Consider the following 60,948-nt stretch of genomic DNA (forward strand, 5'->3'; position numbering starts at 1 on the left):
CGTACGATCGCTTTTTCGAATAAATGTTCTGAGTAGATGTACTTTCATTTCTAAACAAAGAGTTTCATCGGTCAGGTTTTGGAAAGTTTATTTGATTTTGAAGTTTTAAAAACAAATCAATAAAATTGATAACAGGGGCACATTACTTAAATAAAAATAGTTGCCTTACGATATGTTTTGGTACGCTAATTAATAAGATGACTTCAATGTGTCTTCTTTTAAAACTATGAAGTCCTTTATAATCATTTAACTGTGTAATTGTAATATCTTGGCCGCTAAAAGAATCATGAATGTGCTTGTCCCTGCTGTTTAAATTTCATTTGAAAATTAAGATACCTAGATGCAATATAAGTGACTAGTTCAATTGCACAAGTTGTAAATGCATTTGTTACTCAAATCTTGTGACTTACCTGAAGAGATTGTTCTTATGATCATGATGCTCTGTGTCAAAGGCGTCTGTAAAACAAATAAAATATATCATTTTAGCAACGGCAAGGTTGCGAGCGGTACAAAATAACAACGCTTAAACAGTATATGTTCATGGTCAAGCGCGTTTTCAACATGAATCACATATACTATATTTCAATCCGTCTTTCATAGAACGTCTGACATTAGATGAATGCTAGATATTTTTGTCAATTTGTTATTTCTTACATGCGTTTTAATCGAACGGGCATTTTATATATAGGCATCTTCTCAATCCATTAGTTTCTACATTTTAAAAGAACGTCTGGCATTAGATATATGCCAAATACTCCAATCGACTTTGTCCATTGTCTTTCTCGTGACATAAACGCTATTTCAGAGACTTGAATGGACAAATACAAAGACACTATCTCGTTTGTCATTCCATTGAGCCTCACCATGGTTTCCACGAAGATCTAGCCACGTCTTCACCGTCCTCTTACAGTGGTATACCGTCTCGTTGTACGCCTTCCACTCGTCCTCATACTGGCGGGAACCCTTTAAGTCCCGAAATTTTGCGTCAGTCAGATCCCCTGAATCCATACGTAAAAAATATGCGCATTTTAATATTTCGCACAACCAGAGTGTAGTTGATCTAATCAAGCTATCAAGACTGCGAAAAAGAAGTAAAAGTAAATCTATTCACATTAAATACAAAACCAAGTTAGACCTGGGCTTGATACTGCAAGTATATTCTTAATGCCTTATTAAAAGCGCAATGGAGTTCGTATTTTCAAAACGAGTACATATTTGTATATGGTAGTTATTAAACAAATGTATATCGGTGCAGGTCATCGTATACCAAGCATATCCGGGAAGACCATCACAACACAAACGGTGTCGTCCATTCCCTAACAATAATCTGGACAATTCATTAACGAGTTGCATGTGACGCCAAGAGAGGATCAAATTACATGTACACAGAGTGTCTTTGCATTGCTGTATTAATTAGCCAGGAAACAGAGAACACGCGCACCTGTGGCCATAACCAGGTCTGGGCGTATCACGCCGAGGTGGGTGTCACAGAACGTCCGCAGTTCCGGCCCACGAGAATGTCCATAGAACCGACTGATGTGAATATCCGACACCTGGAAAATACAAATTCACGTGTGACGATGCTTAAATAAGTGTGCGAGTGCGTGTGCGATTGTGTTTATGGGAGTGTACATGTGTTGTTGATCATTGTATCAATAATTTAAAACAAAAACCGTAGGGGGATTAGGGTTATTTCTGGTGTTCCTTTTGAGTAAGTTATGTATTTTATCCGTTTAAATTTATTACCTAAATACATCACAGAGTAATATGTGTGTAAAATACACATCACAGTGTCGGGTGCGTGATAGGCACATTCAGGGTGTAAAATACACATCACAGTGTCGGGTGCGTGATAGGCACATTCAGGGTGTAAAATACACATCACAGTGTCGGGTACGTGATAGGCACATTCAGGGTGTAAGATACACATCACAGTGTCGGGTGCGTGATAGGCACATTCAGAGTGTAAAATACACATCACAGTGTCGGGTGCGTGATAGGCACATTCAGGGTGTAAGATACACATCACAGTGTCGGGGGGGGGGGGTGATAGGCACATTCAGGATGTAAGATACACATCACAGTGTCGGGTACGTGATAGGCACATTCAGGGTGTAAAATACGCATCACAGTGTCGGGTACGTGATAGGCACGTTCATGGTGTAAAATACACATCACACAGTCGGGTGCGTGATACACATCCCACAATCAAGCGCGTGATGATACACATTCATAGTGTAAAATACCAATCAATCACGTACGTCATAGTTGATTGTAAACACATGTACGACGTAAAAAATCTATGAGAAATATTCTGGAGCATATATGGAAAAAGTCAGGTGCTTTGTTTGCATTGCCAAATGGGCCACGCCAATTCACAGTAGTAGAATATGAAGCAACCGCGCGTGTAAGTATTTATGCCTTGAAACGGAACAATCAACACATGATTTATTTTATTTATGTTGGAGGAGGGGGCGTAGGCATAGGGGTTTGGCATAATAACTGCCCCTACCACTGTGAGTTCGTCAGCCTCCTTCCTCGTGTTCCTCCAATTCAGCCTCAATTTATGATCGTGGTAAATTGTCGAATTGTGTCTGCAGAAAGTCTCAACGAGATGTTTTCAGTAGCAACGATTTTAGTATTTAACATTGGTAATTGGATCACACATTTCTTTTAATAAATGCCCAAGTGACAATTTTTGTAGTTGCAATTTCTGATGGCTTTGCTTCTCAGTGAGATGTCCAATCATTGCTTGACATTTTGATCACATGATGCAATATCATTTTCTCATTGGACTATTTACTCGGCAGCATGTTGCAGTCAGATGCGGCTCGCCATGATGATTTTAGTGATGTAAAAATTCGACAAACAGAAAAATGCAGATTCCGCATTTTGAAGTGAGGTCATCGATATGCAAACCAATGGTACTAATTCGAATATGGTTAAGTAAACAGCGTTCATCATTGATGCATGTATTTGTGCATGCTACTTTACCAAAACGCTAACATAGACTTCTTTATCATATACAACCCCCTTATCATTCTATTGTAAAGGAAAACTGGATTTAAATGAAAAAAAATAAGCAAAACTTAGGTAGAGCGGGGATGTGAAAAATCCTCTGAAAGCACAATGCAACATTACCGGCATTATAGGACGGGGATGTGGAAATGCCGGTTAATAAACCGTTTCGTAAAATCGACAAGGGAAAGCACTCTTAAATCCAATAGATACCAAACCGAAACTAAAAGTACATGTACCTCATAAATGAATTATGCATGATCAAATTATAATAAAACTACTATACCTGAACAACCCAAAACAAGTTATTTGTATCTCCGGTAAAATATGAATTTAAGTTATTACTATTTACGTTTCCGGAAAAAAATAGCATGAGAAGAGTTTCAAGTAGAAATATGACAGATCCCATGATTATACGCTAACAATAAGCAAACAAGCCTGTGCGTTTCGTTGTTGTGATCATTTAAAACCGGGAACCAACGGACGGACACCGTTTGAAACTCGGGTTCATGTTCTGACGACATTTTATGCGATATTTCGTCAGTTGTATGTAATCCGAACCACACATCAGCATGATAGCATGAACTTTTACATTAAATTTGGATGCATGGTGAACCCATACAAATTTGGTATAATTGGAAAGGCATTTGCTTTCTGATTACATATAATAAATTGTGCAAATGCCCAATGGCCAATGGTACATTAACTCGAGTTTAAAAAATAATAATGTAATAATTTATGGTTTGGTTTTTAATGTTAAAATAAAGTAAGAGGGTCGAGATGGTTCTAGATCGCGGGCGGGGGGGGGAGGGGAGGCGATCACCTCCCGTAAATTTTGGCTAATTTTGACCAATGGAGGGGGGAAAGTGTTGCGAATTTGTGAAGGGTGCTATCGTCTGTGTCATTGGAAACGTTGTAATGGATACCAAAATCTAACTGTTGGGTTTGATCAAATATGCCATTTTACCAATTTACAAGCATTTCAACAGCATTTAAATTATGTTGTATTAATTTTCAAATTTCGCGGACCCCCGGTCGGCATACATACATGTATATATGAGATCTCATGATTGCGTTCTTCAATCATGGTTTAAGTCACACTTGGGGATGTGAAGGGGGCCGGCCATAATGCAGCCATTATAGGGCGCGGGCAGACCTATATCTAGACTCAACAACAACAGATTCTTCAATCATGCGTTCCTCACATTGGTCACCAGGTAGATTGTTGTCTTGAGTCTTTCATTAAAAAGGCGCAGTGACTATATATATATATATATATATATATATATATATATATATATATATATATATATATATATATATATATATATATATATATATATATATATATATATATATATATATGGTGGCGGCGGAGGATTCTCCTTGTGGCGGTTTTTCCACCCAGATATGTATTTCGGGAAATGTTATTATACACATGCTATTGACACTTATGTTTTATTTTACGATATTTCGTAAAAACACTTTTATGGCATTAATAAATGCCCTATTTTCATTCAAAGCTTGTGTTACGTTTTCCCTTCATCCATACGAGTTCGACCCGGCCTGTCACTTATTACCTTGACGTTGAGCAATACATAAACATATATATATATATATATATATATATATATATATATATATATATATATATATATATATATATATATATATATATATATATATATATATATATATATATATATATATATACACGATCTACACGTTTTCACATTTTGACCTTGAAAACACCCTGACCTTGGTGTCTTTCATGGGCAATTTTTAGGAAGCGTGACAATTGTACTTACTACAAACATTACTTTAGAGTCAATACATGTTTTAAAAACAGTTAAATAGTAACTGTTAAATAGTAGTCATCGGCTAAGAAAATAAATAAATATACAAATAACACGTTTTGGGAAAAAGTGCACATAAATATCCCTATGAGCGATACTAGGAGTTGTGTCAATCGATTTAGGGAGACTATAATGGATACTATTTCAAGTTAGAGTTGATGCCAACAAATTTTAAAATTGTAAAATGACTGTAATCTCGGAAAACCGGTCACCGATTTTTACATTCTAAATGTGCAAGCTCCTACTTGTTACGTTCTAACAAGCGTCCATCAACGCAGACTTTATTAATTTTCGTAGAATTTGTAAGATGTTAAAACTTATCTTTTTATTGTATTTCTTTGGTGTTTCAACTGCAGAAATAGGTATTTTTTTTATGTAATTGCCATTTCTACATTTAGAACAGTGCTTGGTTTTGTATCTATAACTCAACTGCTGAGTCTATACTATAGTTTAAACTTATTTAATTTTACAACGATTGTGAAACAAGCTACTGCAACTTACAGTACACTCCACGCGAAACTACCACTTTCCTCGGTCACTCCGAGGGTTTTTTAATTTATCCCGGACATCCGCCGAGTACGTAACCTCTTTCCTCGCTAAAATCTGTAGTGTGCGTGGGTTAGAACCGAGTTTCGCCGAGATGCTCGTTTGCCGCCGAGGGTTTTATTGCCAGTATCGCCGGTGATCGTGTTGTTTTATTGACCTCAAAGTTGTATGCTTTGCTACTACCTTGCTACTATTGAAAATAAATAATTACATTTGCAGTTATTTCCTTTAAAAAAATCAATTTTTCTCGTAAAGAAAGAAAGAATACATGTTCAATAAAACAATACATCTTTATCTCGTTCGGATATTAATTTACCTTTCAACTAATATTCGTTAATTGCTTGTTGATATCCAGACATTTTAGATACAACACCACATGTTGTTTGTTTACCATAATTACGTCATACAGCTTTTGTGTTGTTGAGAACTAAATTGGATTGGAGTAATATGTAGTCCAAATAATTGTACGTTAACAGATTTTTTTACGTTTTTTGATATGGCAAATCCTTCACATACAAATTGTTTAGTATCAAAAGTGGGTAGTTATTCCGATCGGGATTCTGGGTTAAAGTATTTAACATCTAAAAAATATCACAAAAACAAGAAATATTACCAGATTATGTTATTTTATATCAGTTCCATACCTAAAAATGTCATATCCTACGAATAATTATGAGTTTGACGTGTTTTTTTCATTTCTTGCTGTCAAAACATAGCAATATATACATGCAGGGCACCTGCAAGGCTTCAGGGCACAATTTTTAAACAATCAGAACATTTCGGCCATGGACGAGTTGTTACGTTTGTATTTACGAGGTCTATCTCGAAGCTTGGAGGTTATTACGATTGGGTCGAGTTGTTCCGCTTGGCATAATTGTTGTCTGTGTCAGTTAACTTTTGTTTTATTGGAAAGGTAAATAATGTGTTTTAATGCATTAAATGCTTGTTTTGTGCAAAATAACTTTTCACTTACATGGTAAAATATGAATATAAACCTTTATGATCAATTTAAACCATAAAATACTTCACTTAATACAATTTCAATTTTTTTCAAAACACCCCCGGTTTTTGCACAAACCCTTTTAGACGTTAGGGATTGGAAGAATCCTGTATAACACGTCTATGATTTTAGACTAGAGTTATATGCAGGTGTTGAGTACCATATAAGTGTGAATATTTTTCCTGTCACTATTTCTTTTGTGATGCATATCAGTTGTTTTTCCACATTCCAGATATTTAAATTGCATTGTTAATTATGACGTTAAAAAAGTATGAAGGTAACTTATGTTCTGTGGTTTAAAAATTCGCCGATTTCATCTACATCTGTATGAAGATATTGTCGTAATCTATTTCCTACTCTAAATGAATATAATTCAGCTTTCGATTGAACTAGTTTATGGAAGTTACAGTGTTTGTATGAATATTGTGCTTAAAAAATATTGAAACAATAAATTCTTAGTTAATAATTAGAAATTATTAGTATGAAACGCAATCTAGTATTTACACAATCTAGTATTTTTGAACAATGTGGAAGTCACGTGATATGCAAATTTCGTAGTGACGTATTGTGCGCTAAATTTAGACTACTTTTGGTTATCTGGCATGTTTGTTATTGCAAAAAATGCATTTTTTTATCATACTGCAGGTTTAAGTGTAAAGCAGTTCAGAGAAATTAATTGAATATACATACCAAACCGAATGTTTACATTACTTTATGTAACTGGGACTGTTGAAAGTCAAATGAGTAAAATATAATAAGAACTGGGTCAAAAATGGACATCGACATATATTGCAATTTTGTGCCGTCAAAGGATTACCAGTTATGTGCAAGTAAGTCTGAAAATATATTGAAACAACACAATAAAAGAACAGTATTCAAATAAATTACACAAAATCAGATACATGTACACTAGGAGATTCATATCAGTTTCCTCAGAGTTTTGCGGTGTTTTCACTCCCGCGTAACGTGGCAATTATACGGTCCACTGATCAGCCTCGGAGGGTGAACGAGTGAAACCGCCGAGGAAAGCGGGTTATGATAAATTGGATGTCGTGTCCACGATGACGAACATCCGCCGAGGAAAACGGAAAGTGGTAGTTCCGCGTGGAGTGTACTGTATATTAATCACTCATGTTGGCACAATGTTGCGCGAGAGTGTGGTCTTGTATTGTGGGGGAAACTGGAGTACCAAGAGAAAACCCACTTGTCCGGCTTGGCGACCACTACATGCGCCTAGCCCTGATGAGTCTAACAACAACATTTGTAGACATGTATAATGTTTCTGGTTATCATATACGCAACTTTGAATAACTTTGTTGATTTTATATTTGTTGGTTTGTAAAATGCACTTTTTGCAGATTTATTTTTTAATTACATAATAAAGTGTGTCAAATCATCAGGAGTGTTAAAACTCCTGTAGGGTACTGACAGCTAGAATCCTTATACAAATGTTGATATATGCTCAGATATTGTCTTTGAAGTCCACAATTTTGAATACTATTAGAAATGCTTTTCAGAAAAGGTCGTAGCGTGATTGGTCAATAATGATTGAATGACATTTATAATTATGTGATGCTTTCAATGTATTCAATAAAGGTTAAGATATCCATGACATCATGAAAGAGTCCTTGTGGTCAGTTTTCTTCTTTTTCTAACATCTAGCCTTATATGCCCGTTATTTGAACAGACCAATGTGATACAAAATATGCAATATAAGACATTTTAACATATATATAAGGTTTGCTTCATTGCTGCTCTTTCATTTCAGCTGTTCAACCCGAGGAGTGCCCTGGACTTTACTGTGGAAGAAAACCAATAGGGCCAGCTCATTATTCTGATTGTGGGGTCAGTGTTTTATCATTTATATCAATTATATCAATTATGCAATTATATTGATGGTCAGTACATTTGTATATTGGTACACAGTTAAATAGTTAATACCTTATTAAAACCTGTGTTAAGACTATCTCTACTAATGTAAAAAAAAATAAGCTTAAATGTAAAACTGTAAAACAAGCAAAGTTTGTGAAAGCTGTCTGAACCACCAACCTATTTGGTAAAATTTGAATGGCTCTTGTAAAAATATGCCATATTAACTTCTTAGGCAAGGAACAAAATTGTAGACTATCTAAACTGTTGTTTTTGGTCTGGTTCAAGCTTGAAGACTTTCACAGTGTCTGCTCAATGTCCCCTGATCTGTATACTTAGGATTTGTACCGTTATTTAAACACTGAGATATCTAAGTAAAACATTTGCAACACAATATTTTTTATATTATTTATTTTCATGATAATATTTTCAGGCTTGTAACATGTAAGTTTGCTGGCAGACAAAACCATCATTTACTGCAACTTGCCATTTGGACAAGCTGACTGAATTTTGTCCTTTGACAATTTTACTTGCAAGGCTTTGGGCAAGTGGTTAATCATGGAGATTGCAATATGAAAATAATTATGTTTATTAAATATATTGCACAATGCTGCGCTGATTGTGTCATAGACTACAGAGTATAATTATGATGTTGTAACACTGTATGATTATCTATGATGTTCTGGTTTACAGGCATGTCCCAGGGGTCACTATGTGGAGAACTCTATATGTGGGGAATGTGACGCCTCACCCACCCTGTATGACTGGCTCTATCTTGGCTTCATGGCTCAAGTCTCACTCCTCTTACACTTCTTCTGCATTGAGATTAAAGATGGAAAAAAATCGTAAGGATAATCATTTGATAGCTTTTGGCTTTGCAAAATTTTAAATCAACATGTTTACTTGAGTTCAAAGTATTTTTACTACTCAATTACACAGTATGTACAAAAATAAATTGTGAGTTTGTGACTATAAGCAGCTAGATATGTTTTAAGCAAAAATATTTTATAAGGTCTTGCATTTATAAACAAATCTTATTTTCTGGTTTAAACTACATAGCATTATTATACCAACCTGTATATTTTTTTCAAACATTTTTCTGTAACTGATTACCAAAATGTTCTACCCATGATGTTTGATTCAGATCCCAAAAAGTGCTGCATTTGTCAGCCTTGACAGAGAGTGTGACTGCTGCCCTGCTGACCCTGCTACTCTCTGAGCCCCGGGGGTCCCTGAGCCTGACCTCGTGCCACGTAAACAGGCTAGAGGACTGGTACTCCATGCTGTACAACCCATCACCCAACTATACCTACACACTCCACTGTACACAGGAGATTGTCTACCCACTGTGAGTAACACGCATTGTCTACCCATTGTGAGTAACACGCAGCCTCACATTCCTAAACTCATTAGCGTACAAAATCTCTATACCTCAATTTCATTTTCTTTCATCTGAAATGATCTTATAAAATTGGTTTGAAATATCTGTGTACTTATTTGTCTCAAGATTGTTTAAAACAAATATTATTTACCTTCTGCTGTAAACAAAATACTTCGCATGTAAAAACTTGATGAAAAATTAAAATAAGTACCTAGGTTTAATACCATTTACATATTAAATTGTTTTTAAAGTTTTTTAATATGAAATGTTTTAATTTCAGTTACACCATAGTAATGATCTACTATGCCTTTTCTCTGCTGTTTATGCTGTGCCTACGTCCAATTATAAGCTACAAGTTTGTGGAGTGCCGTGGAAAGTGGTCAATCTATGCGGCCCTCTACTTCTTACCCATATTGATTGTCATCCAGGCACTTTTTGCAGGACTGCTGTGTAAGTTTTTACGTGTCTGTCCAGGACAAAATGTAGCAATAGAATCAACTTATTACATAACCTGGAAGATAAAGGGTAAAGACCCATCCATTAATCAGTCTGCGGCCATGAAATGACTGTATGTCACATACTAAATCTTAAGATCAAGGATACATTAGTAAAACTTAAAAAGGATAATGTCACATTTAAAGATCATTTGTAGAAAGGCCTTGTACTTTGGCTTGTCCAGGCTGTAACTTCATGGATTAAGAGATTTTAAAATAACATGGCACAAATTTACACCATCATGAGACAATTTGTCAAGAGCAAGACCCATGTCTGTAAATCAAAGGTCAAGGCTGCACTTAAGGATCATTCGTCAAAAACTATTATATTTTGGCTCGTCTGTGCTTTTAAATGGCCAAAGGAAGATTAAGAAATAATTTGGCACAGCTGTTCACCATGACTAGACAATATCTCGCCTGCAATAGCCTTTAGGTAAGTCAAAGGTTCAAAGGTTAAGGTCACACTAGGATAATTGGTCAAAATAATGTGGCTTTTTTTTTCACCATGACTTCCATGTCAGAAGGTAAGAGGCCAAGGTCACACTAAAAGGTCATGGTTTAAGTTTCTTCATTATTTTTCTTGTCTAGAATGTTACCTTGTCATGCATTTGGGGAATTCAAATTGACGTTTGGCACATTTTCACCATGGCACCTTAATTGTAGTCATACTTAAATATTTTATACATTGAAATAATGTATGTAGAAAGGCTTTGATAATGCAAATAATGCTAGTCAAATGCATTTACAATTGTTCACATTTTACTTTTGTTATAACATACATAAGTATAGATAGATCATAATATCAGTATTCATTTTTTTATTCTGAATATATCATTTTGTTGCTTTTGATGTAATTGAAGTTTACATCCTCCATTTTTGTTTTTTCAGACTATTCTTTCCCTTACATCACCATTATAGTGTCCCTGATCACCAGCGCAATATACATGGCATCCAGCCCTTATACGGTAACCATTACACTAGCTTGCTTCTTTAGGAAAAACTGTTACAGCTGAAATTACAAACAATTGTTATATGCAAAACACTATTTATTTATTACAAAAAAAGAGCTACAGAAAAACACAAGACTCTGCAACTGTTGAACTTTATTTTTCTGATTTTCTAATGCAGAATATTTATTCACTGCTAACATTTCCCTACATTTTAAAACAAGGGCCTAGCATCAAATGTGTTTATAACTATCAGTAGCTGTTCAAATGAATTTTTCACATTTCAGACTTCATTAGCTATGATTCGTGAGAAGCTACTAAATGTTCGTGGTGTGGTGGTCCTGCTGGGTCACCTAATGCTGCACGCGTATGGGATCATTGCCATCACGGAGCTCAAGGAGCCAGAACACGGGCCACTTCTGCTGCTTGTTGTTTGTCCCATGCTGTTCTACATCTTCACCAACAAGTTTACTAATCCAGACAACTTGGATCGAGTGGAGTGAATCATCAAATAGTGGGATGATCATACTTGATAAATTGTTATTGCTATAGTAGATGAGAACTGCAAATGCAAACAATTTATAGTGTAAAATGAATCTGATGGTTGTGTGACATGCCATTCAAAAATGTCACAAATTCCAGGCACACACAATGTTGTGTTACCAATAGTAAGATATTTCTGTATTGGATTGGAAAACATCTGCACAGCTCCACAGCTCTTCCTAGAAATTTCCAGCTGACAAAAATTGGGGTCTCTGATCTTTTGATGGGGTCAAATATATGGACTTATTCAATAAAAGTTTATTTTGGCTGTTTGAGGGATGCACAATCCGACTACCTATTAGTTGGAAATAGTGGTTCCTGGCCAACAAGTTAATATGTTGTGTCAGGGGCCAGATGCCTGTATCACAACTGGACTGTAAAGTTTAACATAAAAACTTAAAAAACAACACCATGTATGCAGGCTGTGTTGTTACTAGCAGCTGGACAAATTGTGACGTGGCAGTACGGTACCATACTAGAAGGCTAAGACTTTTGCTGCTGGTCAGTAATATCTGTAGTTTTCATCTGGATGCGGCAACATATTGTGAAAGGTCTTCAATATCATGATATTGATATATATTGAACTACAGAGAATTTAGTGTTTTTCTCCACATCTGAACCAGAACAGTTCTGGCTACAACCTTCTGTTATTTAAGTACTAGTGTTTGAAGGAAATCATGTTTGTAAAGTCTTGTTGATCATAGACCACAGTAATGTTTGCCATGTAAAAACTAGGATGTTATCATTAAATAGTATATAATATTGTATGTAATCATGATAATAATTTTCGTTTGTTTTATAATGTTTCAGTGCAATAATAAATTTTCATGTTTTATTCATTTTGAAGAATTTCTCATCCTAAGACCATCATGTCTAGTATGCTTAAAGGATATATGTGAACAAAAGCAATGTCAGTGTGGCTATGTTTGTCTGTCATAAATAAAAGTTTAGATTCATTGCTATGAACATGCATTTGAAGGTGTAAAAGCCAAAAATTGTCTATACATTCTGGTTACCTTTATCAAGTTAGTTGGGTTAATGTAATTGACAGCTTGTAGCTACATTGAAACAGAACCACTTAAGAATACCATACCAGATGTACGAAGTGTTGATAACTTGTATATTAATAACTTTTTTAGAAACACCAGCAACGCAGTGGATAAGATGTTTTTTCAGTCATTTCATGTCAGAGTATAGCTATAAAATCATCACCATTTAAATAGAATTCCACAGGTTGTATGTCGCCTGCAGGGAGCGCATTCTATTAAAGGGACTGTACACCAGATTTGTACCAAAAAATGTTTTTTCTTTAACGAATTTCAGGACAATTATTTAATAAAATGTTTTACTCTTTGATATCATAATTGTAAAAAAAATGCCAAAATGTAAAAAAAAGAGATCGAGTCAGAGACCGGGTTCGAACCAGTGTCGCCAAACTTGCAGTCCAGTGTTGTATCCGCTGTGCTACAAAGGCTTACCTTAAATGGTTGGAATATTTAAGCTATATACCTAACCTGGTAATATCACGTGATAACATTGACTAGCCAATCACGCATAGGGAATGAATTCTATTAGGTAGACATACCTAGTAATCTTTTTTAATGGAACAATACGAAAAAACTGCGAAAAATAAATCAATTGTAAACTATGTGGTAATTCAGTTAATAAGTTTCAATGCATTGTACACATCGATACCAAGTTTATGTGAGTTTTTTTACATGTTTCCTCTTTTTTGCTATTTCATCATACGGAGTACAGCCCCTTTAACATTTTTTCTAGTAAACTAAAGGTCACTTTCATTTAGACAATTAACCTCCTGCCCTTAATGAAAAAGGTTATCTACTGGTTAAGATAAATGATTCTGCTAATTTTTAGACCAGTAAGAATAAGTGTCTTCAATTTATATTAAGTTAAAATCATTTTTCAAGAAAAGGTGACCTGTAAATCGAAAGCGGTCATGAGCAATATTCGTACCAAGTTTTTCTGTAGGAACAAAAGTTCATGACATTGAGTGAAAACTGTTTGCTAAGATAAGGTCACAATTTGCTAGTCATGAAAAATATCCCTCTTAGTTTAAGGGGACAAGGATAAAAAATTCTGGATACATTGAGCTCAAACCATTTTTTTGAGTGAAGATCACTGGCAATGACCAGAATGAATAGGGGTCATCTACTGGTATTGATCATGTCTTTTAGGTACTATTTCAACAAGTCCTGATAAATGATCAAAATAGGTTTGAAGACTAGGATCAGCTTGTGGATATCATTGTTCACCAATGTGAGTACAAAGGAAAAGGAATCTAAAATAAGTCATTCACAAGTTATTGATGGTGAGCTGTTTTCAATGAAGGTGATGTCAATATGTCCTTGAATTGACTTACAGTACCAAACAATGTATTAGGGCAATGTACTGACTTTATCAATGTGCAATGTGATTTCCAATCAGGGTGACACTGACAAAGTGCTTAAGCTGCTGCAGAACAAAATGATTATGTGTTTGCCATGCTTCACAGACAACACAACAAGAGCTGTCACAGAGACAGTGCGCTTGACTTTTCCGCCGCTTTTCAGTTTAAGGATTGAAAAGTATTGGCAAAACATGCATGGATCACTGTTAGATTAGATTTCAATGCAATACATGATGTGCTGAGATATTAACATAAATGTGGTTACATGCAAAATTTTAACCAGATTTTTTAAGTCTAATAATAAAGGGCCATTATTTGCAAAATACAGTTATAAATCTAACTTGGTTATTCAATTAGGTTGGGTGGTTGTACCATTTTATAAAGTCTCAATGTCAAGTAGTTTCTGAGATATTATCCTATGTGTGCTAACATGCAAAACCTTAACCAGAATTTCTAAGTCACATAATAAAGGGGCAGAAATTATATATGAAAGATTATAAGTATCTTCCATGGCCGAGAGTGTAAGATATGTTCATTCCGACCCGAGCGTAGGGTGTTTTGCAAAACACCCTGCGCGAGGGTTGGGATGAACCTATCTTACACGAGCGGCTATGGTAGATGCTTTTTCTCCCAACTCAGTTAAACAAAATTAGGTAAAAATGCATTTTTTGCTGGAACTCTTTTGTGCTTAGTGAAAATAATTGAGAATGGATATGCGATAGTTCGTGGTTGTGGATATGCGCGCAGTGATTCAGATGATGTAAATAGTCAAATTCTTTAAATAGTTCTAAGGAGAGTGAAGCATTATTTCTTGAAAGTTGCGTGAAAACTGTTTTATTGTGACATTTGAAGCGAAAAATAATTAATTAGCGTTCTAAATATCGCCACAAGACAAGGTTTCCATGATGCTACAGACGAGTCTTCAACAAGGGAGGTAACTACAATGTGGTGACCATAAAAAAGGTGTTCCATACGGGCATTTTATCTTCGCCCGTGGGCAAGATAAGAATTTCTAGCATGGTTAAATTATTGGATCTACTTATCTGAGGTGGGAGAAAGAGTTATCTTACTTGATTAAATAAGAAGGTTTAATGGTTGGGAGACTGTGTGTAAAGTTTCAATGCAAATCATGATGTATTCGCTGAGGTATTGACTTAAAAGTGGTTACATGCAAAACATTAACCAGAATTTCTATGTCGAATAAAAAAGGGGCCATTATTTGAATATATTGCAAACTAGAGTTATCTTACTTGGTTATTTAAGTAGATTGAATGGTTGAGTACCATTGAATAAAGTCTCAATGTAAACTACCTCAAGTAGTTGCTGAGGTATTAACCTATGTGTGCTTGCACGCAAAACCTTAACCAGAATTTCTAAGTCAAATAATTAGTCAAATAATACAGGCCTATTATTTGCATTAATGCAAACTAGAGTTATCTAACAAGAATATTCAAGGATTTGGTGATGTTGACCATCTATAAATACCGATGCAACATTGATATTGGAATCAGAAAAGGGCACAGTTTATTTGTTCAATAAAAGCTTTTTATAACTTTGAAATTAAACGCACTGCTATTTGGTTTCATATCTGTAATTTGCTAATATCCATCATAACTTTAATTCTATAATTATATCAGTTGATAAGGCAGCTTTATTGGAAGCATACATCAGGTTTTAAATTACATTTTTTTAAAGACAATTCCCAATGTATTTCTGTGCATATTACTGTGAAAAACAACAAAAGGATTCAACCAGTATTTGCCTTCATTTTTATATGCAAACTTTATGAAACTTTATGAAATCTTAGCACCATCTACCTCAATATTTGACTGTTTTATTGCTTAATAACTTTTAAAATCCATAACATGTTTTAATAGCATCAGAATTTTTTTGAAAAAACAACAACTTAATTTTGAACAAATTCTCACAAAAGGGCCAAATTACTACACATATTAATATGATAATAGATGGCACTAAGAAAAAAGATGGCTCCATGCATGAGCGTTTTGTTATTAATCATGAGATCAATACCTTGTAGATACAAGCTAGAAGTCTATATCAAACACAGAATTTCATATTAACTTATTTTGATCATTGATCAGCTCTGTGGTGGGCAAAACTTGCATGTAGTTTTAACAATCTTATTTCAACAAGTGGAGCCATCAAACCATGTGATCAGGGCCCGGAATGAAAGCATATTCATATTTGACAGCATGAGCAATTTGAAGTCATGTTATAAATCAATTGGGATGCTAAAATGGATTAAGCAGTAAAATGTTGTACTTAAATCATGTATTGAATTATATACAAAGTTTTTATTTTCATTAAACTAAACATATGTGAAGAGTATCAATGAACATGTATGTTTAAAAGTATGGTTATAATTTATAAGTTCTAGAACTGTGTCACAATGTCATCTGGACAAAGCAAAAGTAACATTAATAAAGTTTTTGTAAAACATAAAATATTATCCAAGAAGTCAGTCAACTTTGGAAATGTAGATCAAACATTATAGAGAGCTTTGATTAAACAAAAATTAACCTATTTCAGAATTCACTCTCTTGAATGTTTTATACAACATACATGTTTCTCAAGGGAGTCAAGGTGGAAACAAAAGAGCAGTTATGTTTTTATTTTAATTGTACACGTTTCCATATTGCTATTAACCGATATTTAAATTTTAATTCAAGTTTTTTTTATCACATCAAGGGAGACAATTTTATAAAACTTGGTCCCAGAGTTTTCATTCCATTACCACGCACAATATCACATTGTCATTGATGCTTCAAGTTTAATTATTTTCCATCCAAAATATTTCAAGTTCTAATGGAATGTAAATCCAGTTGGTCACACACATTAATTTGATGATGACAATTATGAAACAGCCGGCCACATAGTTATGGATCTTGTACTGTTTATGAGTAACAGCTGTATATAGAAAAATGATTTCACTTTTTTAATAAAATGCGCTAATTCAGCATATTTTCTAATCAAGGGAAACAATTTGATAACAATAGGTCAGAGATATCAGGTTCTTGTATTGGCATGTTCACATAACCATTAATTGATAATTATATTGATGCTTAATTTCAAGTTCTTTGAAAAGTAAATAAAATTGCTAATTTTTCGTAAGTTTACAAAGTTCAAAGTAAATATGAGACAGCATGAGATTGTTGCAGTGAGCTAACATAAAAAGTTTAATTTTGATAACTTTTAACAGTTTAAAAATATTGCGAAAAAAAACAAAAGATATGTGGACAGATGAACAGATGGCAACACAGGGTGATTACTAAAATGGGCACCTACAATACTTTTGAGGGGCCCTAATAATTTGACTATCAAAATATTAAAACAATAATTTCTTTGATAAAGTATGTCAAAACAAATATGTACAGTAACATTTCTTCAAAGTTAGACATTGAAACAGATAACATGATCAATATATACAGGATAAACAAACTTAACATCAATAACACAAATATTCCTTATCATGGCAATAAGAAATGAATCTGAACGACCAAAAACTATAATATATGTACATGTATGATGTTCCAATTAAAACTTGATTAAACTTAATGAGGACATTCTAAAACTCGCATGTTTAGTTGCAGTAACAAACAGGACCTGATTTCAAAATCGTACATACATTTAGAGCTGTTCTTGTTTATATATGAATTGTTGTAACTGATAAAATATTCAAATGATAAAATAATCAGTAAATAAGTGTATGAGGTGTACATTATGTTTAATTTATGTTAAAGTACTGATTTCTTTTTGCTTTTATCAACTAAAGCAATAATTGAAAGTGTAAATACAGGCTATCAGATATATATTTAAACAGGACTGTCATTGTTTTTATCTATTTTGAAAAGTACTGTGAAAAAAAAGGGACTAGAATGCATCCAAAATAAACAAATATTGATTTTAAGTCACATCGTGACTTATATTTACCTCACCGGTTCATAAAATAAACATGTAATAATAAATATGTACAAGATATTTACAGGTAAAAATCACAGACTTCCGAGTCAGTGTTGGCTGCTTGGCTTACAATTTTTTAGTAAATGAATAGTAACAAATTTTCAACAAAATTTTGATTTAAACTTATAAGGAGAACATATATCATATAATGCATTTCTGCAAAAACAGCACAACCTTTTATGTATACAGGGGCCATTTATCAACATGTGTACAACAAAATATTGTTAGATGATGAAAATGGTTTGTTAATATCTGGATGTTACAGATCAAATTGAATATTTTGCTTTTGAACTGAAAAATACAAGTATAATAATCAAAACAGATATTATCATTACACTGAAATATTGATCCAAAAATGTGATTAAAAAATGAGGCCATTGTATTTAATAAGTATGAATTACAGATATGGGATGAAGAAGGAATGAGATGCTATAAAAACCACATTTTAACTTGCAATAGCTGCATTGTGTTCAGCAGCAAGGATACATTGCTACCGTATGAATTAATTTTATTCTTTATTACTTTTTGTGAAACTTGCATAGAAGTCTCAATCAGAGTTAATGTATCAAACATTAAAAAGTCCAGAAGTTTAAATTTTACGATTTCATAGACATTTTTGATTTACTTGTACATGTAGTTTATAAAAAATGTATAGATGATGGTGGTGATGATGATATTGATGATAATGATGACAACAATGATGGTGATGTAAAAAGAGATATCATACTTTATTTATCATTTCAAAAGTAAAGCATGGAAAACAGAGCAGTGGTAAGCCTTTTTGGTCTCTGCAAATTTATTTTTCTGAAATTGTGGGTGTTTGTTTAAAGCAGATTACTACATAACAGTAAATTTCCCAGACCTCGGTATAGAGTGCTTATGTAGAGTCTGTAAATGGTGGGTTTAATATGTGTTTTAGTTTTTAAAATACCTTAAAGAATCAGCATTTTGATCAGTGTTCCATTGATAGCATCTCATCCCTTATCCATGTAAGATAACATAAGATGCCAAAAAATATACGCCTATGATTATACAAGTTGAAAGCACAATAATATCTTACTGTAACCAAAAAAATATCTTCTTCTCTTCATTAACTTTGGCCCACACTAAGTCTTGGAACTTATAAGATCAATTTCTGTCAGAAACTTGTTCCACACATGAAAAACTTGTTCCACTCTGGAAAAACTTGTTTCACACTGGAAAAACTTGTTTCACATTAGAAATATCTGTTCCACACTGGAAAAAATTGTTTTACACAATGAACACTTGTTTCACACCAGAAAAACTTGTTCCAGACCACACTGGAAAAACTTGTTTGACTACGGCAACACTTATTAAGCGAATACAATTTGTTCACATGGCTTTCTATGTTGATCCATATCTGGTATTGTCTGTGAAGCCAGCTGGCTGTGGGGAGACACTGTAGCTGTAATGTCTATCCGACGTCATCACCGCCCCATACCCCAGGGTCGGACCCTTGGGTAGAGTTGTGCGGGGAGATCCTCGTAATGTCTCAACACTTGCATCGATAGAGGCTCGTGACTGGCTAGCATTTATGGAATATCTTCCTTGGCTTGAGTCGCTTTGATGACTGAAACAATGATATAATGTCTGTAATAACTCTCAAGACTACATTTATTGTGTTATTCTTTCAATTTATTTGTGCTTAATGCATCTTTTTTCATATAGTAATTAAAACATTATACATACAATCATCTGCATGAACATAGTAAAATCTAATGTGCATTTCAAAAAAATGTTTTAGATTGGACAAAATAAAATGAAATTGATGGAAGAGCCAAAGCAGAATAGCTCATTCATTAATTAAAACTGCATTGCTGCAGTTAATTGTTGCTGTTTAAATGCTTGAGAAAATTAGTTACGGTAACTGTGGCAAATACCTGTGGAAATAATCACTAGCAGCGCTGATGTCGTCATCACTATCATACCGTCGAGGGTTGTCAAAGAAGTAAGCTCTTGTGTTTTGAGTGTGAGAAGGCAAATCATTTAAACCCTGAAAGAAAACAACACCATTTCCATTTCATTTTCAAAAATGTTTAAGTGCAATATCAAGGGATAGGCTTTAAAGTTCATACATGCAAATTGCCGATATTTTACAAGTTTTCACACATCCTGACTCTGAGACATCAGGCGATATTAATACTCTGACAATGACCTGAAGTTTTTCCATTTATAAATTTTGGTACTTACAGGGTAACTACAGTAGTGCATAAATATATTCATGGGTGAGTAATGTAAGACTTTACTAAAACAACTCTACCTTTGCCGAGTTTTGTGTCCGTACTCTAAAAAATACTATCACAATGAACATTGGCAGGATCTCCCACACAAACAGGACAACAGCAAACGAGGCGTAGGCATACCCTTTGTCAAGCTGCACAAAATCCGCCTGAAACATAAGGACTATAAGGACGCTATAAACTAACTTCAAGAAAGTGTCTTTATATTCAAAGATTGAAAGCTTTCTTTGTGTCTAAAGAATAATTCATTCATAGTACAATGCTTACAACTACGGTATATGGCGACTATATGGCATTTTATCTTGAAAACAATGATGATGTAAAACGTGCTGTCAAAAAAAAAGTCAAATTAGAAAGGAAACAAGAAATACCACAATGTAACAAAACCAGGTTTTCAATGATTGACAATAGAACTTCAGCCTTCAATGTCAGATTCAGTTTCAACTGAATTTGTTTTTTTGTCTTTTTAGTAACAATGACCCTAGGGGCCCCAAATGAAATTCCATGAGAGCCCTCCGAAAACTCTTCCTACATCTTCTTACAGTTTGTTCACAATATGTCAACCCTAAGTAAAGTTATTCACTACCGAACGGTTATCTATTTTTAGTAGCAGTGACCTTGACTCTAGGGCCCCGAACACAATTCAACAAAAAGTCTCCATAAACTCTTCTAATATACAAAGTAAGATTACAATATATCAACCCTAACTACAATTATTCCATATCATAGGTGAGTTTAAGGCCTTACGGCCAGCCAGCCTGAACAACAACATACCTCATTTCAATAACCAAATATTAAAAATATATAAATAAGCCTGTCAAAAAATAAATAAAAAAAGTCAATCAAGGGCCTTAAATTGTATTTAAGGTTAATAATGAGTTGTGTAACCTAATTGTGTGATGGCTACTGTGTAAAATATGAAGTCCATTGAATAAATAGTATTTGAGATCTGAGTTTGCACATATAGACAGTATTGCCTGCAAGTATTGATATATTACTGATGAAAACTTAACATTACAAACATTATGGAAATTGTCTTGTACATGTACCATGATATATTGATGAATACAGAAGTACAATCCCACGGCAAGACATGAATTATAAAACAGACGAATAATAATACATGAAAACTGGCAGAAACTAACCTGATCTGTAACATTGATCCAACCATATCCAAAGCTAGGCAGTTTGTGTGTTTTTCTGTTGACGGGAAAGACTGCTATGAGGTTGTATATTGCACGTGTAAGGTACAGGAACATGATAAGACCACACGTGGCTAGGGCCTTGCATACTGTTGTGCCCTGAAATGTTTGGCTGGGAAGTCAATTGAGAGAAAAATCTACAGTGCTTTAAAGTGAATAAGCATTCACTGGTCAAGTTATAAAATAAATTAAATGAACATTTTCACAAATACATTTAAATAATTTATAGATATTTGGCCCAACAATAACAAAAAAAATAGGATTAGCAATTACTTCTAAAAGAAAAGACAACTGACAATTTATTTTATAAGATCACCTATCACTCCATTAATGTTATGTAAGTGCAGTGCACTGATTTAATAACATAATTTGTTTTACTGATGAAACCCAATGCATGTACTTATCTAACAGACTGACAATATACAATTGCAACACTCTGACTCATTTATGATCCACAACTACTGTCATGTATTTGCAATATCATGAACAAATCACGTCACACAAATAACGGTATCAAACCTTTGCTTCTAAGACAACACTAGCTGCAGCCATCTTGGCCAGTTTGTAGATGCAGACAGACAAACAAAGACTGACGAGAATGAAGAGAGTATCATTGATGGTGACTCGTATGAGTAGCATGGCATAGGGCAGGGAGGTGGCCTGGTCATCATACATCTTTGTTATCACTGCACATGACACATTGGTCGTGAGGAATATAACTACAGTAATGCCCAACAGTACTTTCAATGATAGTCTGAAAGATGTGCCAAGAAAATACAAAATACATTATACAAGTAGCTGGATAAAAATTAATGTATACAAGTCATTACAGTATGCAGTTCAATTATATTCTTCAGGAAGTTCTCTTTTATTAAAATTAATTTGATATGCATATTGAATACAAAAAAGTGTTTAATAGTCGAAATATACCGGGTTTTCATTTTTATATAAAGAACTTTTGCATGTTTACAAGTATTATTTTCCTGTTTATTCAGGAGTTAATTATTGATTTCAGTGATATATATTCCCATGCCATTGCTGGTACATGTATTGATGCATAAACTAAGAAATGGTAACTTATGTACTAACTTCAGTCTACTCGGCTCATATCTTGCTTTGGCTTTGTGCACCACCTGCAAATATAACCAAATAAACCTGGTGTCAGATTTATACACTATTGCGTGTTAAGATCACTAGTGAAGACACAGTTAACAGCCAATATTTGGATGAGTGAATTCAACCATATTAAATTTTAATGTCCATTTTTCAGGTAGAAACCTGTTAATACTGGTGTCAATTTTAAGAGGCCATCAGAAAGTCCTTGGCCTTGCTCAAACCTTTGACCACTATGGTGAAAGTCAGACACCTATATAATCAAAATACTTTACCAACAAGCAACTTCAAAATGTAATTATATCTAGTTTGCTGTTATAAAAACTAAGTAAAGTTAGTTTACAATGAAACTTTGCATGTCTTCAATTGCATTTCTGAACTCTTAAACATCTATTTAACTAATACAGTTTTAATGTTCACCAGGTAGAAACAGTCAAATCAGTGACATAGGCAATCTGATCAGTCTGTAACGGTCAGTGGCGACTCCATCAATCATTTAGTTGCCATGATACTAGATAGTTATTAAAGCTCTTCTTGTTGGCCTTACATATGAATATCATTAAAGACGTATTTTTGTTAAGGCCACTGTTGAAGTGTGTGCACAATAGTTTTAGCCCGGAATTATAGATATTCTGGTTTTCCCAAGCTTTCCCAAGCTTTTGCTCCGGTACAAACACAATTTTACCGTTTTAATATTGACCCGTTACTTCGGAAACAATAGAGTCATTGGACTGTTTCATGAATTTCAATAGCCCGAAATTCACTGGGAAAACCCAGTTATGTGAATTCCGGCTATATATATACCCAGGCTGTGAGTAATACAGACAGGATAAATGAAAAACCATTGAGTGTTAGTGAACATGACAATATGCATGCTGAAAAACTTAAGTCTGCGAGTAACTGGTAAGTAACAATACAGAATGATACATTGTTTACATAGCATACTTGTGCATTAAAATGGAAAATATCATAGAGATTAACATGGTTTTTATACTTGTATGTTATCATCATTATTTTACCCCAAGAATTTTTTTAAAAGGTGGATTTTGCTTTATTCTTACAACTATTTCAGCATTCCAAGTTAAACAGAGACCAGTAGTCTGAGGCTCATAAAAAAAAATGTTTTAGACCACCCGATTTCACATTAAGGGACCTGACTCTTTGATAAAAGCTCAAATTGAACGTAAAAAATCATATCCCAGTGTCTTTTACCATCTTTTTGTAATTGGGACCAGGGCCCTTAAATAACATTTCTGAAACAAATTGCCTAAATTTGGAAAGTTAACACAGCAGATTTTTTCCTTACAGGGAACGTTATCTTTTTAATCAAATTTTCACTATAACCCGCTATATAAACATAAGCCCATATTCCATCACATCAAGTCAAGCTATACATGGCATTGCAAAGTGTTAATTAACGGAAATTAACGTAGCTGTCAATTTTCTAAAGGCTATTTTTTGTTCCCATCCTATAAGTATAATTCTAGTCAGTTTTATTAAACTCAAACAAACTCCGCCCGTTATCTACAAATCACTTGGTTCAGACTCTAAACATAGTTTGATCCCTGAAAATTATGCAACTGTGAAAGTTTTCAGAGGCTATTGTCACCTTATTTGCAAGAATCTAAATTTTGAATGCCCTTGTTATCCTTGAAAAAGAATGAAGCTACTGGTACAAACTCTTCCTAAAGGCATGAAAGCCCTTTAGCAGGTATGTTTTGGTATCAATTAACTTATTAAAAATTCTTTAACAAACACTCAATATTCCTGCAACATAACTATCAAGTTTGGGGGATGAGATTGTTTACCCTCGCAATCGGTGAAATCCATTCTGCGAGCATGGTTCAATTTTCATGTATCTTCTGTTAGTACCAACGGTACCTGTTTAAATACCTACATATCAGTGTTAGCCGCATCACAGCGATGTGCCGCTTTCATATTTTCCAAAGTTTATGTGGTAGCAGGAGATGAACGCAGTGATAACGTGCATCACTTCTCTGGCTACTGCTGAATATATTCCAGCGATGACACAATCTTTCTTACCGTGGCAACGCCATTTTGCATAAAACGTGTGGTTGATAGTGTATTTCAAATGATTGTTGCAGATGCATTTAAACATATCTTTGCTTGGATATATCTTTTTTTGTTCTATAGGGTTTAGGACTGTGATTTTTTATCAAATTAATGTAAAGAAGTATCCTTTTAGGGAATCTGAATGGGGCCGAATTTCAGCTCCCTTTTCAGTAAAAAAAACACACATAGCAAAAACTTTAATTTAAGCCTTATTAAAAGCTCTTAAATCTTACAAAGTCTTCAAATTAATCTGTCGGTGTTGAAATAAAATATATTTGTTCAAACCGTGCAAAATGAATGCAGTGGTTACACTCCCTTGCTGTTTGCACTGAATCAAATTATTGACATTGACTAACACCTGACTGTCAGATTAATCTTTGCTTTACTGTTGATACCCTGACACCCTTTTGCAGCTTTGACATGCCTTATTAGGCTTAAACAGACATGTTATAACAGTCTTCCCAAAATTGTATAATTTCTGCCTGTCCATCAGACACGCTGGAAAGTTTAGAATGGCGGAAAAACTATTTGCCTGTCCAAACCAACATGACACTGAAGCCGAAGCATATTGAGTACAGACGACTTCGATTGTGCCTTGTTGCAAACCAAGAACCAATCAAAACAGTTGTAATAAAATGCTGTTACAGATGCATCGTACATGTATCGTTTTCCTCCCCCAATCAACATCATGATTCCATCTGAAATGGCCGACTTTTGTTGATGTTTTGTGACATCAAATATCAATGGGGTTGTCTACAGTTTAGACAAATGATCAGCGAAAGCACAAAATTTTTCCATACAATTTGCTTTTAGGTACATTTTCGCTAATCAGTATTCTGAAAATATGTAGGTCATCTAGAACATCATTTAAGAAAAAGCTGCTGGCCCTGTACAAAATCTTCCGGACATATCCGGCAGATAGTCCAAATAATTGTACGTTGACAGATTTTTTTACTATTTTTGATATGGCAAATCCTTCATGTACAAATTGTTTTGTACTAAAAGTGGGTAGTTATTCCGATCAGGATTCTGGGTTAAAGCATATTGCGTCTATAAAATATCATAAAAACAAGAAATATTACCAGATAATGTAATTTTATATTAGTTTGGTACACAAAAAATAAATATCCAACAAATAATTATGAGTTTGACGAATTTTTCTTCATTTCATTCTGTCAAAACATAACGATATATACATGAAGGGCACCTGCAAAGCAGCAGTTCACAATTTTACAACAATCAGAACATTTCGGCCATGGTCGAGTCGTTACGATTGTATTTACGAGGATCTTGAAGCTTGTCGGAGGTGGCCGAGTTATTACGATTGGGTCAAGTTGTTCTGCTTGGCATGATTGTTGTCTGTGTCAGTCAACTTTCGTTTTATTGGAAAGGTAAATAATGTGTTTTAATGCATTAAATGCTTGTTTTGTGCAAGAAAGGTTTGCACTTCCATGGTTAAATATGAATATAAACCTTTATTATCCATTTCAACCATAAAATACTTCCCTTAATACATTTTCAATATTTTTCAAACACCCCCGGTTTTTGTACAAACTTGTTTAGACGTTAGGGATTGAAAGAATCCCGTATAACACGTCTATTATTTTAGACTAGTACGGCAGACTGGCACATTTCGGGAAGACTGTTATAATTGTTGCTTGAAATATTAGCTACCAGGTATACTAATAATTAAAACAATAATTTTCACATTGTAAAACACTAATTCATGTGTGTACCAGTTATCCATTTCAGAGGGATAAAGTCTCTTCGCTGCAATAAAATGATGTTGGAATGCTTGCTCAGCCTTTAAAGGAATGTCAAAAGCAATTCTACAAATGGATCTGGGGGGAATACAGGTATACAAGTACATTCATGAATCATAACAGTACAGTGGAAACTCACTAAACCGGATCACCACAAAACCGGAATCCTCGGGATACCGGACTTTTTTCAGAGTCCCGGTTTTCCCCTTCTATTTTCAATGTAAAATAATCCCTACAAAACCGGAACCTCGGAATTCCGGATACCGGACAAAAATCGAGAAAATTTGTAAGTTGTCAACGTAATTTTACCTCACAAAACCGGACGTATAACATGTCAAAATGATTTTGTGTATTAGGAATTCGCGAATCGCGTGTCACTTTGACACTTTGTTTTGACAGCCGGTGCGTCGTTAAATATTCCGCCTGTGATGTTGTGTTAACTCGATAATCGATAATGATAATTGCGCTGTTGATTGACTGCCGCGCGATATTCAAACGTTAACTAGAACTGTAAGCCATAGGCTAACGAATACCCCCCACCCCTCCATGTCTAGGTTGTTTGCCCTGGAGTTAGGCCGGACAAAGCTAATTTTGCCTACAAGGGGAGATAACTCCAGTCAGGGTCATGTGACCTGTACCAAATTCACAGAGGCGAAAGTTTACAACATGGCCATTAATTTCTGAAAGTTTGATAAAGATTTGTTGAATAATAACAAAGATGAATCCCGGACAGGGCTTATTTTGCCTACTTTAACACATCAAGGGGAGATAACTCCAGTCAGGGTCATGTGACCTGTACCAAATTCACAGAGGCGAAAGTTTACAACATGGCCATTAATTTCTGAAAGTTTGATAAAGATTTGTTGAATAATAACAAAGATGAATCCCGGACAGGGCTTATTTTGCCTACTTTAACACATCAAGGGGTGATAACTCTGGTCAGGGTCATGTGACCCGTACCAATTTCACAGAGGCGCAAGTTTACATCATGGCCATTAATATCTGAAAGTTTGAAAAAGATTTGTTCAATAACGACAAAGATGAATCCCGGACAAAAAAAACGGACGGACAGACAGACAGACAGACGGACAGGCGGACAACCCGATTCCAGTATACCCCCCCCCCAAACTTTGTTTTGGGGGGTATAATTAAACTTGTGAAAAGAAAATTGATTGAAACATTAAATAAGGCGAGTTGTTTTATTTTAAGACTTAAAAAAAAGATGATTATAAAAACGCAGAAATGTTTAATTATGTTTACCACTTTTGCATGTGCTTTAATCATGTCTCAACCTCCGTCTAAACGTCGAAGGATTGAACTGTCCCTAGAGGACAAAATGAATCTCATTAGAGATTCTGAGAAAATCCCTAAGCCTACAATCAAGGTACGTTTGAGTAAACTTACACCGTACGTCAACTCCTCACTAAACCGGAAATTTTGCCCAGTCCGGGCCTTGTCCGGTTTAGTGAGTTTCCACTGTACAATGTACATTTGTTATATTAAAAAAGGGCCATAACTCCAAAGAGAAAGTTTTGTTAATATTGTATGTTGAATGGTCAAGTCAGAGAGAGAAAAATGTCAAGGTAAGAGGTGTCAATGGCTCAATGCTCAAGTACTGGTAACAAAGAGGCTTAGCCATGCATGCATGGCAAAGGTGGGTTTGTTTATGTCTTAGTAATGAAAAGTATATTGTCAACAAAGGAGGCTTTGCCATGCATGCATGGCAAAGGGGGTTTGTTCATGTATTAGTAATGAAAAGTATATTGTCAACAAAGGAGGCTTAGCCATGCATGCATGGCAAAGGAGGCTTAGCCATGCATGCATGGCAAAGGTGGGTTTGTTCATGTATAAGTAATGAAAAGTTTATTGTCAACAAAGGAGGCTTTGCCATGCATGCATGGCAAAGGAGGCTTAGCCATGCATGCATGGCAAAGGTGGGTTTGTTCATGTATTAGTAATGAAAAGTATATTGTCAACAAAGGAGGCTTAGCCATGCATGCATGGCAAAGGTAAGTTTGTTCAGGTACTCGATAAAACAGGACCACAAATGTATGAACCAAGGGTATTATCAATTTTCAACTTCATATCTATATTGAAAAATACCTTCTTATCTTAGATTTTATGACTTGTACTCATACATTGGCCGAACCAAGAAAATGTTAGTGAAACTGCACGTTCTATATTTAATGTCATATTCCGACTTCAGATAATAGACTGTTAGGACATATATTTTAATTATATAGGTTGAATTTACCTGAGCAAAGAAAAGCACCAGAAGACACAGGATTATAAACTGCAAACACACTGGAAAGCAGAACATTAACCAGTAAGTGAAGACGGGGAATAAATTTACTTTTGAACAGTCATTAAAATAAAATGAAAATAGTGTCATGCGCAATCCACTCCAAAGGAGAGACAGGAACAAAAACACTGTTTGGTAACTTAATCGCTTGTGGCGATAGTACCATACCATCCATAGTTGAATATACACCATAAAAAATAGTATTCCATACACACACACAAATGTATAAGTGAGTCCTCTTTCAAAACTTGGTTTTAAAGCTGGAACTAAAGGAGGAAACGTCACTGCACCGGGAGTTGTGGTCGAGTTTTTAGACAACATAGGCGTTGTAATTGACACAACATTCTTATATTCTAAGATGTAAGATGGAGTTTCTGAAATGGCCATAATTTTCAGAAGTTTAAATTAGGTTAATTAGAGGTAATCATTTTTGTTGACATTTTTCTGGACTTTGTAGTGTGTATACCGGAAGTACCTAACAGCTGATGACCTTCACCTTTGAGAATGAATGTTGACTGCCCGGATGCCTCTTAATGCACAGCAATCAGTTGCACAAACAACGGTACCTGAAGAATTCACAGGATTTGTTATATTAAAAACTAAAACTAGTATTAATTAATACTTATAACAATAATCAAAATAAGTGAACGTTTTAACAATTTACAGAATGTGTTGTGGTGGCAAAATACAGTTAAGATGTTAAGTTTTATGAAAACAATTATGTGCTTCATTGACATTTAAACTGCCATACGTCTTTTTTGTTTTTGAGTAGCCCTGGCAACAATAACACATGTTAAATATTGTTCTAAAAAGCGAGAGATCGACTGATAATGCTTGTTACCAAAGAATAAGGAAAATGCCAAAGAAGCTCAGAAAAGGCTAATCAGGGCAAGTCATTGTATAACTGTCTCAGACTAAGAATAGATTAGATACAAACCTGGGGCTCCCTTCTTGTAATTCATTTGTGGGGTCCCTAGACTTACCGAAATACGATTATTTACCGAAAGACGGATAAAATTACCGAAATACGCATGAAAGCTACCGAAAGACGCCTTCTAATGCATTTATTTTTATATAATCTTGTATATATAATGATTATACGCATTGTAGCCAAAAATTGTAAAAAAAATATTTAGAAATAATGACTTTATTGACAAAAGAATTTTATTAGGAATAAGATGTCTACTCCTTCAATATAACAGGTACTTACCTTGCAAGTGCAGCTCCGGCATCATATGATAATCCACTATATGCACACGATTTACAAACAAAATTGAGGTTTTTGGCACTCCATGACTTAAGGTCTTGCTCGGACAATTCAGAACATTTAGCATGAACCCAATTCCTACCATTAGAACAATGTATGCATTGATCACTACTTCAGTCAACAGCACATATAGCACAAGGAAACTCATCCATCATTAATGATTTCAGAGTGTAAAGTTCTATTAATTTGGACTTCTTTAATACTTACAGCAATAACTTACCTTTTTACTCGCGATTGTTATTCATGAATCTTCAAATGAAGCTGTCAATTTCTGTGAAAATCACCCGCAATTATAAATGTACACATACTGCATGCGGTCCTTTAATGCGTAATTATTATGATATTTACTCAACACGTGTCACAGAGCCGAAAAGGGTTTTTTACCCAAATTAACACACTTTCAATAATACCAAACTGTCCCCAAAAAACGTGCCGCTACTTTGTGGGGTGTCATATACCGGGTGATAATTATGTTGTTTTAAACATCGCCTGATTTTGTGTATTTGGTGTGGTCTGGTTATTATTGTCCATAAGTAAGCTAATTTATCTGAAGATGAGAACTTCGCTGTTTAAAAACTTCTTTTTTCAATTTTCATATAAACAAAAATTAAAATTTGAAAGCCCTGAACTATATTGTAGATCTAAGTTAGTTTCTAAGTTAGTTTAAAAGAAAATGATTTTAGCGACATTTTCGACCTATTTCAAAGGCAATGTTTCAAGTATATTCCAAAATACTTTTAAATGCTGTATATTGATCTAACATTTCCATAAGAATATAAATGCTATTATTTGAATCCAAATTCATAATCATTTTCATAATACAACAACTAATAAGTTATTTTTACCTGCGTTAAATCGTCTTTCGGTTGGCGAAGGGAGACAACTATTTCACTGAGATATTGTCTTTATTCAATTACACAATAAGTAAATATTTTCATGAACTTTTTCATTTTTATGAGTGTGTTTTATTTATATGTATATTATGAGATCATCATTAATTGGAATAATTGAATTGAAATTTCAACTTCCTGTTACATCATTATATTTTAATATTTTTCTCTAAAATTTGGTTTGGTAATGTATTTGTATAATATTAATATAAAAACAATATAATAAATGCATCCGAAGGCGTCTTTCGGTAACTTTCATGCGTCTTTCGGTAATTTTATCCGTCTTTCGGTAAATAATCGTATTTCGGTAAGTTTAGGGACCGCATTTGTGAGCTAACTTGCCCGGATAATTCATATACTGCTGACATGTGCAAGTCAGTACTATGATAATTAATACAAATGTAATAGTCCACACACAAAAACAAAGGAAGCTCAATTTTCCTTTTTATGATTTAAGGACAGAGAGCAAGAAAACACTGAGATTTCTTTTTTTTTATTCATTTCAAATTTCATAAACAACTATGACAATATGAAACACAATCTGAATTCTGACTCAAACAATCATATAACAAGTAACATAGAAAGGAAAAACAAACATTGAACAAAATTCCCTTGAAAGGAAAACAGTCTCTCCCTCTACATCTATTACAAGTGACAGAATCTTGAGTGCCAGTGGAGTGTTTCAGTGGAGTGTTTCTATTTTCCATGCAACACCACATTGCGGAAGAGCGCTATCCACGAGGCAGGCTTCAGCTATTCAAGCCATCAGCTGGAAAAGGGCTTTCTTGTAACTAATGTTGCACAGGATTGACTTTTAAAACACTTGAGAGCAAACAGAAGAGCAACGCAACCTACATACACTCAAATAAACTATTTTTAAATAAATTAAGTATTTAGACATGAACTATTGTTGACTAAATAAATAATACAAAATAAATGAATATTTAAATTATGATGTGAGAACAGATAAACATTAACAAAAATATCAACCTTTTGACTTAAATCGAATTTTTTCTACAACATTCACTCATAAAAAGGAAAATTTATCATACATTGTAGCAGAATTCAATTTGGTCATTAATATATATGTTCAGAGATTAAATTTACATTGCATTTAATTTGTAAGATTTCTAAAAATCTCATATCATTTAGAACTCATTCTAATACTTTCAAAACCTGGATGACAAGAATTGAACAGACGGGCAAGATCTACCCGTAATTATTATTGCCATCAAGCTATGAAACAATGTTATTATTGCACATGTACATGTATGTGATGGCCTAATTAAGACATTAGTCATAGGTCATTAATCACTAACAGATATCCCTTGGTGTATCTCTTAAATAGAAATTCTAAATAAACAACAACATTATACAATTTCAGATAAAAGCAGCCAGTCGATACAGTATATGGAATGAGTATGAATAAAACCAGGGCACAGAGCTCAAACTATTCACAGACACATACCCGTGTATGAGACATAATCATGACAAAAATTGTAATCAAGATTACAGTTCTCAATATCACATGTTCTAATTATAAAATATGCCATTGTAAATACCTGTGAATTAAATATGTGTTATATACAATTCAGAAGTATATTGTTAAAAAATAAATTTATACATACAAGTATTTCTTTAAGGGGTTTTAAATGAAGTTCTGTTGATAAGTGTAATAGAATAATGTGTCTTCTATCATCCCTTAGAATTTCATTTAAAAATAACAAATAAGGATAAAATTATAAAAAAAAATAATCATACAATCCTTTTTATGAAATGGCATTTAATGTTGATTCACTAAACTTTAACATGTTCAACATAACTTACAGAATGATCCTTTTTAAAAGGCCTGTTCAACGACTACTCACTGTACATACATGCAGCATTACTACCGGGGTACAACAAAGCATAATATCAATGATACAGACAGTATTTGTCTCTTTTCATATTTAATATCACAAGTATAAGTAAATAAAATATTCCAATTTGTAACATAACTAAGAGATGGATTGCATCCACAGAAAATACAACCACCTGTACCAGGTGATAGGAAAACTCCTGAGATATCACAGATTTAAATGGTCATATACATGAACAATACCTGTCAGTTATGTGAACTGTTATAGTGTACCTTTACTCTAAGCTAAGCTAAGCTAAGCCAAAGAAAGGTAATTATCAAATGAGTTATAAGAAAAAAAATAGATTTATAAAAATGTACATCACAATAGAAGCAACAACATAATTTTGACAATTCTCTAAATGATGAAAAATAATCTGCTTTATCTAATTTGTTGCACTGTCACTGAAGGATAATCCAAAAGATATTTTTCATATTTCTTCAAAACTTTTTTTATCAGGAAATGAAACAAAACTTATGTTGATTATAGCAGCTCACTACACCCAAACAACCTCTGTCATAACTAGTACACCAGTGCTCCTTAATAAAAAATGCTTTTCTGAGTCTGAGTCTAGGCTTGGACTTGAGTCTGTTCATTACCCAGATCTTTGGAATTGGTTTTCAATGAGTATTAAGAAAAAAAATATATTACAATTTTGTGATGTTTAACATTATAACAGTATTAAGACTTATGTAATTTAAATGTCACAACTTAGAGAACTCTGTCAAATTGAAAATTCACATAACAATCATTTTCTTTCACAAATAAATATCTAGAAACATTAACATGACATAAGAAAAGTTGGCACAATAACAAACAAAATTCAGAAAAAAAATATCCTAAAGTACATATACAATTTTCACCTTCCCTGCTGTTGAGCGACTATTCACTAATGTTTTGAGTCTAAGTCAGAAGACTTAATTTCTAGATTATTCAAAATATTTATATATTATCTTTCAATTGACAATAAATGCAAGCCTAATTGTAGAACAGATTATCTGTAAAGTATGTGGCAAATTTTTGCCATCATTGCTCCAATTTTAACATTTTAACAACAAAAACTAGAGCTGTCACAGGAGTGACGAATACCCCCAAATGCCGCCTGGACACAGGAATGGCAAACAATTCCTTTGAAAAGAGGCCATAACTCCAAGGTTACTGCACACTGCATCTTCTTTTATCATGCATGTATTGTTTTATATAAATCTGTTGAGTAATTTAGAAGTTACACTGCTGACAAGAAAAACTAGCCTTTCATGAGTAATCGTCCGGAAACCGTTTTTCTATTTTTAGTAACAGTGACCTTGACCTTGGCCCCACCAGCCCCAATATCGAACTTGACCTGTATCTTCTGATGTTACACCTGTGTACCAAAAATTGTTCAAATCTGTCTAGCCTTTCATGAATTATCGTCCGGAAACCGTTTTTCTATTTTTAGTAACAGTGACCTTGACCCCACCAGCCCCAATATCGAACTTGACCTGTATCTTCTGATGTTACACCTGTGTACCAAAAATTGTTCAAATCTGTCAAGCCTTTCATGAGTTATCGTCCGGAAACCGTTTTTCTATTTTTAGTAACAGTGACCTTGACTTTGGCCCCACCAGCCCCAATATCGAACTTGACCTGTATCTTCTGATGTTACACCTGTGTACCAAAAATTGTTCAAATCTGTCAAGCCTTTCATGAGTTATCGTCCAGAAACCGTTTTTCTATTTTTAGTAACAGTGACCTTGACCTTGGCCCCACCAGCCCCAATATCGAACTTGACCTGTATCTTCTGATGTTACACCTGTGTACCAAAAAATTTTCAAATCTGTCTAGCCTTTCATGAGTTATCGTCCGGAAACCATGAAAACCGACAGGCCGACCGACCGACAGACCCACCGCCAAGCTCACTCCTATATACCCCCTCAAACTTCGTTTGTGGGGGTATAATAAAAATAAAAATCCGAGTGAAAATCATATTTAGACTCAGGACATTACTGAAAAAGAGCCCTGGATTTACTTATAGCAGTCTCTGTATTCATGTTGGGTTTTAGCCTGATTTAGGACAGGGTGCAGCAGATGAAGGACAGGATTCTTTAGGAGAAAAGGGCATTCTGTATCAGGCTGTCAAGAATCAGAACATTATGAATGTGACATAAAATGGTAGGAATTGTGTTTAATTAAAGTAATATTCGGTTTCAACTGCCAAATATGTATATTTGTAGGTTGCAGCACCCTACCATAACTCCTAGCTAAAACACAAATTAATGACACATTAAACATACAGTACACCTTGCACATATAGCACACAGCAGAGCACATAGAATTTCAGTGGTTCAGGGTTCTCTTTGCTTCTTATTCAGATGTACCTGGACTCCCACATTTGCTTTAGGCCTTATGGATTTTAATGTTATATGTAACAAAAAGGATGGATTTTTATCTTAAGTTGACCCCTGGGACTTCTCATATCAGCATGATAAAATGGTTGCCTTACTCTGCCTGTTCCCTTGTAGAAGGTTGTCCATCAAAGGTTGTCAAAGTAATACATTGAATTATGCAACCATGTGCCATCAAAATTATTTATTGAGGAAATATAATCCCTTCATTGGTCACATGTTGTGTTAACCCAAGTGAGAACCCTGAACACTTTACACATTGTTTTAAGCCATATAAAACTTCAAAACTATCTGATTCAAAGTTTGAAGAACCAAGTGGTAAAGCAGATGCTCATTCACTAGGCTGGAATGGATAAGTGGAATGCACGTGTCTCAGAGAGGTGTATTCATGTGTGGGCGTGTCAGCTGATCATCCGTCGGAACACTTCAATTGCATGAATACTGGAAGATAACCTGAAATGGCAAAAAAGCAAGGATATCATTGGAAACAATGATTGCTCCTTGACAAGGTATAAATTCAGAAAAGAAAGCACAAATTTGAAAAAAACATGTGTATTGCTTTTCAAATACTAACAGTAATACACATTTGTAAATGATTTGGTTGTAGGCAGAAGAAAATTATCAAAACTAAAGACTTAAGTGATTTTGAAATAATTCATATCATTTGTGGAATAGAAGAGCAGCCTCAAACATTTTGGAACCCCAGTGTAAATTGGACAAGACACAGTCACAGACTGCCATATCCCCTGCCATATCCCCTGCCATATCCCCTGCCATACCCCCTGCCAAAATAAGTATAGAAGAATCTAAAGTGTTTGACACAAAATCAGAGGAAGTCAAGCATATGTTACAGACAACAAATAAGAATTAAATGAACAAAGGACTTATTGTTTTGATACTACTTGTGCACTGCACTTCTCCTCAATAAGATGTATCTGTCTATGAAGTTTTAGTCATTTCCTCAAAGACTTTTAGTAAATTGCTTCGAACAAAAATGAAGTACCGGTATTTATACTAGTATGAACAAAAGTCAACAACACTAGTAAATACCAAAGACAGTTTGACAGTTTCTGTGCACTGCACAATTCCTCAGTAAGTCAATGATCAATAATTCTAAAATACCAAAGACAGAATAGTGATTCCTGCGCATCTCAAACTGACGGATTGACAAACTGGTAACTAAAATATTATGCTCTATTTACTAAAAACGTTAGTGTTTTCTTATTTTGTGGTGTATGCACTAGCAAAGGCATGAGAACAACAGGTGTACACTGCTGATGCAGGTGACTATAGCATGAATGCATTTTAATGAGCTTAAACTTCATTCAGTATAAGTGAACTAATGTAAATCATTTCACAGCTTTAGAAGGACCTTAACCCTAGAAGAAATCAAATAATTGCCTTTAAAGATCAAATATAATTCTACAGACCTTCCAAAAGCATTGAGCAATGAGACGATCTCAGTTCTTCTGAGCTGGAACTTCTGTTTGGACCCTGCCTTCACAGTGGACTGAGGCCCCATCCCATCCCCCGAGAACAGAATCTTCAGTGCAGTCCCCATACCCTGCACCTGTAAACAGAACAATAGTATTCACCAATTTACATATAGTCAAAGGATCACAATCATCATAATTACACTTGTAGTCTATTGTGCAAAGACACTGCCACATATTCACACTTGATAATTGAATGCATTTTATATATTACACTGAATGAATAGAATTGGTCAGTTTTGGGAATATAATGACCATATCCATCATGATTAGAAAATCATTAAACTCCACATAAAGCATCGTCTAAAGATGGTTTGCATTTCTATATTTGTTCGTTGTAAATTTCTTCAATAAGATAATATCCATGCAAAGTACAAAAAAATGCTTTTTTACTTTCTTTACTAATGAAGTACATTTAACAGGATAGCAACACATGGGCCTGCAGTCAATTAGATTCATGCAAACAAATGTAGAATGACATAATTGTGAAATCTTGAAAGCCAGACTCAATACATAGTATATCAGGAACCATTGTGACTGTCCTCAAGGATTCTGATAGTCATACTAGCAGATCAAGTTAATTATGTTTGTTACCTGTAGTTTTCCCCACAGTTTACACTTATCACAGCCTACACAGTCCATGATCCGGGAGATGTTCCGGAAATGGTCTCGGAATTCCTCCTGAAGACATCAAACATACCATGGTAGGATACATTCAATTGTATTTAACAATACTTGCAAAAAGTTATTTTGAGGAAAACGATTGCAGAAGACTGTTGACCTTGACCTTTGTCCTACTGAACTCATAGATGAGGAACATCAGCTGGTCGAGGGTAACCTACCAAGTTAAATGGTGCGAGGAAAAAGTTATAGGAAAGACAGTTTTTATAACACAGTTGACCCTGACCTTTGACCCACTTACCTCAAAATCAATAGGGTAATCTACTGGTCAAGGGCAACTTATCACAAAAATGTCATGATTCTAGGTTGTTATTGTGGTCACAAAGCTTTCCTAAGAGTGTTAAGAGACATTGATCTTTGACCAACTGATTTCAAAACAATTCGGGTCACCTTATGATCATCAAGGGCAACCTAGCGCTAGAGTTTGATGTTTCTTATTCAAACTGTTTTGGAGTTACTGTGCTGCCGAGACCCGCTCTACAAAAGACATTCGCAAACCTAAATGCCGCTTTTTTTCAAAAGAGGGCATAAAAAGTTCCCCACTTATGTACTAAATACAATAATCTAGATCTGGAGAGTACTCTTTTAGGGATTCATTATTTGCATGGGTAATATTTTAATTAATGCTCTTAAGTTGCATTTTGAATTAAATAGAAATGATGACAAATCCTTGTATTACCTTCAAAGCTTGAGCCTCCTTTTTATTCCCTTTGAAGAGTTTACTTTCATCAAACTGGTTAGGAAACTGTCTGAAATTGCGATATAATGTCAGCATTAGTTTCAAGGTACAATGTGAATATACAGGAATACACATGCATGTGTACATATTATAAGCTGTGCTAATAATTTAGGATTTCTCTTACTGCAACTCTGAACAGCATGAAATTGTTAAGGACAAGTCAAACTATAGCATAGAGCAGAAAAGATCCATCTGCCTGTCAACTTCAAGTTATAGGACTAGTTCTGCATGAAGCCTGAATGGTATTTTCTGAACTTTGACAGTGTCTTACTTGACAACATTTAGCAGGTCAAGCACTCCCTCTTTCACAGCATTGTCCTCCTCATCGTCACCCGTGAAATACCCTTCCTACAAATCAGAGACACAAAATTATGTCAACCACTGGAGAAGCCATTCTCATCAGTATAACTATTATAAAGATAAATATTTCTGAAAATCTATCACACCTGAATCCAAACCGTTGTACAAAATGTAAGGTTTGAATATAGAAGTGTTTTTTGTTTGTTTGTATGTTGTTGTTGTTGTTTTGTTTGTTTGCTGTTGTTGTTGTTTGTTGGGGGGGGGGGGGCAGATAAACATGATAGCTTTAAGCACTTAATTTTAAGAAGAAAGTTGAGTTAGTTATGGTTTCCATAAACAGTATGTATATTTGGGATGGCTGGTGACCCTACGTTAAATTGGCATCATTGAAATGGATGGAAGGGTAGAAAAAGAGTATTTAAATAATATATTAAAAACAGGCTGTTTTGGCCTCAACTGATTTCAAAGGAATTCATGTTCGATTTCAGTTGAAATAAAACACAAAAATACAAACTGCAATAACTTTATCTGAAGTGTATTTTGATTCATTTACAATATTGTACATATTAATTATCACCAAGTAATATTGTTTCAAATGCTTCCAAAACAATCAAATACTGAACTAATATCAATTTAAACCGTAGCTGTACATATGTATAATCTGATAATTATAAAATATCCTGAATCAGAAGCCCAGACATAAATGGAAATGGTCGGGACCCGAGCATGCGTAGAAATATGTGCAGAAATTATGAGAAAAATCAAGCAGAACTAATGCAACCAGTTCTATCTTTTTTTATTCCTGAAGCCGAGATTGTGGCTTTAGAAAAACATCCAGTTCTAGCTCATAAACTTACCTCCTCCAGATAAGGTGCCGCCTTGGCAATGGCCCGTAACTCAACCAGATATGTAAAATAGAGGTTCTTCAGCCACTGTGGGCCACGTCCGTCTGTCTGTTCATGGTCAAACCTCCGCAGAAACTCCTCCATATTTTGGCCCCATTTCTCTGTCCCATAGCATGTGGAGGCTGAATACAAAATATAGAATGCAGTACAAAGTCACTACAATAAACAAGCAGTTTTCATGAGACAATGACTGTCAGATAACAAAATGGGCATGATACTGTAAACTAAACATTAATGACTCATTTGGTCCTGAGCTTGTCCCCGTAGATCAATGAATAAGATTCCTTTCATATTTCAAAGACACCATTATGACACAATGAAAGCCTGTGATTACCTGGGAAGAGGTATTCGTGTGAGAGATGGATGCTGATACTAGCATGGAGACCGGAGATCATTCGGTAAAAGACACGCTTCTCAAGGCACATACCTGTAACAGCAAATGGAAAATTACACTACAACCGATGGTAAATTAACTGATACACAGTATTTTGACCATACATTATAGAGCAAAATTGTTTACTTATTCTTCTATGTTGCATCAAGCAAATATTTGGACTTTCTTTACTTGATAGAAAAAGTGAAGATTGTAATATGAATTTCATTACTTATCGCAATGAAATTCTAATGTCCGAAATGTTTTATTTTTATATGCATGCATAACGCTAACACTGAATAAATAAAAGAAATGTCCTAACTATGAAGAATAATGATTATCGACAGCCTGTCGGTGACACACATGATAATGAATGGACACAGTGTTTTAGCTAAGTGCAGAAGAATAGAAAACAGTCATACAATTTTTAAAACAAAAAAGAACATCTAAGAGAGCACAAAGAAGTTATATCCTGAAATAAAATCAAACCATAAAAGCATTCTACAAATGATTCTACGGTACAGGGAGGAAACAATCTACTTTAAATGTTGGTCTTAGGATAAGATCATATTTATATTTACTAAATTGGTCAATGCAAACAAAATAATCATAATTACTATCAATATTATAAAGCATTTTTTAAATTATTTGTCATTTATTCAACACAAGCTTGAATGTTATATTTAATACACAATATTACGATAATGTACCAGAGTAACATTTTATCTAATTTGTTTGCAATGTAAAAGAAAACTATGGGGCAAAGATTAAGTAAAAATGTATGTCGCACAAACATGAGGTATTTGATAAGGAAAACTACACAATCATGTTAGCAAGTCTATCTACAAGAAAAGGGTCAAAAACAGTCAGTGAAAGAAGTGAGAGGTGATATTTATCCAAGTTTACAGAATGCAGCCCTATAGAACATTAAAGTTACCGTAGTATATTTCAATTATTAATTAAGGACAATATTCTACTTTTGACAGTTAAGAGAATGATACAATTATGCCTTTTAGAAGCTGCATTCTGTTTTACTGAAAGATTAAATTTGATAAAATATAATTGTTTACCTTCCAATGTTTTTTCTGCAAATTTAGGAAAAGAAAAAACTTAATAACTCAAGCCTGAACCATGTATAAAACAAGACACCCATTCATATTATAAAATGGTGCATAAGGATATCTTGAAGACTTGCAAGGGCAAGCAACATGTGGAACATAATATGAAAGAAATTTGCTAAATTTAAGTTAGAACATCTTAATAACTTCTGTAATAAATATGTTATAGCAGCTACATATAATGTCACTGACATTACACAGAGGTTCTGACAGCCAAAAATCCTGCAACAATAGACGGGTCTGTTTGAGTATAAGGGATATATGCCTTGAAGCGAGGTTAAGAGCTTAAATTCCTTTTAAAACTGTTTCCAAGGTCATTTATAATCATCAATAGGTACTTCCTACTGTTTTGCTGCAAATGTACAAGCAAAAAAACAACAATATTTATAAATGATCGAAAGTCTGTAGTTAATAGCTCTCAATCATGGTTTCAGGACTTACCCGGACTTTAGACCCCCTGATTACAACATCTGACAATCATACTTAATTCAATAGGTTACTCATGCACATAACAATGATATTTCCAGTGACCTAATTATCAAATACTTAACAATAAATTTCTTAACAATAAATTTTACTGCATTTCTAACACTATCATTAAAATTGACTGAATTACTAAGGGTTATTCATATTGTTAGTATGAAAGTATGAAATATAAAAGTATTAAACTGTTAATATGTTAAACCAAACCAGAAGCAGATTCCAACTTATATTTTTTTTAAATGCATTCCAGTTGTTTATATAGATTTATCATTATATTTTAATATTGCACTAATTAAGTTGATTTTTTCATTTTTTTTTTCTATTTTGAAAATTTAGCTCACTCCTGAATCAAACATAAAGATGCACAGGGTTGGAATACAATTTCAAAGATGTCATTTCCAAAGTAATGTTGTATGAACACATTTTTTTTCAAACTAAGATTAACTGTATTTTTATATCTTTTTTTTCTAGGCATATCATAACAAGAGGCCCATAAGGGCCTATGCTCTACTGGCATGGCTCTTGTGGTCATTTTTAATCCAGAGCATGTATTTATGGGTAAAAGGCAACAGACATATAGTTCACATTTTGTGTTTGGGTTACCTGAAAACGTTGCACATTCAACATCTGAGGACAGAAAGTACTGTAAGCAGATTAGTTGCATGAACTATTTTAATATATGCCAAGTAAAGGTCATCTGACAAAAAATGCTTTCAAAACTGTACTCATGGTCAAAATTTCTGTAGTTTTAAAATAAAAACAATACTGTACAAGTTTCATCGAGATACAATCAAAACTGAAGATTGTATCGCGTTAACAAGAAATTGTTTACAGACGCACGAACGCATGGACGCACATACTACGTACACATTACCTTCGCATAAGCTCTATTGGCCAAAGGCCAGTAGAGCTAAAAATAACTGGATTTTGTTTCAGTAAAGGATTGCAATAAATAACACCTTGTGAACACCAAATGCTACGCCACTCATGAATTATAGCTTTACTGGCTCACTCGGTGAAATATAATGCAATCTTACACTGAATTTTTTTTATCCCCTTTATTATAAGTAATACACATCGTCTGGCCCCAATTTGAGACACCTTCAGCCTCTAATTACAGGAATAAGCTAAGATGAACTTTTTGTTTTGGTTCTATTTGTGTAATATTACCATTCTTAAAAGTGTTTAGACTTTAAAAGCACAAAAAGTCATCATCTTTATGTCAATCATGACAAAATAAATTTTATTTAGTAAAATCAATATTTAGTTAGCAATAAGGCTTCCCAAAATAACGCTGTCCCTAAAACTTCAATAATGACAGAATGGTTAAGAAATGATATGCATCGAAATAACAGGAATCTGTTACCATCTGCAATATTTAAATAAAGAATCAACAGTTGTGCTAAAGCAGTACAAAAATCAGTGCATGGATAAAACGGGAAAAGAGGCAATGGGTTGAAATAAAGGAAAACTTAAAACAAACCTTGAAAACCTAAAAGTAAACCACACATAAAGTATTAGACACAAGCTACTACCTTTATTTCAAAAGTTAATCATTAATGGCACATGAAAACATGAGCAATGAAAGAGGATGTTTATCAGTTTTACTTTGTTCATCAAGGGGAATCACAGCAAGTTAAGACATGAGTTATTTGCCTTGCTGCTTATATGTGTCTTGGCATCGGTAACATGTGTATTAAATTTTATGTTAATATATTCAATAATTCAAATTATGACCAATGTTTTCACATGACTCTGCCAACAATATTAACGATGACAATGACACAAACAGTAAAGCAATATATGCCAACTTTTTCTCAAGTCTAAAAAAAGGTGTGCAAAAATTGATGGTCATCATAAAAGAATGGTCACCATAAAAGGCACTATGATGTAAACCAAGTACCTAGTACTGTTTACAAATAGGTGTATGTTTGACATGTTAAAATTTGGAAAAAAATCTTACCAAATATTCAAACTCTTCTTTTTTCTTTTTTGCATACACAGGAAACTTAAAAATCATAACTCAAATAGTACAGTTTGAAGCCAAGTTTCTTCATTGGAGATTTGGGAACAGGGGCCTTACAACACAACAGCAAGGATGGGTATATTAATTTGATAATCCAGAACAGGGCTGAAACTTTAATACAATGTTAACAACAGAAAGTTATCGACAGTTAAAGATAATTTGTAGTGTATGAAAATCTTGTTTGGTGGTAAAGTTTCAGCCCATCTTGCAATTGAAATAATATAAAATCATTTTGCTTGTAATTTCTCCCAAATGTTACCTAGGAATGTGAAAATCAGTCCTACAATACAAGGTCACTATAAGACATAGCAAATGAGGCAAAATTAACTTTAATAAAATTGTTATCCTCATAAACATAAAATCTAACATTATTCTTAATTAATTACAATGAGATGGTTATAACAACATGACATTGTACAGTATACAGCAGAGAAGAACGTGCCAATGTTTAATTGTTACAGTTTCATTTCATGAGCAACATTTCAATTCTGTCAGATGAGCATGGTTTAAAAAGACATTATAGATACAACAGGCACAGCCAACATTGTGGAAAAGATACATTTACACATTAAAAAATTGAATCAACATATTTTTTTTAAAAACACATATTTGTTAAAATCTCCATTTATCTAGCATATCTCAAGAGTGCAAAAAAAGCAAGCATTTCTAGAGTATGATACTATGAATGCATTTCTAGTTTTCTACAACTGCAGTGTTTTTCTATATGACTTTGACAGTAGTTAGACTGGAAAACTCTGTAAAGCACACTACATGTTCATGCCAGAAGACAAACTCTCTCATAGCCTACCTGTAAGAGACTGGGAATTGTAGCCAGACTGGTCTGGAGCCCTGAGAAATGTCAACAATCGAAAAAGTTATTTTTCTGGAAAAAAACCCATATCTACAGGAAATAGCTAGAACCAAACCTACGGCTAGAGGCCTTAAAACAATACTGATCAAGATAAGGTAAGTTTCAGACATTGCAAACAAGTCCATATTACACTTGTCATAAGCACATATTGATAAAATTGTGTGCATTTGAATCCATAATTGTTTTAATTTTATCATAGCAAAGCCCTTTAATAAACTAGTTCAGGCTTTAATTTTGATGGTTACTGGAACAACTCGAGTTATCTTAGGTTGGTCAAAGGAGTTTTCTTAGAGCTCTTGTTGCATTTCTGTAAAAATATATAAATATATGATAAACCACAGTGAGACAACTTACTTGAAGCAGTTTTCATTGTAGATGCTGTTCCAGATGCGGTGAGGGGATTCCCCCTTGTACCCAGTGTAGCGTTCAGGGTTCAACAGAAGATCAACGTAATCACAGTTTCCAGTGGTGTCATCTTAAACAAACAATAGCAAATGTTATGAATAAACAACTTATAGAAGATGACAATTATGAACTATAGTTATTTTTCATAACTACCATGACAACTGATGCTAAGTTTCAAGGAGATTTTAGAAATTCACGAGAGTCTTCAAGAATATGCTCACAGGCATTAGAATGGTATTTCCTTACCGTCAAGTTCACAGAAAGTCTCTTGGGCATCGTCATATTTTGTCCAGTCTTTAAAGGCCTGCTGACTTTCCTTGCTTTAATTATATTATATCATCATATTATGTGAATAAGAATATTAGATATGCAATACATATAGATGCATATGCAACAGACACTCATTAAACTGCCGGAACTTGTACAGGTAGATACAGGCTATGTTATAAATATCTTATCATTTATTAGTTGTTTTTTTTAAAATATAATGCTAATGCAAAATAATTATGCTAAGCACTTGACAGCTTTTGGAGAGATATCTGAAATTTTAATTACATCACTTATATTATAATTAACGCATTATTGTTCCCTTTGCGTTGCCTTTGTCTTACTATTTGAATGCGAATAATAAAACAAACAGGCAATCACAGAAGTGTATATCTCTTTTTTGTCATATCATATTTTATAATCAGTATTTCCCTTTTCACAAAGATGTCTGGGATGTCAGTGATCACAGATGTTTGTAAGTTTCCTTTTTGTATCTACTTTATTCTATTACGGTGCAATATGACGTATGTTTCAAACTGATTTAGCTTTCAAAGTAAGCAAGAGTCCAAAAGTCTGAGAATTATAAAATGTGTTTTGGACTACCTGATTTTGTGTCTAGGAACCATGTCACCATGATATGAAATTCCAACTGTACATAAAATCTAGTACTTTTGAATAGTCAGGCAGAGCCGCAGATGGTGTTCAAGTTAAATAATACTTGAATGTTAAATCTGTGGAAATTCAATGCTGCGGATATTTCCTTTCACACTTTATGGCATCAATGAACACCTAAATAGATGACTGGCAGTTTATTATAGATATCCTGACACCCTTTAACTGCTGTGACATGCCTAATTAGGCTTGTACTGACATGCAACATGTCAAAAACTATACTGTTGGAAAAATTGCTGCAAGTGACAGGAGTGAACATAGATTTTATAACATGTTGTTTGTCAGGATTAAGTATGTTATGGCATAGAAAGCGTGTTAGAATGTCAGGTCAATTTTTGAAGGCACCGACACCCAAAATGGGCTATGGGGAAATACTATTTAAATTTCTGCATGTAGAGAGGGTCACCTGATGGTTGTATCTATGTCTCCAAGGGTTACATCTGCTTTAGTTGGACAGTCTTCACTCTGCGCCTTTTCTATGTACTGAATAGTTCAAGTTCTGCATTTAGTAAATCAACAACTTCTTCATATCAATAAAGCTATCATATAATGTTTATTATTTTAAAAAATTTGACATTTGAAATGTCTTGTCTATGATGTAGATTTTCTGAGTTTTATTTTTATAACAAACAAATATCCTTTTTCCTGATGCTTTTTAAGAACAGATTAATATTAATAAAAGGTTTCTATTAGTTTTCTATGAATATTTGAATGACACCCAAGACTTATAAGAAAGTATGTTATTCGATTTCATAAGACTTATTAGAAAGTGTGCTATTCAATTTCAATTATCAGAGAATAAATAATTCAACAAGCAATTACCATGTTAAATCTACAAGTTCTATATATACAAGTTCTCAAACTATTGTTCAGTAAGTTGTAAAGCATCAAACAAAAATAAATTGAATTGCATAATACGTTCAGCCTCAATATTTTATCTTAAAATGTTTTTAGGATTCATAATCATCATCATGAATAAAACACAGTCACAATGTCTACAAACTTTGTTTTCGCTCTCTTTATCTTCTTCTTCCTTCAAGCCAAATGGCAGATCATCCTGCAATAAATATTTGTAATATTCAGCATCATTATTAAATTTTAAGGACTTCAGTTTCTGATGTTGTAAATGAGTGCCTGAGACAATAAACATATGGTATGGTATTATTTTGAGAATGACAATTTTCAATTTGAATGAGTTTATGGACTTGTAAAGTCCATGAGGACACATTTATCAAGTGCCCTCATATGTTCACGAAATAGATGCAATAAATTCTGAATTCTTGAAAAAATAACTTGTTCAAATTTCAGTGCTTGTTAATCAAGCACATCTGACAAAAATATGTGTTCTGATGATATTATAGCAATGTGTTGCTAGTTTTACAACAGCAACCTCATTTATCACATCAATCTATCATTTCACTGAAGCCACAGGCCATATGTTGCTGCTTTTCATAATCACAAAAGCCATTCATACAATACTAAAAGAGTCGTAAGTGAACATTATAATAGGCAATAGCTGTACACATTATCTGAGGAGAAAATTGCACAAATCCACACAGGGACACGTGATTACTTACCTCACTGGGGACTCAAAAAGAAAATTTATATAAAAAAAAGCCTGAATAGTACAAAAATATGGGATCCAGGGTGGGGGAAAGACTGAACTGAACTGTCAATTTTCTCCATGTTTTGGTCTGAGGAAGAGTTTGGTTCTCTATATATGAACTACCGGTATAAAATAGCCCTTGTTAATACCTGAGTGCACATTTCCACTGCACAGTTTTTCATGGCACATCTGCTGTCATCTGCCCAGAAGGGACATTCCTTGTGCAGGTTAACCTGGATTAAAAATCAACAAACATTTGCCTCAAGTGGATTACTTATCAGTACAAATGCAGTTGTTTTCCACCATAATAATGCTGCATACATGTAGCACTTGCCGCTTATTGCTTTGTGACATAGCTTTTGATTAGAATGCTGACCTTTGAAATACACCATTACATGTTACATTTTGATTACAAATTTATGTCTTCATCAGTTCCTAAGTAGCCAATTACCATTGATACAAGTTTTCTACTTCAATTATTAGGCTTCAGGATGTAGTTGTATTTTACAAGGCAATGCACATAGCATTGGAACATGAAATACAAAATATGATATTATAAATACAAGAATCCAATTAATTTCTTACAAGTTACAATAGCAAGGGTAATTTCTGATGTCAACAGAGCTTCGGGAAGAGACAAGATGGTGAGCAAAATGCTTTTAAAGATTATATTATTAATGCTAAAAAATTAATTATGCACCTTGAAATATCTGAAGAAGTTTCTGGACAACAAGCTTTTCATGCGCGGGTAGATCTGGTCATTGTTCAGGGAGTCAAGGCTTTCCACCTTACATTGGCAGTCATCCACTTCTCCATTCAGCTGAAATACAATTACAACAACTTTTTTTTAAGACCTTCCACCAATATATATTTAGTATCCATTGTATAAGAATGCTTCAGTATTAAATGTGGATGTCCGGTGAACCCATATTATTTTTATTTCATGGAAATGAGATGGAGAATATCTACATATCATTCTGATTAATGTATTAAAAATATGTAATATGACAGTTTTGGTTAAGCCATTTTTTTCCATTCTTTAAAGACCCTTGTGGGTGTGTTTTTCGCGCCTTGTAAAAACGTTAAGAGGGTGTTTTGTACGCCTTGTAAAACTGATGAGGCCACAAATATTTAAATTACCGGGAGGTTTTTTGTTCGGGCTGCTTTATCCTGATTCCTTCAAAATGAGGAACATTCAACATGTTCAAGATATCTGTAATTATTGTTGAATTCAAACTTTTATCAATATTTAGTTCTTTTTAAAAAACAATTACAGTGCTCATTTGAAATATGAAGGGTTATTTTTTACATCAAGAATTATTATGTTTTTTGGCATCATTTAAGACCATGATTGTACTTAACAAACCTTCAAAAAGGATTTGTGCATATATAATGTTCACCTTGATTAGTGCTTTAACCATAGATAAACAATGCATTTAAAAACTTGATTCAAGAAATAAGCAATACTATGGTATACATTTTGTTCAAGGAAGAGGAAATTTTGTTTTATTATTATGATAAATGTTTTAATGAAAAACAGATGGGCTTAAGATAAACCATAAACAGATTCATTGACTTGCATCTGGCAGCCTTTATTGCATGCAACTTCAAAAAACATGTACAGTTATATATGGAGACAGACAAAAATATGTATAATAAAATGAATTCAATAGGGCTATGGGGTATTCTTAGGGGATAATTGATTGTTTCATTGTAATATAATACAACAATATTGTTTTCAAGGAGTGAGTTTCTATAGTAATATGGGGTATAATTCTTAGGGGATAATAATTGTTTCAGTGTTATACAATACAACAATATTGTTTTCACTGTGTGAGCACCAATAGTAATATTTTATAAGTTGCCTTGTCATGCATATATTTTTAGTACAGGTGTTCACTGAAATAAACAATTTTCTTTTTTTGGCTTGTACTTCATTAAAAATGATATCTCATTTGAAAACTGTTCCAGTTGTTAATTCGAGCTTCAAGGGACTATACACCAGATTGGCACCAAAAAAGTTTTTTCTGTTACGAATCTCTGGACAATTATTTAATAATATGTTTTACTCTTTGATATCATAATTGTAAAAAAATACCTAAATGTAAAAAAAAAATCAGGTCGGAGGCCGGGTTTCGAACCAGTGTCACTAGTGTATTCAAGATAAATGTATGAGCGTTGTTGATGTGTTTATATAATGGTTTTAAATTAAAAACTAACATACATGTACAGTATAAAAGCGGTAAATCTGGTTCTTGCATGAGGGAGATAATTATAGATATATATTATAATATCAATTAATATTTTAATATTAGATGCCCAATAGTTAACATTGGCGCATAAGGGGTAAAGCTTCATATTTTTGCCTGATAAAAGCATAATTTGTAACACCAATTAATGATGCACATGTATGCAGAACCACTTTGGCTGAAGCCTTCATGTTTTCCAAGAAATAGCTCTACACTCCACATTACATGTTATGCACCAGGCAATTGTAACCACGGCCCCCCCAGGTCCGGGGGTATACCAGGGAAAGCCGGGGAAATGGGCTGTGTTTTTACTTTCCAGGTGGCCCCGCAGGGCCGGGTGACCGCGGTGGTTTTGTCTTTGCGCCAAATTTAGCGGAGATTGGGCCTTATATAGTCTCTGGGGTGCGGGGGCATTTGGCTGGGGTTTTACCATCAGTTCCTTCCCGCAGGGCGGGGATTTTACCGGGGTTGGCTGGACCAAAAGTCAATGACCCCCTATTCCCCGGACCGGGGGGGGGGGGGCTTGGTTACAATTGACTGGTGCATTATTGTTTCTATCGTTTCATACATAAACAAGAGACTTATTGTATATCTAGATCAAAACAGATATTTCATAAAACATAACACTGCTGTGTGCTATTAGCACTGCTAATAAAATTTAATCTTACCTTACAAAAGCAGCCGGGTCCAGGAGTTTCACGATTTACTAGTAATTTATTTTTGCTTTTGTTTTTTGACCCACCTACGATGTATGTATAAGCAATTACTAAGATAAAACATATTTTTATATACTGTGCCATTTTCAGTATACAATGAGGACGAGAACCGTTCTTGTGACGTTTGTTTATAATTTCACGTTTAAGCTGTCATGCCTTGTTTTGATGCCTTGCAACACCTCAGGCGGAAACGACTCCGCAGTTATTTAGGCCAACATTCACTAGCTTTATGTGAGAGAATAGTCCATTATTATAAAATTAATTAAGTGAACATCAATTTAAAATACCAACATATTCCTATCATGATAGTATATATGTATAATAACTACTTAATAACAAATATTAAATACATTGCGTATGAATATTCAGTTAACGGGTACGTGGCGTCCGATCAGAAATGAGGTCATGTTTGGGATTTCCCAGAAAGGGAATCCCAGTCCTTCACATGTTTTAGAGAAGAAAAATGAATTCTGCAAAGCTCATACAACGTTTTATGACATGCTATTCGAGAAGACGTATGATAATCGTTTGCTTTCTTGAATCTGCACATCTTGATCGTTTAAGGGGGTGTTATGAACAAAAATACACAAAGTACTGAAAATCATTCACGATACGTACCCAAATTGATTCGAACCAAATGGTTTTAGTTAGGATTATGTATAATTGAAGATGTTATATTATTCTAATCTAAAGATATAGGATAAAAATCATGAACGTACAATGAACTTCACTTCAATTGGTCATTGGCTCATGCTAAAGTGACAACAAACCCATTACCATTACCATTTTTTCCATTTATATGATTAAAATATAAAGGGGCAGTCAGTGTGGCAATGGTATACAAGAAGTATTTCAATAGTTAAATTAAACTTGATGTATTTTACAACGATTGAGAAAAAAGTTATTAACTTATACATAGTCACTCTTGCTGGCACAATGTTACGCAAGAGTTTGGTCTTGTGTTGTGGGGGAAACTGGACAACCCAGGGAAACCCCACTTGCCACGTTTGGTGACCATCATCCAAACTCACATGCGCCCAGGCTGGGAATCGAACCTGGGTCGCCTTCATGAGATGCCAATGCGCTAACCGGACAACCAAGTTAAGAAGTTCAAAAAAAAAATCTACTTTTTAAAGGATTTATAAATGAAGTTTCCCTGAACCTGATTATTTGGCAACACATTACAAATAATTCTGTTGGTTCTCCAACATGCTTCTATGTACTACACACAAACGCCAGTATGAGACAGCCAGTGATTGGACCAGTGACTAACTTCACCAGAATGAAATGTACCCCTAGGCCGTCTAGATGGTTCTTGTAACTGATAAACCTTAACATATTGTATTACACATTTGTCTGACGATTAATATTTTCAGGCTGTCTCAGCTATTCAATGCTGCACCAGAAAAAACAGTTCTGTACCAAGCCAGATAACAAGTTGATGACACAGTTGCAGTCAAAAATCAACTTCTCTGGACCCATAACTGTAGCTGAGTACATGAAAGAAGCGCTCACACATGCCACTGAGGTTTGAATTCATTGTCTTATCAAGTAATGATATTTAAATGCAGTCTGCAAACAACCCATTGCTGGTTATATATCTTAATTTCTGGGTCTAGAGTAAAATAGGGCTAAAAGCATTTAGGGTGTGTACCTTATTTTTGTTTTGTACAGTACAACACTGTGTAATCCGTCTCCATGGCCTAGTGGTTAAGCTTCCGCTTGCGGAGCGGGAGGTCGTGGGTTCGATCTATGGCCGCGTCATACCAAAAGACATTATAAGTCGGTACAAGTAGCTCCCTTGCCTGGCGCTTGGCATTCAAATGGAAGTGCTTGGAAAAGTGATGTACTCAATACTGGTTTAACCCAGGAAAATTGTACCCTGTGTATCGGTGCTTTACACCGAGCACGTAAAAGAACCAAGGTGTCTCTTCGAAAAAGAGCTAGGGTATCGCACCCGGACTTCCTTGTATCCCACCACTGTCTCTTCAGCGTGCTGTCCCTTCAGCAAAAACAAAGGACCCCGTTGGAAATCAGTGCTGGCACTTTCACGGGTTATCTTTGACTGCAAGGTCTAAAGAAATACATACAGCCTGTAGATCTTGATGTTTTCTTTCTTTTTCAACAGGCCTAGATGCAGAATAGCATACATATTTAAAAACAAATTTTAAACAATTACCACAATTTAAAAAGGATGATAAAAAGATTCTTAAATCAAACAAACTTTCCATTGCTATGCTTTGTCATAAAAAGTAATATTCATGTTCTTGTGCACATTTTCAGGGGTACTATATCCATAGTGATGTGTTTGGGGTGGCAGGTGATTTTATCACTTCACCAGAAATAAGTCAGATGTTTGGCGAGGTTTGTAAGCTTAGTTTTGGCATCACTACTAATTTATGCTTATATAAGTGGACATCAATTTCAAAATAAATTGATGTATCAAGCGAGTACCACTACCTATTAGCTGTGATCAATTGGTTCATTTACTGTCGACATCGTTTTATATGAAGTTGAGCTTCTATGATCAACATACTACAAATAATGATGATGACTTGATAACATGTAATATTTTATTGATGACTTTTAATACTGGACTTCGAAGCATAATTCTGTATAATGTAGGCTGTCAACTTTGTTCAGCTATGATTTTGTATTGCAATGTAAAGACTGGACACAAATTGCATTGTTTTGCAGTTGATTGCAATATGGTTTGTAAATGAGTGGATGATGATCGGTGCCCCAGAGAATGTGCAGCTGGTGGAGATGGGGCCAGGGAGGGGAACTATGGCTGATGACATGCTGAGGGTATGATCTGCACTGTATGCCAAATGATCTTCTTTTCAATGCATTTGGAAAATGATAAAAGTTAATTCATGTTTTTATGCCCCCACAAAGTGGCGGCATATAGGGTTGCCCTTGTCCGTACGTACGTCTGTCTGTCTGTACGTACGTACGTACGTCCCGAATATTGTTTCCGATCTAATTCTTGAAAACCGTTTGTCCAATCCTCACCAAACTTTAAACACATGTTTGTGACCATAATATCTTGATCAAGTTCGATAGTCATGGAAATCGCTTTAGTCATTTAGGAGTTACGGCCCTTTTTTGCCAAAAATACTTCAAAAATATATGTTTCCAATCTAATTCTTGAAAAGTATGTGTCCAATCCTCACCAAACTTTACATACATGATTGTGACCATAATATCTTGATCAAGTTCGATAGCCATGGAAATCGCTTTTGTCATTTAGGAGTTACGGCCCTTTATTTGCAAAAAAAGACTTGAGATTATCCTGAATAATCATTATGGCTTATTTTCTGTGACAAAAAATCGAAGTGGGGGCATCCGTGTCCTATGGACACATTTCTAGTTGAAATTGTGATGACTTTGACCAGGATTAATTGTGTATCTGCTTCACATAACACAATGTTATACAAAATTAAAATGCATCAATCTTTTTGCCATGAAAAAGAATACATGTTTTTCAACTAAAACTATTCAAATTAGGTTTTATAATATTGTGCCAAGGATAAAAGTTGGCTATTCCTGTTCTGAACAGGCACAGCACATTTTACCATTCTTTTTTTACTTTAAAAAAATAAGCAGTGAAATTAAATGTATTGAAATTGTGACCACTTTGTAACCAGCAACTGTCTTTTATTGTTGCAGGCATTCTCAAAGTTTCCAGAGCTGTCCAAGGCCCTGTCCGTCCACCTGGTGGAGGTGAGTGTGACTTTAAGTCGACTTCAGGAGGAGAAACTGTCCGCCACACCAGACCAGCCTGCACCATCCAGCAAGGAAGGGGAGCTCCACTACAAGTCCTGCCTGTCCAAGTACGGGCCCTGCGTGTACTGGTACAGAGATATCAAGGATGTTCCAGCTGGATGTAACATGTTTGTGGCTCATGAGTTCTTTGATGCACTTCCAATACACAAATTTCAGGTTGGTGTTTAACATTATTTCGTGATTTATTTAATATTTTTTCTGTACAAATGTACAGAAATGGTTGCTTGACACCACTTTATTACTTATCATTTCTTTGAAACCACAGTCATGACCCATAACTGTCAGTCATGACCTTAGGCTATGAAGTTGCATTTTTCAGTTTGTATAGAATATTACAATAAGCGTAATCAGGAGTAAATATTTAGCACATCTGCTTTTCAAAGAAAAAATGTTGAGGTAATGTGATAGCCTTGGTATTGTTATTGTCGTCCCTGTGCAAAAACTTATACCTTGACCATAATGCAAAAATAGATAAAAATATTCTAGTGAAACATAACTCAAACATTTAAAGCAAGGCCCATAACTCAGACTTTAATAATTGTTGAGTTATACCCCTTTCAGAGTGCAAACACAACAACAGACGAACATTGGCATTTGCTTCTGATGCTCTTGTTTAATTGTTCAATACTAATAATTAATAAACCTGTAAGATAAGTTTCATGTAGATTATGCTTGATTATCAGAAAACTGAGCACGGCTGGCGGGAAGTTCTAGTCGACATTGACCCAGAGACAGAAAACAAGCTCAGATTTGTCCTGGCTCGCGGTGACACTCCAGCTTCTAAACTGGCTCTAAAGGTATATATATCTAACAGATCATATAATTTATGCCATTAAAAACCGTCTTTAATCCTTTATGGAAAATTCATGTGGCCATTATTAAGTCACTATTCAACATAATTACAGCAATATTGATTCACATATATATGGAGCAACTTCTACCATTCTGATTAAAAATCTGTTGACTTTTGTCCCCTTGGTGAACTAAGAATATAAATTAACAAGAGCTTGAACAAGTCAGATGCCCCCAATATGTCCTCGTCAGAGTGGTAGCCTGTTAATCACCAAGCTATTGAGTGTTTCTTAAAAATTAAGAATTGATAAATAGGTGTGAAATACCTAATCGGGACCGTTATTTTTACTTCAGAATAGCGATTATTTCGGATTAAAGACCAAAAATATAGTTAAACAAAGAAGGAGTTAAAACGGGACCGAAATATAAATTCGAAATAGTGATAATTTTGGATAAACGGTGTTCAGAATAGCGGTGTTCAACTGCATATCTATATTATGATACAGTTGTGTGATGGAGATGATCGTGAGCATGTGGAGGTGTGTCCCCAGGCGGCCCTTGTAATGAACTATCTGGCCAGCTGTATACAGGAGCACGGGGGATGTGCACTTATAGCAGATTATGGGCACCATGGAGACAAACAGGACACTTTCAGGGTAACCACACATGTTGGGTTAGACTAGTTTGTACTTAAGGTAATTTTACACATTATGCACAATGTTTTGACTTATAAAGAATATATCGGCACAGTTATTTAATGTGTTAATAGGCAATAAAAGATTGATTTGATTGGTAAGTAGGATAATTCTTATTGGGTACATTGCCTTTCCAGGGTTTTAAGGACCATGCCCTTCACGAGGTGCTGGAAAACCCAGGCTGTGCTGATCTCACCTCAGATGTTGACTTCTCTTATCTCAAACAGCACACTGATGGGAAAGGTTGGTCGCAATCTCTCACGGTGCTCAATTATTATAGTGCTACAGAAATGTGTATGTTCAGATTCCAAACACTGGTGAAATTGTATTAATAATATATATAACACTTTCTCTTGTAATAGCGCTTTTCATCTTATATCTGGGAATGTTTTTACGTTGATACTTGTTTTTTAGCTCACCAGAGCCCAAAGTGCTCAAGGTCGGTCTTTGTCCGTCGTCTGTCCGTCAGTCAGCAGTCTGTCCGTCCGTCAACAATTGCTTAAAAAACATCTCCTCTGAAACTACCTGGCCAAATTCAATAAAACTTTACAGGAAGCTACCTTCAGTGTCCCTCTACAAAAATACAACAATGGATCACGATTGATCAACAATAACAATAAAAAATTAGCCATCTTCCTGTTTTGCTTTAAAAAAACCATCTCCTCTAAAACTACCAGTCCAAATTCAATGAAACTTTACAGAAAGCTTCCTTGGGTAACCTTCTACAAAAATACAACAAGGGGACGCGATTGATCAATAACAACAACAATCTGGCCAACTTCCTGTTTTGCTTTAAAAAATCTCTGAAACTTCCTGGCCAAATTCAATGAAACCTTACAGGTAGCTTCATTGCATGCCCCTTTACAAAATACAAAACAAGGCATCGTCATCAGTAAAGATATGTTTAAATTGCAACATTTTATCAATGCTTTTTCACAGAGTTGTGACCCTTGGCTTAGGTGAGCATTTTAGGGCCATTTTGGCCCTCTTGTTATTAAACTACTCGTATAATTGCTCATTATAACTGTTTTATGAATAATGGCCTGCATTTAAGTTGGTTAACATGTATTTGAATGTTTGACAATCATCTGTGTATTGTTTTCAGTGAAAGCATATGGTCCTGTAACACAATCCCTTTTCCTACAAAACTTGGGAATAGCCTACAGACTCAAGGTTTGTATGAAAATTTCCCCAAATACATGTTTTAGCAGGTTAATCCAAACAAATGATGTTATGAATCCTGAATGTAATACCTACCATTAGTTGCTTACGTTAGCCCTATGTGGACATCATGAATATAATATCTGCCCTAAGTTGTTTACATAAGCCCTATGTGGGTTTTCATCTTGCATCGTGTGAACCCTCTAGAAGCTACAGTTCTCAGCAGCAAGTTATTTTTTTAGTTAGGTTAAAAATGACCAAATAATGTATGAGTGTTATGTCTCAATAAGTTTGATATCCAGCCAAATCACAACTGTACATGTACAGAAGGTGCAGAGTTAAGGCATTTGACTTGTTAATGATGACTTGTTGTTTACATTTTCATATACTTCAGATCCTTTATGATAAGGCAGATGAGTCTGGGAAGGCTGACCTGCTATCAGCGTTCAAGCTGCTCACCTATCCCGAGGAGATGGGGGAGAGGTTCAAGTTCCTGGCCCTTTTAAACAATGCCTGTCAGCATAACCCTGTAGGCTTCGAGCCACTGCCGGAGGATCAACCAGCGCAACCTACCAGTGAACCCACTTGAAATTTGTATTTGTTTGTAGTGCTTTTATATATTTAAATTTGTGAATTTAAGAATGAGTGTTACTTTATTATCTTGTCTGTGTCTCAAAGACCGAACAATTTGGGTAGCGTCAGTCTTGTTTTCAATTTGTGCTTAAAAATTAAAGTTGGCCATAACATGAATATAGAAACCTAAAAATGAGTTCACATGATCATTATCTTACACAGTTGTGTTGAAAGGTCCATAACTCTTGCTCTGATATTTAAGTTATGCCCTTTGATCAATGGAGTAAAATAATGCTCTTGTTTACATAATACTATTGATTTTTCACTAACAGTTACTATTTATATTCTCATTTCTCCTTTTTTAAATTCTGGCTTGCACACCCGTTTAAGATTGTAACTTATTCATGAAGAATACACTGACAGTGATATCACGGGGGATGAGCAAAAAAAGTCACGTGACCACAAATGCAAACGCCAGTAGTATTTTGGCTCGATTGATCGTCAATCAAGGTAAGTTTCTTATCGATAATTTTTTTATACGCGAGAGTTCGTTCAAATGACATAGCTCAAAAAAGAATGCATTGTTTTGTCTTTCGATCGGTGTATTGGTCACCATTCATGTCTGCATAGTTTCTGAGAACACTTCGATACAAATTGTGTCCATGAATGCAAACGCACGTAGGTAGTGTATTAATGTCACATATTTTGATAAATTGCCACATTTTATTCAAATGTTTGTTTTTCAGTTGTTCAATAATTGTTTTTAATTGTTTTATGAATAATTTGAGCGATGCAATATGTACAAAAATGCATTTTCTGAAGTATTTCAAATTTGGCAAACGTACGTAGTCTTCCTAAAATGGCAAACGCACGTAGGCGTCTTATAATAAGGAGCTGAAAAAACTAAAGCTAAAAACTGAAAATGTGTTCAAGATATTGAAGATATTTATCCGCTTTATTATTAATTAAATATCCATCATAATGAAAGTTATATAAATTTATGATACGTAACAAACATTGACATGATATTATGCGGGAGTGTTGCGGGAAATATGAGTTCTCGAACAAACTCTCATCCGGCCATACCGGTGGTATACAGACTTAACAATGCTTGTTAAATGTTTATCTCGAACATTTAGAACAGCTGTTGTAATGTCACATTTCAGGAACCACACGTTTGATACAAAGAGTCGGAGTACAGTGCAGTACGGGACTGTTTTGATAAACAGAAATGCATTACAGAAGGGAACCATTGGTGTGTGCTGGGAGCGGGCCAGACGCAACGATTCTAAAATGCTTGTAACAGATCGCACGGGGATAAACGTTTCATTTGAACATAATTTAAACATCTTTAATGAACCTTTTATTTAACCATTCTTCATGTTGTGATGATAATACTGTCATGATAATTGTTAATGACAGATATTGTGATAATGATAACCATAAAATGATATTGCGATGATACAATGACAATGTATGCTCTACCCGGAACAATGTTTATATCACTGAAAATACTCTTTGAACTGTATATATAAGTGCTGTTTTACAGAAATAAAGACATTATAATGGAAATGTTCTTCATTTATTCTATAACTGTATATCTTAGATTAGTTTTATACATTGAATAAAATGATTGACAATAAAAGCGATCACAGATAATCAGATAAAATCAAAGATAAGTAATCAAATAACATAACGATTCATTAATAAACAATACTTTTGTTATGATCTGCCTGAGATTCTACTTTCTTCCACATCAGATAAGTTGACCTAAAAAATTGGCAAGGGCCAAGATAAAACAAGTACCCGTATGGAATTCATTTTTTTCAATCGTCATCACACAATTACCTCCCTTGTAGACGACTGTCGTCTTTAGCATCATGGAAACATTGTCTCATGGCAATTTTATAAATCAAAATTGATTATTTCTCGCTTCAAATAGAGCAATAGAAAAGTTTTCGCGCTCCATTCAAGAAAGAACTATAAATATTTAATCATAACATAAACATAATCTGAATCACTGCACGCATATCCATAACAACCACGAATTGATACAAATCTATACGCGCATTATATTCACTACGCACAAAAGATTTCCAGGTTTTTCCAGGATCATCGCCGCTCGTGTAAGATAGGTTCATCACACCCCTCTCGCAGGGTGTTTTGCAGAAACACGGTAAACCCCGCTTCCGCAATACACTCTATGTTCGGGTTGGGATGAACCTTGCACTCTCGGCCATGAAAGATACTTATTATCTAAAATTTGATGTTTTATTTGGTGTGTTTAATAACTTTTGCTTGCACAATCTACTTCTATGCCGATAACATTTCCCACATTCAGCGCACTGGTATCATTTCTCGCCAGTATGGCCGTCCATATGAGCCTTCAGGTCTATTTCTCCTCCATTGAAATCCCACACATGTCGCACGTATTACGTGTCGTGCCATCTTCTCCTTGCCAATGCCTGTTCAGGTACGTATGTGTGGTGAGCTCCTGCATGCATTTCGGGCACAGAAACTGCTTATTGGATCCATGTGTGGTGCACCTGTAAAAATACATGTATGCCTTTAAAAGTATGCAATTAAAATACTTGAAATTGCAATATTTTTGTAACCTTCAATAAAAACGCCGGAGCTTGTGACTGGTAGATAATTGCTTAATTATAGAATAATATAGAATAAAACAAGAATAATATAAGCATTTTTAATACTATAATACACTTTCATATGGCGCGTCAAGCTCTCCGTGGTGTATAACTGTTTCTAACAGCATGTAAATGCTTTTACACCGTCATGGCGGCGCTCATGCAATTTCAGCCCCCATATCGTTTTCAACGCATTCCAACAAACGTGGCAAACAAATGACATCACTGAAACAGACACTGTCATTCATTAATTAAGCGCCATATACTTCGCAGAATATATTACACAAATTGTTTGTTAAAAGAATATCACATGTAAAGACATTTTCATAAAAAATACGTCTCGTGCAAACAAACGCTTATTAAAATCTTAAAAAATGGCTTATCTAGCTAAGTAAAACGACATAAAGCGTTTCACTTTCCCTTATGCATATGACCGTAAGCATTATGATCATAATAATAATTAAATATAAATTCAAAAATCTTACAGCAATAGTTATGGATATAGAAAGAATAAAATGTTTTAAAAGCTTTCGACATATACGATAACTCATTATCATTATTATATAAGATGCCTACGTGCGTTTGTCATTTTAGGTAGACTACGTACGTTTGCCTTATGAAAATGCCAACGTGCGTTTGCCAAATTTAAATACTTCAGAAAATGCATTTGTTTGTACAAATTGCATCGCACAAAATATTCATAAAACAAATAAAAGCAATTATTGAACAACTGAAAGTCAAAACAATTGAAAAAATGTGGCAATTTATCTTAATATGTGACATTTTAACACTACCTACGTGCGTTTGCATTCATGGACACAATTTGTATCAAAGTGTTCTTAGAAACTATGCAGACATGAATGGTGACCAATACACCGATCGAAAGACAAAACAATGCATTCTTTTTTGCGCTATGTCATTTGAACGAACTCTCGCGTATAACAAAAATATCGATAAGAAACTTACCTTGATTGACGATCAATCGAGCCAAAATACTACTGGCGTTTGCATTTGTGGTCACGTGACTTTTTTGCTCATCCCCGGTGGATATGTAGACCATAGAAATAATTTGCTCTAGATATTGCTATTTCAAGTTGAACCCAGTTGATTTTATGCGGAGTGAAGCTACAAGTTATATTCGGTTTTTCCACATTTAAAATGTGTAACACAGTTATTTGGTTGAACACTTGTGCT

At 34.5% G+C, this 60,948-nt stretch overlaps 5 protein-coding genes across 8 annotated transcripts in view; 2 read left to right on the forward strand and 3 right to left on the reverse strand.

Moving 5' to 3' along the window:
* LOC128209275 (transmembrane protein 62-like) overlaps window positions 1-3,468 on the reverse strand; it is a 13,740-nt gene extending 10,272 nt beyond the window's left edge. Inside the window, exons 1-4 of the mRNA XM_052913235.1 lie at window positions 3,305-3,468; window positions 1,442-1,553; window positions 864-998; window positions 411-456 (exon numbers count right to left, since the gene is read on the reverse strand). Coding sequence (XP_052769195.1) covers window positions 411-456; window positions 864-998; window positions 1,442-1,553; window positions 3,305-3,427 — 416 coding nt within the window. The 5' untranslated portion in view covers window positions 3,428-3,468. The remainder of the gene's footprint in view (window positions 1-410; window positions 457-863; window positions 999-1,441; window positions 1,554-3,304) is intronic.
* A 1,647-nt stretch (window positions 3,469-5,115) lies between these two features.
* LOC128208028 (JNK1/MAPK8-associated membrane protein-like) lies at window positions 5,116-13,302 on the forward strand. Its single transcript, XM_052911310.1, has 7 exons — window positions 5,116-5,236; window positions 8,189-8,265; window positions 8,983-9,134; window positions 9,434-9,637; window positions 9,951-10,120; window positions 11,053-11,129; window positions 11,399-13,302. The coding sequence occupies exons 1-7, from the start codon at window positions 5,182-5,184 to the stop codon at window positions 11,612-11,614; spliced, it is 951 nt and encodes a 316-aa protein (XP_052767270.1). The 5' UTR covers window positions 5,116-5,181; the 3' UTR covers window positions 11,615-13,302.
* A 3,381-nt stretch (window positions 13,303-16,683) lies between these two features.
* On the reverse strand, window positions 16,684-29,226 carry LOC128208027 (G protein-coupled receptor 137Ba-like). Of its 2 annotated transcripts, none has more exons than XM_052911308.1 (7): window positions 28,925-29,226; window positions 22,595-22,638; window positions 22,025-22,259; window positions 21,449-21,604; window positions 20,324-20,452; window positions 19,944-20,056; window positions 16,684-19,633 (listed from the first exon to the last, which is right to left on the reverse strand). In XM_052911308.1, the coding sequence occupies exons 1-7, from the start codon at window positions 29,141-29,143 to the stop codon at window positions 19,408-19,410; spliced, it is 1,122 nt and encodes a 373-aa protein (XP_052767268.1). In that variant the 5' UTR covers window positions 29,144-29,226; the 3' UTR covers window positions 16,684-19,407. The 2 variants fall into 2 exon arrangements, with proteins under 2 accessions (XP_052767268.1, XP_052767267.1); XM_052911307.1 differs by having other exon boundaries at window positions 28,709-29,226.
* Window positions 29,227-31,390: 2,164 nt separating this feature from the next.
* LOC128208853 (ERO1-like protein beta) lies at window positions 31,391-50,265 on the reverse strand. 3 transcript variants are annotated; one of them, XR_008256905.1, is made up of 17 exons: window positions 50,052-50,265; window positions 47,835-47,954; window positions 47,284-47,367; window positions 46,532-46,585; window positions 45,935-46,011; window positions 44,836-44,909; window positions 44,539-44,659; window positions 44,122-44,162; window positions 40,757-40,771; window positions 39,648-39,740; window positions 39,266-39,435; window positions 38,380-38,456; window positions 38,049-38,118; window positions 37,283-37,369; window positions 36,626-36,765; window positions 34,544-35,648; window positions 34,421-34,431 (listed from the first exon to the last, which is right to left on the reverse strand). XR_008256905.1 is itself a non-coding variant. In XM_052912498.1 (16 exons), exons 1-16 carry the CDS (start codon window positions 50,181-50,183, stop codon window positions 35,597-35,599), a joined length of 1,407 nt encoding a protein of 468 aa, XP_052768458.1. In that variant the 5' UTR covers window positions 50,184-50,265; the 3' UTR covers window positions 31,391-35,596. The 3 variants fall into 3 exon arrangements, 2 of the variants coding, with proteins under 2 accessions (XP_052768458.1, XP_052768459.1); XM_052912498.1 differs by having other exon boundaries at window positions 31,391-35,648; XM_052912499.1 differs by lacking the exon at window positions 40,757-40,771 and having other exon boundaries at window positions 31,391-35,648.
* A 213-nt stretch (window positions 50,266-50,478) lies between these two features.
* Window positions 50,479-59,436, forward strand: LOC128207931 (protein arginine methyltransferase NDUFAF7, mitochondrial-like). The gene is made up of 11 exons (XM_052911139.1): window positions 50,479-50,614; window positions 51,476-51,627; window positions 52,383-52,463; window positions 52,797-52,907; window positions 53,772-54,044; window positions 54,572-54,685; window positions 55,187-55,336; window positions 55,513-55,618; window positions 56,481-56,548; window positions 56,931-57,619; window positions 58,276-59,436. The coding sequence occupies exons 1-10, from the start codon at window positions 50,563-50,565 to the stop codon at window positions 57,123-57,125; spliced, it is 1,302 nt and encodes a 433-aa protein (XP_052767099.1). The 5' UTR covers window positions 50,479-50,562; the 3' UTR covers window positions 57,126-57,619; window positions 58,276-59,436.
* Window positions 59,437-60,948: the final 1,512 nt, after the last annotated feature.

Source organism: Mya arenaria, chromosome 11 (genome assembly GCF_026914265.1).
Source record: "Mya arenaria isolate MELC-2E11 chromosome 11, ASM2691426v1".
NCBI classification, from domain to species: Eukaryota; Metazoa; Mollusca; class Bivalvia; order Myida; family Myidae; genus Mya; species Mya arenaria.

Excerpts from the sequence above, each read along its gene's own strand:
- LOC128207931 (XM_052911139.1), top strand. The coding sequence starts at position 50,563 with ATGAATTCTGCAAAGCTCATACAACGTTTTATGACATGCTATTCGAGA. Across the intron at positions 52,464-52,796 it reads TAAGTCAGATGTTTGGCGAG|TTGATTGCAATATGGTTTGT; the intron begins GTTTGTAAGCTT and ends ATTGTTTTGCAG. Across the intron at positions 52,908-53,771 it reads TGGCTGATGACATGCTGAGG|GCATTCTCAAAGTTTCCAGA; the intron begins GTATGATCTGCA and ends TTATTGTTGCAG.
- LOC128208853 (XM_052912498.1), bottom strand. The coding sequence starts at position 50,183 with ATGGCACAGTATATAAAAATATGTTTTATCTTAGTAATTGCTTATACA. Across the intron at positions 44,163-44,538 it reads TACAATGAAAACTGCTTCAA|GGCTCCAGACCAGTCTGGCT; the intron begins GTAAGTTGTCTC and ends GACATTTCTCAG. Across the intron at positions 38,457-39,265 it reads CGGCACCTTATCTGGAGGAG|GAAGGGTATTTCACGGGTGA; the intron begins GTAAGTTTATGA and ends TCTGATTTGTAG.
- LOC128208028 (XM_052911310.1), top strand. The coding sequence starts at position 5,182 with ATGTTAAAACTTATCTTTTTATTGTATTTCTTTGGTGTTTCAACTGCA. Across the intron at positions 9,638-9,950 it reads CAGGAGATTGTCTACCCACT|TTACACCATAGTAATGATCT; the intron begins GTGAGTAACACG and ends TTTTAATTTCAG. Across the intron at positions 10,121-11,052 it reads ACTTTTTGCAGGACTGCTGT|ACTATTCTTTCCCTTACATC; the intron begins GTAAGTTTTTAC and ends TTGTTTTTTCAG.
- LOC128208027 (XM_052911307.1), bottom strand. The coding sequence starts at position 29,143 with ATGGCCATTTCAGAAACTCCATCTTACATCTTAGAATATAAGAATGTT. Across the intron at positions 20,057-20,323 it reads GGACACAAAACTCGGCAAAG|GGTTTAAATGATTTGCCTTC; the intron begins GTAGAGTTGTTT and ends GTTTTCTTTCAG. Across the intron at positions 19,634-19,943 it reads GCTAGTGATTATTTCCACAG|TCATCAAAGCGACTCAAGCC; the intron begins GTATTTGCCACA and ends TCATTGTTTCAG.